The 72,089-nt window shown below is 32.9% G+C and overlaps 3 protein-coding genes across 4 annotated transcripts; 2 read left to right on the forward strand and 1 right to left on the reverse strand.

The window, feature by feature from the left end:
• The first annotated feature begins 4,399 nt into the window (after window positions 1-4,399).
• Window positions 4,400-5,634, forward strand: LOC109802964 (early nodulin-like protein 18). Its single transcript, XM_083072935.1, has 2 exons — window positions 4,400-4,693; window positions 4,988-5,634. The coding sequence occupies exons 1-2, from the start codon at window positions 4,489-4,491 to the stop codon at window positions 5,425-5,427; spliced, it is 645 nt and encodes a 214-aa protein (XP_082929061.1). The 5' UTR covers window positions 4,400-4,488; the 3' UTR covers window positions 5,428-5,634.
• Window positions 5,635-17,338: 11,704 nt separating this feature from the next.
• On the forward strand, window positions 17,339-29,759 carry LOC109802979 (calcium-dependent lipid-binding protein). Of its 2 annotated transcripts, none has more exons than XM_020364420.3 (12): window positions 17,339-17,728; window positions 17,816-17,947; window positions 20,558-20,659; window positions 20,859-20,909; window positions 23,699-23,819; window positions 25,223-25,344; window positions 25,429-25,527; window positions 26,027-26,107; window positions 26,199-26,284; window positions 26,572-26,797; window positions 28,512-28,676; window positions 28,884-29,759. In XM_020364420.3, exons 2-12 carry the CDS (start codon window positions 17,843-17,845, stop codon window positions 29,454-29,456), a joined length of 1,731 nt encoding a protein of 576 aa, XP_020220009.1. In that variant the 5' UTR covers window positions 17,339-17,728; window positions 17,816-17,842; the 3' UTR covers window positions 29,457-29,759. The 2 variants fall into 2 exon arrangements, with proteins under 2 accessions (XP_020220009.1, XP_020220010.1); XM_020364421.3 differs by having other exon boundaries at window positions 17,821-17,947.
• Window positions 29,760-40,041: 10,282 nt separating this feature from the next.
• Window positions 40,042-44,489, reverse strand: LOC109801801 (polygalacturonate 4-alpha-galacturonosyltransferase). The gene is made up of 10 exons (XM_020362925.3): window positions 44,199-44,489; window positions 44,075-44,109; window positions 43,941-43,976; window positions 43,703-43,828; window positions 43,529-43,595; window positions 43,393-43,439; window positions 42,248-42,582; window positions 41,784-42,141; window positions 41,004-41,585; window positions 40,042-40,676 (listed from the first exon to the last, which is right to left on the reverse strand). Exons 1-10 carry the CDS (start codon window positions 44,284-44,286, stop codon window positions 40,401-40,403), a joined length of 1,950 nt encoding a protein of 649 aa, XP_020218514.1. The 5' UTR covers window positions 44,287-44,489; the 3' UTR covers window positions 40,042-40,400.
• Window positions 44,490-72,089: the final 27,600 nt, after the last annotated feature.

Raw genomic sequence — 72,089 nt, forward strand, 5'->3', positions numbered from 1 at the left:
ACAATTAAAGTCAAAAATGTACAACCACTGGTGCAACAATGTAGATTTCCAGATTAGCAAACAATGCTCATTGAAAACTTTGAACCATGAAAATGCTCATTCCAGAAAGATTATCAATTTGATTCCCAAAAAGAATTTTGTCATCACCACAAGTGGACACAAAACACATTAGATACTAATACGATATTTGCATGAAAGCACAACAGAAATCAAAAGAGAGAACTTAAAACTTACCTTGAATCAAAGAGAATGATGGTGTGTGTGAAAGAGAAGAAAGCAAGAGAAAATGAGAAGACCAGGTTTGAAAGTGTTGGGAATGAAAGACAAATAAAGGGATAACTTCTTTTCTGTTCTTGGATTGGTCTTTCTCAATTTTTTTTTTGAGGCGCTCAGCCCTTTTTAGGCGCTCAGCCATTTTGGTACAGAGGGCATTATAAAGAAAAGTGTTGAGCGCTTTGAAAACGCTCAGCCATTTGATGCAGAAATCTCAACTAAAATGTTTTGCTGATATGAACGGCTGAGCGCCTTGAAACAGCTGAGCCGTTTACCCCCTGTGAGGAAAATTTATCTACAAAGTAGACACTGCAGCCAAACGGCTGAGCCGTTTTTAATGGCTGATCCGTTTTGTCAGTTTTGTAAACTTACCTGGAAGAATCACATTTTGTTCTCCTTTCACACTCCCACTTCCAGTTACCTTCAATAAACAAAATAGCTGAGTTGCCTCCCAGTAAGTGCTTCTTTATTGTCATTAGCTTGACACTTCCTGTATGACCATGGCTCCTTCAGATGAGTAATGGTGGTGAGTCTTTCACCTCGCCACCCAAATATTGTTTAAGCCTTTGACCATTTACTACCCAAATCCTTCCAGTGGCAGGATCTTCAAGTTCAATAGCCCCATATGATTTGACTTACTTGTAAATATATAGGTGAGTCCACAAAACACAACAAAACAAATATATCTATATATTATAAATATTCACAAACTAAATTATTTACAAAATTACAAAATCACAAGAACAAGAATTACTAAATAACACCAAATCCCCGGCAACGGCGCCAGAAACTTGATGAGGATTTTCGCAATCTCTCCACTTGGCAAGCGGACCAAGTTTTGATGTAGTATTTAAGTATCGTCCTCAAGGATTTGAGAATTTAGTAATTCTTACTCTAATGATTAATATAAAGATGTTGATATAATTGGAAGTGAGCTAATGTGAGGAAAAATTAAAACGGTAATGTAAAAGTTATAAGAACAATTATATAAAACAAGGATTGGACCCTAGAGCACTTGCTAACTCCTAAATTTCCTTAAAATAAATATGATTTCATCTTCATAACTTCCACGTTCATTTAGTAATTCAACAAGATCCCTCAAAATTGAATCCTAAAGTAATTAATCTAAAACATGATTCCTCTATGTTTTATGATTAACACTTTGCATTAAGAATAATGACTTGAACAAGGTGACTAAACAAATCAAGTCTATTCCTAGAGCAAGAGATGTTTAGGTGCAAGATTCAGTTCGGGTTTTCAAAAACGTTTTCCAACCGGATTCAAAAACCAAAAATCATACAACGGGTGATCAAGCCGATATAAGCATTAAGAGAAGAATCAAACACAAGTAATGAAAATGAAATGCATATATATATTTAAGAAGAAGAAGAGTTAGTAGTTACATCTAGACCAATCCTCAAAGATTTAGCCCCTCATGGCCATTTACAAGATCAAAGGAGTGGAAGAAGAAATTACAAAGGAAGAGATGAAGAAAAGGAGTTGATCCTCGTTCCCAAGTGATCCAGCCTCCAAATCTTCGTTCCCACTCTGTTCTTTCTTCCTCCTGTGCTCCCAGCTCTTGTTTTTCTCTTTGTTTTCGTCTCCCCTTTTCTCTCCCCCCTGCCCTTTTATAATTGCTAGAATTAAAACAGAGTAGACAGGAAAGAGAAGAATCCGCTCAGCGCCTTGAAACGGCTGAGCGGATTGGGAGTTCTTCACCATGAAGAAACCTCAAGGGCTGAGCGCCTGAGATCCGCTGAGTGCTTTAGAGGCAGAGAGCACCCCTTGTTCCTGGATGAAATCCGCTGAGCGGATGGGAATGGCTGAGCGGATTGAAGGCAGAGAGCACTCCTTCTCCTCCAAGGCCAATCCGCTGGGCGCTTTGAAGTGGCTGAGCGCCTTGAGTTTGGGAAGTTCTCTGACCTGATTCCGCTGAGCGCTTTAGAATGGCTGAGCCATTCTTCTCCAGGTTTCAAAACCTACAAAATAAGCACCAAATTGGATCAAAGGCTTCCTATTCCCTGTACTAACATTAATCAAAAGCACCTCTTTGATTCTAAGCATATATAGATCAAAATAATATCAATATGTACACAAAATGTGCTAGATAAGTGTCTCAAGTGAGTATTAAATCAAACTAATTAGACACTTATCAGTTGGGCCTTGGGCCTGAGATCTGTTATGATCTGATTAGATATTAGATCTCGTCTGGAGCGAGATCCCCGAGATCAGTTATGATCTGATTAGATTGCGGATCTCATCTTGAGCGAGATCTCCGAGATCAGTTATGATCTGATTAGATTGCGGATCTCGCTTAGGTCGAGATCTCCCAGTGCGTGCCCGTGGTTATTCCACGTTGTGATACCGAGCTCGAGCTCGGCATGACAGTACGGATAATACATGTTACATTTATTTGTTTGTTTAATAGTAAAAATCTTTGATTTATAATTAATATTCAAAAAATATTTCTAAAAATATTTATTATCAAACAAACAATTTTTTATAATCATCAAGTATAATATTTATATATATAGAAAGAGGAAGCAAACGTATCAGGTAAGAAGATATTTTATTGTAAGTGATGAGAGGTAATATAATCTTTAAATTAATTTAATAAATCAGATTAAAACTTCTTGTTGAAGTTAAAGTTTCTGAAGTATCATGTCGCGTTGTTCTTTTCTTTTCTGTGTTTGTATTGTATCAGCATATAAGAAATCCCAACCCCCACTTTCCAAAATGATAGTTAATTAGGGTAATGATAGTTAATTAGGCTAATTAATTAAGGTTGCATATAAATTATTCATAACCTCCAGGTGCGCAAAGGTCATGTAGTAGATGATAATAATATATACCAGCCCCGTCACACATTCTAATTAATATGTTCACAATCATCTTGAGAAAAAATGGGGTTTCGCTCACATTGGAGAAAAAATGGATGTATTATTTTTTTTTAATATATTTAATGTAAAAATAAGTTAATTAACAAAGACGTTTCAAAGACACTCACAGTAAAAGAAATCATATTGGAAGAGATTTATCAAATTAAGAATAAAAAATATCATAATCTTCATATTTAGCAATTCTTTTATATGTATTTTCTTAGCATAAAAAATAATTATTTTTTAAAACTAGTATTTTATTTGTCATTGTTAATATTATTTATCATGTAATAAATTTTTGCCCTCCTATTAAATTTTTTCTAGTTGGGTCCCTTTCCTAATGTATTATGTAATGGTCGTCGGTTCAAATTGTCATGTTTAGATGTTCTTGTATAGAGGGCTACGTGCATGTTACTATTTTATGTTCATATGCAACAAAAATTGGCCTGTCACAATCTACAACAATATATCTCTAATAGCATATGAACATAAAATAGTAACATGGATGGACCCTTTTATGTGGAAAAATCCTTTCACACAACGACCAAATTAGTAAACACTCCTGTAAGAAACTTTGAATCATTAATGCATGTTTTAGAAAAACACTGAATCAAGCCTTGCTTGCTTGACCTTCCCAAGTCATCGAAAGTGGAACCTACGTGCTAAGCAGGACGAACCAACTCTTCTTGAATCAATTTTAAATATTCAAAGCATTTAAATGGACATTTTTAATATTATTTTTTAATTAAAAATACAATTTATTTATTTATTGAACCTACTGACCAAGTATTTTTATATTCATCTTAAATCAAAATTAAATTTTTATCTTGATAATTTATATATATCGATCATTAATGATAAATTTTTTCTTCTTAATTTGTCGAAAATAATTCTTATTAAAACTCATTAACACAAATGATACGAAACTTGTGTATTTTAATTAATAACAAAAGTTCAATTCTCAAATTACGCATTGAATTGTGAGTAGTGGTGTCATTTTATTTGTAAATAAATCGTTATAGTAAAATAAAATTATACCTCCTTTTTATACTTTTAATATTTTATATAATCCTATAATTTATTCTAAATCATTTTTATTCTCTTATTATTTTTCTTTATAATTTTTATTTCTTTTATTTACTCTCGTATACAAAATCCGTCTATTTACTTTTCAATCTTTATATAAAAGTTAATTAACTTTTGTTCTGTTCTCACTGGTCCCTCCTATCACTCGTGCTTTCATGCACATAAAAAAGAAAGGAATGTATTTATTTCACGACTTCAATAAACACAATTTACAAATTCACTAAAACATCTACTAACACTAATCGCCACGATGTCACCGCCAATGGCGCCACCCATCGCGGCGCATCTCGCGGTCTTCACCCTTCTCGTCACCGTCTCCGCCGCCGCAACCGGATACCACAACCACACGGTCGGCGGCGCCGCCGGGTGGTCCTTCGACTCCGCCACCAACGCAACCGCCACGAACTACTCCTCTTGGGCCTCAAATCAAACCTTCGACCTCGGCGATTATCTCAGTAAGCTCAATCACTTTTTTTTCTCTTCTCAATTAATTTTCATTACATTATTATCGTTATCGTCACTATTCCGCTTTGCACAACACGACGTCGTTTAACACCGTTAAGTTACCCTATTCTGTTGCCGCGAAAACAAACGCTTAATGAAAATCAACATGAAATTGGAATCATTCTCCATTTCATTCACTTTTCTGATTTCTTAACTCTGTCATAAACCAAACGCCAAAATCTAATTCAATTTTCGGTGTTTTTTTTTTCTTTTTTCGTTTTACTATTTTTTCTTCTGATTCTTAGTTTTCAACACGAATTCGAACCAAACGGTGGTTCAGACTTACAATAAGACAACCTATCTGAACTGCACCGCCGACGAAACCGACAACGGAACCTTCGTGTACGGCGGCGGAAGCCGTCGTTTCGGCGAAGCGTTGACCATCGCGGTGCCGTTGACCATAGTTGGACCGAACTACTTCTTCTCCGACGCCGCCGACGGCGTCCAGTGCCAGCACGGCCTGGCCTTCGAGATCGACGTCCAGCGCGGCCTCGGCTTGCCGCCGAGTCTCAACCAGCCGCCGCCGCCGCCGTACCAGGAGCCGCCGGGTCCCGACGCCGGTCAGTCTCCGCCGGTCGCGGTGGCGCAGTCTCCCAGCGGCAGCGCGTTCGCGAGTCGCGCTGACGTGCGCGTCGCGGTTTACGGCTTCGCTGCGGCGTTGTTGGTGCTGCTGCAGTTTCAGTGAGGAATAGGGTAGCTTACGGTGGGTGCGCACTGCGCAGCACTGGATAAATTGTTTTTACAGCTCACAGATTCCGAGGGAGATGAAATTTATTGAAATTGTTTTGCATTTCATTTATTTGCGAGTTTCATTTTGTTTCTTTGTAGTAAGTTTACATTATTTTGAATAATAATATAATATCATATACATTTTGGGGGAAAATGTCTACAAGTGGAGATTGTTGTTATCTTGTGGTTTTTTATTCCACGAAACTAGAGTGATCATATTTTTTGGCCATTTTTTTTTTAAATTTTTCAATACTTTGGATGATGTGTGATAAGGGAAAAAATGAATAGTAAGATAAATAACGTGATAAAAAAGAGATAAAAATGTTTAGTTTATATGCATTGCTAATGTAAATTTTTTATATAGACATTTAATATAAAATCATTATAATGTTATATTATATTATTTATTAATATGCTACGATGATAATTGATAAATTGAATTCCAATTAAATGTGAAAATAATAAGTAATTAAGGACAGCACCTAGGTGTACTCTATAAAACTTATTGTTTGGCCATTTTTATTTTTATTTTTATTTTTTGAACTTTACACATAGTCTATACTGTATATAAAACTGTCTAGGAGTGAATATATGTTGATTTTCTATGAGATTTTTATTTACAATGAGAAATAATTGATTTTATTGTTTTTTTTTCATGGAGTGTAAAATGTGGTTTATGAAATTTCAGGATTACATTTAAATAAATCGGAGAACATTTATCAAACATGTTCTTATTTTTAAAATGTCGGTACTTATTTTAAAAATTCGGCAGTATTATACATATGCCAAAAATTACAAAAATCGTATATCTTTAAAGAAGAATGCAATTTTAGGGTTTGTTTTTAATTTATTAAGGTATTATACGGACTAAAAGTTGTATTTTTTTTTCATACAATAACTAATATGTAAAGTAGTAATATGTAAAGTAGTAGTATCATTTATAAAGACAATAATTAGTTTAATCATTAATTTTGTCCACATCATTGCCACATGTTAGTCATTTTAGCTCTATTGTCTGATAAAGAATTGTTGCAACTTGCAAGTATACGTATTTATGAAGCATGTTTATTGGAAATGAAGATAAATAAAAGGACCTATCCAACAATTGTAAATTAAGCTTGTAATGATCCATTAGATTATTATATTTAATATAGTATAGAATTATGCAATAGAAATTATAAAATTATATTATTATAGAGTTTTTATGTAACAGTAATCTATATATATATATATATATAACAATTATATATGTATATGTGTAGAAAGTTTAAAATATTTTTTTTTCAAAGTAATTGAAAATATAAAATCCTTGTACACATATAATATATATTACGTATGCTAACATGTAAACAAAACAATCATATCATCGATTAATGTCTCTAATAAAACAAAATTATAAAGGAGTAATGCTACAAAAATCAGGTCATCCTCAACATGATTTTCCACTAACAACATCAAGTCATTCAAGTTAATTTTATTTTATTCTCATATCAAGTATGATTATATTAACATTTCCAAATATAAAAAAAAATATAGGATAAACTTGTGAAAAAATAAACATATACACAACATCAGATTACATCAATACATTATAGACAATATGAACAACTTTCATACAACACAACTTAACATCTTTCAATTGGATAACAACATCATCATATATAAACAACACATCAACTTCCAACATTTACAATATTATCATCTTAAACATATTTAAACAACTAATGTGAGGTCACACATATTAACTATATAGACCTTTTACAATAAATGTAAGTAATTTAAGTGACTATATTATATTAAATTACAGTGTTTGACTTGTCACAACTAGGTCAATTATAGATAATGTTAGGCCTCATCAATGTGTCATGTATACAACTTAAATTTCTTTCTTAGGTTTGTTACTTAAACTATGAAAGTTTAATACTATTATTAGGATAAAATAAATTAAGTGAGAACTTACCATAGCCTTAACACGCATAAACTAAGTCTCCTATAAGAATAAATTATCAACTATCCTCTAAGTACTATGCATCCTTCTAGTAATTGGTTACGGATTTTAACTCTTGACTTTATACCTTACTCAATTTTAGTCACTTTATACATATATGGCTCGACCTGACCCTTATACGAGTTTCACATAAAACCTAGAGAAGACAACTTAAAATATATCTATATAATAAGATATTCTAATTTTCAAAAATAACTTTATTCTCCCTAATTTTTATGTATCTCAACTTAAGACATGTATCTTTGTCACATGCCTACAACTTAACAACTTGATCAACTATAACGTCATGCAACTTTACAACTATATCAACTATCAACTTATAGCTTAAACAACTTCATACATCATCATACATTATCTTAGATTAATGCATTAACAACATACAACATGTAATAAATTCAACTATCCTATACATATCCACCAATTTCTTAACCAAACAAGTTTTCATTAGGTAACCCATGTCCAACACCATTCACTTGCGTCCGACGTTATTGAGATATGGAACTCCCTGTCTCACCCACTCCCAAGGCCATTCAACTTGCACCCAATGTGGATGAGGTCAAAGAACTCTTGGGACAATCACACCTAACATGACTAAACCCATGCCTAACCCCATTTTAGATAGAGACAATTCTCTCTCTTGACATTCGATATCACTCCATTGGTGTCTGACGTCACTCAGGAAAAGAGTTTCTATCTTAGCCACGTTAGGTGTTACACAACTCAAGGTCCAACGTCACCAAGTCATAGACAATTCTCTTATCTCATGCTTGACGTTATTCAAATCATGTTTGATGTGACTAAGTCAGAGACTTTTCTCTCCCCTCATGCTCAACATAAGTAAGATATAGGATCTTTGATTTGAGCCACGCTTGAAACGATAGGGATTTTCACACTTTGGCATAATCTCATTTTGGCTCAAATCCACTTGAAACTCAGAAAAGACCAACATGCAATGCATAATACAACATATAGGCACCATAAATAGCTAAAAAAAACTCTATGTATAACATGCAACCATCACATTTTATGGATCATCAAATTCTTCACCAAGACACCTTCTAACACCAAAATTCAATCAACCTAACATTCCATTCGAATTCAATCACACAACCAACATTCTATGCAACTAATCAACACAAAAACAGTACAATACAACAATTTCATCAATTACAAACTTCACTTACCTCTAGATGATCCAAATTGAGAAGAGGAGAAGATGGAAGACGAACTCAAAAACTCTACATGGTCCTCAACTTTGGAAGCTTCAAATCATCACTACTAAGCTATGGGGGAAGGACTTGAGGTCTTACATAATCGAAGGAGGAAGAAGTTATCCTTCAATTCTATAAAATTTCTCTTTAACTTCTCTCTACTTTTCTTAAAACATTAACTTATGAAGTTCAAATTTTAAGAAAAACTTTATATAATATATAATTAATTAAAATACCTAAAACATATAAGATTACAATGGTTTCTAATCTTTTTGGTTTTAAAGAAATGTGATAAAGGAAAATTTGTAGATAATGTTATAAAGAAATTTGTAAAATGACTAAATAAAAATTAGCTTAAACATAAATGAAAGATGTAAAATAAGGTAAAGTAGATAAATTAGATTAATCTTGATCGTGGATTTGAGTTACAACATTCTTTTTTATATTTAAAATGCCTATAACAATTAGACTTGTTTAGCTGTATCTAATATCTTACTCCCTTTCATTCTCGGTGAAAACTAACGGTTACGTTTCTATTTCCTTTTTCTTTTGCTTTCTTTAGTGTGTTTGAATGAGAAATTTAGATGGAGTAATTCATTTATTTGAAGAATTTCAAATTTTTTGAGGTGAAATACGTTGTTTGAATGGAGAATTTATAAAGAATTTGAAATTCAAGCATTTGTGAAATTCTTTGAAATAGTAGAATTTCAAATTCTCCCCAAAAAGTAAGAATTTGCAATTCCTCGTATTTTTTTTCCTTATTTCACTTATATATTTTATCTTATCTCTTATCTCTTCATGTTTTTAATTATTGAATATTTAAAAATATTTTTAAAATTATGAAATATTATCTAATATTAATTTTTAAAATTATTAAATATTTAAAATTTAGCTAATATTTATTTTTACAAAATTTAATTTAAGAATCTCAACATATAAATATATTTTTAAAATCAATTTTACCATGGTAGAATCAAATTGTCATACTCAAACTAACAATTTAAAATTTGATAAATTTAAATTGACTTATCCAAACAAAATATTTTAAAAATGATAGAAATTGAAATCAAAGTAATTCAAATACTAAGAATTTAAAATTCTTTGAATTTGTAAAATTTATCATCCAAACACGCCATTAGGTTTCTACCTTGTCACATTTCTTACTAATCTTTTTATCTCTTCATTAATAGTCTCTTTTAAATGGCTATCTACCATGATCAGTTATTTTTAGCTATCTTTATTAATAATTGTGTAATGACCATATCCGTTAAATATTTTTTCACTAATAATTACGAAAAAAAAAGACTAAGCCAAACAAAATAAAACATAAAAAAATCACAAAAACAAAACCTCATTAAGTCTCTCATGCCAAACTTTTCAACATAAACATCCTAAATTACCAAAGATCAAAATGCACATTACAAGTTACAAATGATAAAACTAAAAAAAATAATAGTAAAATTAATCCTAAATAACTCAAAATACATGTGTTCCTATATGAATTAATATGAAAAAAAAAAAAAACAAAATACAACTCACAATATAATACAAGTTGACCTCTCATGTATAAGAAGCCTTTTATACCTTGAGACCGTATTATTTAGCTAAAAATGCATTTACAAGAGCTTTGACATGTGTTATTCAATAAAAGGGTAGTACTATACTCTCTGTATGGCCAAGCCTGGAACATTTGGTGAATGATTTAACCTATTTATATTTCTAAAAATTCATATTTAAATAATTTATGCAACACACGAATGCTATAGGATATTTAAAGAGATTATAATATTTGAAGGGCAAGATTAAAGGCTTATTTAATTTATTATTGAACTAAGATGCCCTATTTTAGAGCTACGAAGACTTTTTGAAAAAGACATTTCTATTTTTTCACAGTGATACTTTATTTTTGAAGGTGTCAAAATGAAATTGGTGCAAATATAGTGTTGAATAATAAAGATGTTTTCTTATAGAGAAATGTAAATTAAAATACAGAAATGTAATCCGTTCATAGTTTTTAATTTTTAGTATATTTAGTATTAATAAAAAAAAAGTTTAATAGACATATGTTTTTGGTGTAGAAAAATTTACGCTATTAATTAATAAAATTATCATTTTATGAGTCTTACAATAATTATTAGGTTAAAACCCTATTTTGGTTCCTTATAATCTTTTTTTGTTTCAATTTAGTCCCTCATTAATTTTTGGTCTCAATTTGGTCCCAAATTAATTAATTGATTTCAATTTAGTCCTAAATTAATTAATTGGTTTCAATGTGGGACTTTCCGTCCAAATTGCTTTAACGGTGTTAACTTTTGGCCATGTGGACGCCACGTAGATGCATACGTGGCATCCACGTGGATGAGAGTTTTTTTGAAAACACTTAGACCCAGAACGGCCCGTTCTGAAACCGGAACGGACCGTTCTGGTTGCACCAGTGAAGCAGAACGGGCCGTTCTGAAATCAGAACGGGCCGTTCTTCTTTCAAAACGGGCCGTTCTGAAATCAGAACGGGCCGTTCTGGTCCAGAACTGTGAATAAAATATTCTTTACTTAATTGTTTTTTATATTATAATTATGCAATTTTGATCTCTAAGGTTTTAATTGAGTAATTTCAGTCCTTAAAAGATTATAATTGTGTAATTTTAGTCTCACAATTTTTAATTGAACAATTTTAATCTCTCAAATATCATAATTGTGGAATTTTAGTCTTTCTCATTAAAAATTTAATAATTTTAAAATTTTAATATATATATATATAATGTTTTAAAACTATATAATTGTTTGTTTATTTAAATTAACGTATTTTTTTAATGTATCAAATGATATATATTTACTATTATTAAATAAATAAAATTTATATATTATTAATATTTTAATATTACTGATAAATTAATAACAATAATATTTTTACCTTTTTTATAAATAAACTAATAATTTGATAAATATAACTTAATATATATTAATATATTTTTACAAAAATATAAATATATAAGATCAGATATATATTTCTAATTAATATACTTATATTTTTTGTAAAAGTATATTAATATATAACAAGTTATATTTATCAAATTATTAGTTTATCTATAAATATATTAATAATATTATTGATATAATATCGAAAATTATAATATACGTTAATTTGAATAGATAAATAATTATTTAATTTTAAAACATTATATATATATATATATATATATATTAAAATTATTAATTTTTAATGGGAGAAACAAAAATCATACTATTATGATATTTGAGAGACTAAAATTGTTCAATTAAAAATTGAAGGACCAAAATCGCGCAATTGCAATTCTTTAAGGACTAAAATTATGCAATTAAAATCTTGGAGATCACAAAACTGCACAATTGTAATACTTGAGGGATAAAAGATGTAATTAAACCAATATTCTTAATTAATTTTATTAAAAAATATAATAATTAATAAGATAAAAGGAATATCACTTTATAATTTTTTGCAACTTATTTAAGATTAAAGGAATAAAATGATAAAAATTAATAAGATAAACATAATAAAATAAAATATAAAAAAATATTAATATATTTATTTTATTAGATATAATAACATAATTAAAATATAATTAATAATATATATTTTATAAAATTATTAATATTTTATATATAAAAAAATAAAATAAAATCGGAACGGGCCGTTCTGAAACCGGAACGGGCCGTTCTGGTGCATTTTGGGTGTGTTAATTTTGCACTTGGAACGGGTCGTTCCGGATGCAAAATTAACACACCAAAAGTGCACCCAGAACGTCCCGTTCCGGTTTCAGAACGGGCCGTTCTGGGTCCAGGTGTTTTCAAAAAAATTCTCATCCACGTGGATGCCACGTATGCATCTACGTGGCGTCCACATGGCCAAAAGTTAACACTGTTAAAGCAATTTGGATGGAAAGTCTCACATTGAAACCAATTAATTAATTTAGGACTAAATTGAAACCAATTAATTAATTTGGGACTATATTGAGACCAAAAATTAATGAGGGACTAAATTGAAACAAAAAAGATTATAAGGGACCAAAATAGGGTTTTAACCTAATTATTATTAAAATTAATAAACTTATCGATAGACTAAAATTAAATAATAATATATATTATTTTTCTTGAAAAAATAAATATTAATTATTATTATTTTTAATTATTGTAGCTATGTTTTCTCATTGAATTACAATATAAGAATTGTATTGTGAAAAAATGTCTATATATTGACAATAATTTTTTTTTTCTACACAGTGATCTATCGTAATTACCATTTACTCTCCGAACTTGGATATAAAAAAATGTCTTATATAGTAAAAAAAATATAAACAGATCTTAATTAATATTTTCTTTCTCCCAAATATTTAGTTCTTTTAGCCTTCTTATTTTACTCCAAACAATCAGCATTTTGAAATTTTAAAGTCTAATTTATTTTTTTCTCAGTTATATTTCTACATACTCTCTTCGTTTCAACATGATTATAATTTAAAATTTCTATTAATGTTTCAAAACTTATACTGGTTCTTGATAAGAGTACTCAATCAATATATTACTAACCGATAAATCACTAGTTGAAGTGTGTGAACTGCTGTAAATAAAATGTAAGAAAATATAAATATATATAACATTAACCAAATATAGACACAAAAGGTGAGATGGTGTAATGGTAAATGTAAAGTAAGGTCATCATTTTCACCTTGTCCCCCGTTTGATTCTCACTAGAAGCAGATTTGAGGTGGTTAAATAATTTATCAAAGAATAAATTAAAAAAAATATTATTATATCAAAAGTTGTTTCACATTAAAGCAATTTTTGAAGTTGTTGAATAATTTATAAAAAAATAAATTAGAAAAATATAATTAATATTATATTAAAAAGTGAAAACATTAATCACAGAAACAAAGTAACAGTAAGATAAAAAAAAACTATATTTTTAGTCTAAAATTACATCTATTACATATTTTTTTAATTCATACCTGAAAGAAATCTAAAGATTTGGAATACGGAAAGGATTACTCAATTTTATGAAATCATTTTGAAAATATCTTTTGAGATTCTATTTCTAATACTTTTTTTTTGTTGGTCAAATTGTAATAAAAGGTAACATGTAAAAGAAAGTTTTTTTTAATAGAGATTTGTAACGACCCGCCATGGTTTCTACACTTAGTGAAATCGCACTACTGCTAGTGAATTAAGAGAAATATTAAGTTGGATAACTCATACATACAAGTATAAATAAGAATGAAAATAACTAAGTTTTTAGTTATAAAATAGAACACCATATATATATAGTCTTCCCAAAAATAATATGACTCTAGTGTCGGTCAAGCACAGACGAAACCATTACCCAAAATGGTAACTCTAACACGAGGGTCAAACTCCCCGTCTCGCAACGGTTATCCCAACTCCAAGCTAGCCCTGACCTGCTCCTATACAAGGTATGATCATCGCAGTCCATCCATATGGAAACAGAAGGGTAAGCTAGAGTTCAAAAATCAATCATACAAGTATAGAACAATAATCTATACTACACAATCATTCAACTATCAATCATATTCATAGAGTCACACCATACACTCTATTCAATACTACTCATGCATAAAATACAATCCACCAATCATGAAGTCAAACACCACACTTCATCATATTAATAATCATGCAATAAATGCATCTCATGACAGATATCAATGCATATCAATCATCTAATGTGTCGTCACGCATACACCTAGGAGATCTCCCTAACAATAGAGCTGTATAAGTGACATCCCATCCTACTGAAACCACCCCAACCGTTTTCACGCCCAATGCGTCTGCTCGATCACAACTAAACAGGATATAATCCTCACTCGGGTTTACTCAGATGATGTCACTTACACAATTGGAAGTCCAGATCCACCGTCAGATATAGTACAGCTGGGTACGAGCTTACCACGACCTTGGCATGCATAACCAAGTCAATTGTGGAGTTCGCCCACCGACTATCCGCAAAGATCCACGCACCTTCCAGAGTACTTGGTTAAGGAAATAACCCTCGACCTCATACCCCGCTCCAACACTAGCTAAGGACTTAGAAGAGACTCACCCAACCTAGTGGCCTACCTAAGCACCACTCTCCCAAATCCAGTGGCCTACCTGAGCACCACTCTCATATATCAGTGGCCTATCCAAACACCACTCTCAAGAGACTCTATGTGAGCTCTTGCAGTTCGAAAATATTTTTTCTCTCCTCAAGTCCTAGGCTAGACTCATGCCATAAGGCATTACATGCAATTATGCATCACACATCATACATGGTCTGCCCACCATCATGATCAACAATCATACACATGTCATAAGACATCACATGCAATAATGCATCATACATCATACATGGTTTACCCACCATTATGATCAATAATCATACACATGTCATATGACATCACATGCAATAATGCATCATACATCACACATGGTCTACCCACCATTATGATCAATAATCATACACATGCCATAAAGCATCACATGCAATAATGCATCATACATCATATATACATGATCTAAAACTTCAACTTTAAACATGCATAAGCATCAATTTAAATCAATTATTTATAAACATATTCACGTTCGGCGCAGTCAGCTCACGCCTAGCCTAACACCAACCCGAGAGTTCTAAGCTCTTCTACGCCCGGCCTAAATGTCAGTCAGAGAGTTCAAAAACTCTCATCCAAACCAACAAATCCAGCCACATGCAACCACAAAAACACAATGCATAGGCTCCATACAACTTAAATAAACTTAGATCTCACATGCATCCAACCTATGCATCAAAATTATCAAAATCCTCATTTTTCTCAAAACTCCAAAAAATGAGATTTTCTTCAATCCATTTATGGATTCTCAACATTCATGCATCAATTGAGTTTCTAAACTCACATGCAGCCTAAACAACAAACATTCTAACTTCCCTCACCTGAAGATTGGCTCAAAATAGCCAATAACTGAGAAGAAATAGAATTCCCTTCCGAAGCTCAACTTAGAACTACAATCCTTCCAAAGCAAGCTTCCTAATCTGAATTTCAAGAAAAGACAGAAGACATTAGTGATCTCGAGGAGAAAAAGAATCATACAGAGAAATTTGGGAGAGAAATGAGCTCACAGACCTAGAGTCATTCTCTCTAAAACTTCTCTCTAAAATCTCCACTTTCTCCTCAACCACACAACGCCTATTTATAGAAGTTCAGGAGTGGCCAGAACGGCCTGTTCCGAATCCGGAACGACTTGTTCTGCACCCTTTCATCTTTTGTAAAAATCACATGCAGAATGGCCCGTTTTGAAATCAGAACGGCCCGTTCTGGGACTCATCTAGAACAGCCCGTTCTCCATCCAGAACGGCTCGTACTCCCTCCAGAACGGCCCGTACTACATCTAGAATGACCCGTTCTCAACTACGATTTACAGGTCAATTTAGTAGTTTGAAACGGCCTGTTCCCATATTAGGCTTTTGGGCCTTCTGAAATAACTTTCTACGTTACAAGATTAATAAAATTATATAATATTAACTAATTTTTTTTTAATTAGCACATAAAATAATTAATTTTATTTATATTTAAGTTCAAAGAAGTACTATAAATTTGTTAATTTTTTATAATAATTATCCTTTTAATAGAATATAATTTTTAAAAATAATTATTATAAAAATAAAAAAATTATAATGTTTTAGCAAATTTAATTTAAAATTAAATTAGCTAATTGATACATTAATGATTGAAATTATTTAACTTTATTAATCTTAATAAAAATAAGCACTTTTCATACATTACCGTCCACATATATTATGGATAAAGGAACTGTTATAATCAATTTAGCGGTGAAAGGTTAAAATAGTATGCATAAGATATGATTATATTTTTAATAATATTAAAAATAAAAAAAGATAATCAATAATAAAATCTTAATTAAGTGAATTTCAAGAATAATAATATTAAATAAGATTAGTGAGATCAAGACACTTTATATTTCTATATTTTATTTAATAATGATGTTTAAAATTATTTACATTTACGTTTATTAGATCAATTAATGTTATGTTTGATCCTCAAACCTTAATAATTCATGTTCGAGTCGAGTCTTATATTTATAAATATAATTAATTTTTAATATTATTTAAAAATTTAAAAATAAAATAGAAAAATATGTATATGAAAATATGAAATCGTTTTAATATATAGATATAGACTAGTAGCATCGAGTGTCTTTATTAAAAATAAAATTAAAATTAAAATCAAATAATAAAAATGTGTTAGTCTAATTAATAGTATAGTTGATTCTTGAATCTCAATATCTAACTTAAATTTGATAAAAATAAATTTATTAGTTTTTAATAATAAATAGTATAATAATCTATTAAATATGAAAATGAAAATAATTTAAAAAAGCATCTCCACTATAGATTATAAATTATAATATATGTTATAGATAAAGATAAAGTTTTCGTATATTTTATTTTTTCTTCTTATATATGTATATCTGAGGGAGTTCTATCAATAAATTTTGATTAGTTAAATGTGTATAATTTTATATATAATATAATTTTTTTTTTTATAGATTTGGACGTGGCGAAAACAGAGAAGAGGTGGACGTGTATTTCGGTATCGATTGATTCAAGAAAATGAAACTTGCGAAAGGAAAACATAAAGTGAAAAGGCCAAAAAATACAATAACGAAAGAAAACCGAAGGATGGTTAATTGATGCTGAACGAGTTTAGTCAGTCCCTAACAATACTTTAATAGTTTTTCATTCCAATCTTGTGGAGGAAGAGCCAAAGAACTCACGACAATCCCTCAAATTGACGTTACCAACAAGAAAAAAGATCACAGTTTTGAAACACACGCAGAGAGAGAGAGAGAGAGATATTCTCCCTAAACAGCAAAAGAATAAAAAAATTAAACATTTGTTTTCCTTCAGTTGCACCTTTTGGTGTCTTTTCAATTCTCATCCCAAGTGGTGTTTGTTTTCCCAATTTTGACCCTTTATAGTCCTTTTCTCAAATCTCACAGTAAGTTTCTGTTTTGGCCTGATTAATGCGTTCGTTTCCTAAATTTGTGTTTTTTTTTTTTCATCTGGGTATCTGTGATTTTGAAAGGGTAGCGTTGTTTGGAATCCGGGAAAAATGGGTTTGTTTTCTGGGATTTTTCTGGGGATGGCATTGGGCATAGCATTGATGGCTGGTTGGCAACGCATGATGACATACCGTAGCGCCAAGAGAATAGCAAAGGTATGATGATTTGGTTTGTTATGCTTATTTCGAATTCGGGTTTTGATGATCAATGTTATAGAAAAAAAAAATTATGGATTTCCTTGTTCTGAGCAATGTTGAAGAAAAGTTGATGAATTATGATGTAATCAATCAGTGAGTGATTATTTGAATAGTTGAAAGGAAATCTGGAAGATCATTTTAATCTTTTGTAAATCATGTCATTCATTTAAGAAGATGGGTGATCAATAGAAGATGCATGATCAATGTGAGAAAGAACGATATAGTCGGACAGCAGTAGAGAGTATGCTTTTGTTAAGCAATTGGTTTGGCTAAAAGTAATGAAGAGATACTTTGTCAGTTTACAGAATTGATATCTTGTGCTAAATTAGCAATTTCTCTGACTTGAAATTTTCTTGTAGAGAAATACAATTAATCACTGCCTTAAACAACAAAGAGAATGTAAATGTTGTGGGAATTGAGTACTCAAACCTCTATCAGGCTCATAATTTCTAGTTATGGCTCTCGGTGAAAACTGAAAAGTTGTATCATCAATATATGAGATTTCAGAAAAAAAATTGATGTCTTTTAAATTCTTATTTTCACACAAATTCCCCATCAGGTTATCTGCATTATCATTTTTTATAATATAAAAATATATTCTCTTATGAATGCAATAAAGTTATTGAGCCTCTTATGTCAGAAATGGTATAGAGAAGGCACAAACACAATCCTATTGCTTGTTAGGTTTAGGGGCAAGAAGGCACCCTTAAATGTGCGAGCTTTTTCCTCCAACAAAATGCACTAGAGAACTGAATTAGCTGCAGACTGCCACAAAATATTAGCCTCCTTAATTTTATCCAAACCTTTGGTTTTGATCATCAGAAACCATTCTAAAGAAATAGTACGCATTATGCAAAATTGCACGCAGCATTCAGTGATACCCACATACCACAATAGGTTATTCCATTAGAAAGTAGCTGAATTTTCAAAAATGAGTGTGCTGCTGTTAAACACACATATCAGAACTTAAAAGAAAGATTTGTTGACGCCTTCAATCTGCAACAAGTCATTTTTATCAGTTGTTCAGGTAAAAGATTTGATCTTACAAGGAACTTTCAACTTCCAAATGGGTGTGGCTATCAGGATTCAGGAGTCTCTGATTATTCAAATAATGAGTTAGAAATTGGAAAATTACTAGCAAATAATACTCCGCAAGACCGTTTAACTCTCCTATCTTCATTGGTAGAGACATGAGAGTAGATTCAAGCAAACCATGTTTGATGTTTTCAATTTCTGAAAGTAATTATTACGTTCACCAATGATTACATTTATGAAGGTTCAAATGGCAAAGAAAGACAATAGTTATATAGGTTTGTCTATATATTAACTAATCAGAACTAATCTCCTTCACTTTGAGAGGTACAGTTGAGCTCAATGTCTAGGCATTTTTCTGTTCATTGAACAATCAACACCAAGATCGATTGTCCCTAAGGCAATGAAAACCTTGCATTCCCAAGCTGTACACCTTCTGCCACTTATATTTGCTCTTGTTGATTTTAAATCCTAAAATGTCAACTCATCAAGGGATGTAGGGCTGATTTAAAATATCTTACTTTGGCCAATGCCTGGTTTTAAGGTTCAGTTTGAATGTGAACTAACTGATATGAAAATAAGTTCTGGGTGGAGGCTAATGAAGGCTGTTTTATCTAGGTTGCTTTAGTCTGGATAGTTTTCTAACTTACTGAAATTTTGTCTTTGATAGAGTCCAATGGTGTTGATTGATCCATATAGCTAATTCCACATAATGGGATAGATTTGGTTGTGGTTACTTGTTAGTGTCAAGGGTAATTTGGCAGAATGGTAAGTTGTCAATTTCTAATGAAGAGGCAAGAGTCATTCCATTGCTTTCAGTGCTGGGGAAAGAACAGACACACCTGCTTTCCCTTCTGGCCTTCCACCCCCTAACCAAAGTTGTATCCAAACACAGGAATGTTTTCCACCCCCCTGGTTCCCTTTCCATTCCCCTCTGTCCTGCAATCCAAATAGACCCTAAATATGATGGAAACTTGCACTCACCAATGAGAAACAAAGTGTAAAGAGGAAAAGTTGTATATTCAGAATGCAATCACTTTCAAAATGATCAAATTATCATTATGTAGGATTTTCCCTAGTGGAGTGGCATATTAATTTTGGAACAAGTCTATAAGTGCATAAATATAAGCCTATTACCTGATTTTATAAATAGGGTGTGATGGGAAAATTTAAACCAGGAGCCATTGGTAATAACATCCTACATTATCTATGCATTATGAGTTTCAAGTTTATTACTTGTATAGTCTTATGTCTGTATCCTATGCCTGTGGACTTCCGTATGGAGTCTGGATCGTTGATTCAGTTGATTGTATACTGATTAACAACATCACTGGTAGAAGACATGGAAAATAGGGGTGTGAAAAGAAAATAAAATAGGAAGGCATCATAAACTAGAAGGATTGATCATTGATGTTAATGATGAATACTGTGGCACTAACTAGACTCAAAGGCTCTTCTGGGATGAACACATTTATGTTTAACAAAAAAATATGTTTTTCCTTATCCTAACATTCTTCATTTTTCTTTACACTACAGGCAGCTGACATTAAACTCCTTGGATCCCTTAACAGAGATGATTTAAAGAAAATTTGTGGTGATAATTTTCCTGACTGGGTATCTTTTCCTGTATATGAGCAGGTGAGATTTTTGTCTGTCATTGTGATTACTTAGCTTTTTGCTGAAATGATTTGACACAGCTCTCCTATTATTCCAGTTAATCCGGTATAGCATCAAATGCAGCTGCAAAGTCAAAATATAGAAACACTGTCTCTTGTTTCCCAATTGATATACTGTGCATGTGCTCTGTGTATGACCTTCCTTGCCTGGGCCTTTTCAGGTGAAATGGCTAAACAAGCAGCTGTCCAAAGTTTGGCCATTTGTGGCAGATGTGAGTAAACTTGCACACATATTATATGTTTGTATTATAATCAACAACAGTTTGTGTGGTGTTTGGTGAATTTTTACTCTATTTTTTGGGTTTTATCTTGATGTTTCCGTTGTTTCTGTAGTATGCTATTTCACAATATTTTTTTTATTGTAATTCTTATTACATTGATGTATGATATGACACTATATTGCATCTTAACACACCAGTAGTTGTTCAGTTTGAATGAGAAAAATAGAGTTTATATTGGATCTGAATCATCTGATGATTATGGTTATGGGGAGACATTAAATTCAGAATTCTTGTTGAGAATTCATGCAATATAGATCTTGTATATTATGTAATTGACTTTAGAGTATGTTACATTTAGTAAATATAAATATGGGTGATATTGGGAAAAACCCAAGTCACCTTATAATCCAATTTTGTAGAGTTGAGTTAAGTTCAAATCTACTATTCTAAGATGGTATCAAAACTATCCTTGATCATTAAAATTGGTCACCTATCTTAGATCATTAAAAAGGGTCGCCCACCATTTATCCACGTATCAAATCTAATAGTGCTGAACGTGAGGAGGTATATTGGAAAAAGCCCAAGTCACCTTACAAGCCGATTTTGTAGGGTTGAGTTAGGTTCAATCCACTATTCTAAGATGTGATATTTATTTAGCAATTTAAAGTTGTATTTTTTGGACATTACCTGTTTTGTCTTAAATGTACCCCGCATTAGATTCTTTATCTGTGTGTGTATAAAGCTGTATAAAGCTTATGTATACCGATGTGCTAAAAACATGGGCTAGGTTTGTTTGGTGTCTCCAATATACAGTTTATCTGAAAAATGGGAAAGGTGTGATCAAATACATGAATTAAATTATGCCATTCTGCTATGTCAAAAACAAAGTCTTCAGAAAAGGCCATTTAGATATAATTTGTTTTTAATTGTTTCTCGTAGTGATTTTAAAGGTGGGGGATAATGAGTGTTATTTATATACTTTTGTCAAAAGTCAAGAAATGGGGTTGAGTGGATATTAAAAGTACTTGAAATAAAATTACAAGTGGACATTCATGTCTAGACGATAGTGTTTGCTATTTCTGATGCACAGAAATAGAAATTGGAGGGGTTATGTTAGCAGACTTCCCGATAAGGAGAATCTATGTAGAATAAAGGAGTGTAGACATTTGGAAGCTATGTTTGGATTGATGGAAAGGGATGGTACGATGAGGAATGTAATAGAATGTTATTAGTTTCCATTGTTTGGATTGTTTAAAATAGAATGTAATGGAACCTAATGGGTTGGAACTTAATAGAAGGGGGAATTATATTTTTGTATTATTCTTGATCTTGGAGAAAAGTAGGTGTCTTTGAACACCCGGAGAGATAGAGAATCCTACACTTGTATTACTGCTGATCTCTGGCTGTATCTCATTGATGCTGATCAGATGGTATTTGTTGCTACAAAGATTGTTTGTTCATTTCAATTTTGGTTTATTTCTATGAACTGGTATTAGCTTTCAAGATCTAGAGAGGCATACATGGTTGAATCCAGAAAGGTGGAACAAATGAGGAAGTTGCAGAATAACACTGAAGCAACTTCTAGGTTGTTGGAAGCAATCTGAGATACCGATGTTCAATTGAAATGATGCTTATGGCTTTTTCGCCATGGTGGTGCAGCACACAAAAGGAGCTTTGGACAGGGAGAAGCTGATTGAATAATAACACAAGCAGATAAACACTGAAGGGAGGTGCATTATCAGGTAGGTGATTGGGATTTTTCTCAAGTAGCAGCCTTGTAGGTTCAAGTTCTTGGCTAAGAAGGTGAATGTCAAGTCCTTGTTTGCCATTCCAAATTGTGCAAATAGTAGGAGAGGTGGATTATTGATTGCACTTACCCTTGAATTGCAACATGCATCCATTTTTCCATGTCAACCTCTTTAATAGAGCTATTTCCCTAGTAGCTCCTCAATCCTTGCAACAATAGTCTGAAGACCTGAAGCTGCAAGCAATCCCTGCTATAGTTTTGTCTGTCTGAGATAATCCTTCAGGGCTGGGTGAAGTTGTGATTTATTTTAAGGATCTTGCCTATTTCACATAGTCATGGGAATCCTTCATGTTCATTCATGAACTGTTCCTTGAAATTCACCATGAGGACAACAAGAAACTTTTTTTTTTCTTTTTGGAAGAGGGGGTTGTTTAACTTGTTGGTAACAGACCCCCAATTAGGAAAGTTTATACCAAAAAAAATTGAATGGGCCCAAGGAATCAAGTGGGCCTGCCTATGTTAGTTAGGCTTTATTGAGCAAGACTTGTTAGTAATGCTGTTAGGGCTAATTACATAGTTAGTCTTTTATAGTAAAGTTGAGGGAGACTGAAGGAAGTTATTTGGTTTTTAGTGAGTTGTGGAGGGAGTGACTGGTCTCTCAAATTGCTAGATATTTCTGTTGTAAACCATTCTTGCGCTTCTTCACTTTGGGGGGAAAATTATATGTATGCAGCTTTACCCTGAGTTGAGAGGCTATTTCTATGTATTAGAGTAAAACACTACACTAAGTTTTACTCTAACACTGTGACAAGAAACTTTGATCCCTAGGTCCTTTGATGGCAATACATTTTTTCTATGTATGTATAAAAATATATATATATATATATGCCTGTTCTCTGCAGCATGCATCTTGCTTTCCATAGGCTCTTGGAGACCTCTCTTTTAATTTCTTGCAAATCTTTGTCTTAGAAGGGTATATCTGCATGGCTTAAATTGCTGACTTTATTTTGATTTGGATTATGTTTACTTTTAGGCAGCAACATTGGTGATAAGAGAATCTGTTGAACCACTATTGGAAGAGTATAGACCTCCTGGAATTACTTCATTGAAGTTTAGCAAGCTGTCTCTTGGAAATGTTGCTCCAAAAATTGAAGGTATTGATCTATATTGTATTCCTCTTCATTTTTTTTTGCTGCTATATTTAATACTCTTAGATGTACAAATTCAGACAAGGTTGATTTATTATTCTGCTTTTGACTCCATTTCTTTTGAGATGCTTCATATGTAGCAATTTTTTAGACTTTTTCCATAAGCAGGTTATCCCAACTTTTTATGTCCATTTCTGTTTCCCTTTTCTGCTGTTTATGCTATTTTACCATGATCTTTTTGTATTTTTAAATTTTAAGCAAAATTTAGTATCCAACTATATCATTGTACTATTTTTACGTGTCCGATCCTTATTTCCAATACTGTCTCTTATCCTTTTATTTCTTATGTATCTCAGTTGGTTGGAGAGGAATGCCTTTATTTTATAGTGCATCCCTTTGGTCTTGCTATGTTATGGAACTATGCTTATTTGTGGCTTTTCTTTAGAGCTCTTCTAATGATTGCTTGGAGTAAATTTTATAATTAGTATTCAAAGAGATTGGACAGTTTTGGCAAATTTTTTAGCCACATTGACTTATTGTTTTCTTCTCTTTTTTAAGGCCTGAAGTACATTTTTCATTTTCTTTGTTTTAATATGTTCTTTTAGCAAAATAATAATAATTGAAGATAAAATTTTCAGCATTTCTTTATCAAGTTTTATAAAGGAACCCTCATAAACTTGTAACATGAACTAAAACCAATGCAACTATAACCAAAACTTCCATGAATTAAAAAAAATCCTATCATCAATTGTGGTCCATAATATGAAGGAACCTAGGCCTTTTCTGAAAAAAACATGTTCTGCCCATAAACTCTTACTTGCAATCAATTTAGACTTGTCTTCTCTTCATGATCTAGCAAGTGATTAGTAAGCACTGATCCATGTCTAGATATGTGTTAGGGACTCAGGGCCATGTTAAAAACTTGTCATAGTTTGTAAAAAGTATAATTTTAATCCGTCATTCCCAACAAAAAAAATTATATCTAAAAGCAATACAATCCAGTCTATTATATTTTTTTAAAATCCGGGAAACTGGGAAATCATATATTGTGAGATTCAAGATTTAACATGTCTTAAATCAAACTTAGCTAAATGAAATGGACAGATAAAAGCTGGAGTTGTGTGGTTTTTGGATAAATCAAAATATTTTAGGTCTGTTATGTGCAAACACAAATCTTGAAAGAATAATGTTGTTTATTAAAATCTACAAATATATGAAAATGAGTGCAGCATTGATGAGATTGTATTAAAGTGTTTGACTTATGCATGTCAATAATATTCAGTAATACCAAACAAAATGCTATGAAATGCCATTTTTTACAATCCTTATTGTTTCTCCCTTTGTCAATTGTGTTGAATTATTTTTGAATATCAAGAGTGAATACATGCATATTTTCTTCAACCATGCAGGTATTCGTGTTCAGAGTCTTAACAAAGGTCAAATCATAATGGACATTGATTTCCGTTGGGGTGGTGATCCCAATATTGTCTTGGCTGTTGAAGCTGCCCTTGTTGCATCAATCCCTATTCAGGTAGAGTCAGCAGTGTTTTTCTATTTTGACTTTACATTGCAATAAGAAATTTTCAAAATTGAGTTATATTTTTTTTTGCTTCAGTTGAAGGATCTTCAGGTTTTCACCATTATCCGTGTTATATTCCAACTATGTGATGAGATCCCCTGCATTTCTGCTGTTGTTGTTGCCCTACTTGCTGAGGTAACTTTTGAGATGGAAAAATGAAAAAGATGTTTCTTCTCTCCTGCAAATCAAGCAAAAAATATTGACTTGAAGTTGGATGTGCATGTTTTTCATTTGATGACGTGGCATTCATTTGTTTTTCTATAAGAAGAAATTGATGCAATATAGTTGGTTAATCAAAAATCTGAAAAAGCTAGATAATTGATCCCTTCATATTAAACACGTGTTCATCACACCTGCTTAACTATCAACTTCAATGGTTTTACCGATTTATCATAGTGTGATGACGTTAGAGCCAGAGTCATTAGGACAATGCCCTTCTGTAGGTTGCGAATGAGTGGACTAGGACATGATTGTTTATAATTTAGGTGTTTGATTTTCTCAACATAAGTCAATATTTTAATTGAATTCTTGGATTACTTTTATCAGTATCACCTACTACATGATAGTAAATTGGGATGCTAATATTATTTTCAGTTTCGGAATTACTGACTTTTTATTATTAACATTTATTCAGCCGAAGCCTAGAATTGATTACACTCTGAAGGCTGTTGGTGGAAGCTTGACGGCACTTCCAGGAATTTCAGATATGATTGATGTAAGTTCTATTTTATAAAGTTGCCCCTTTCACCTTTTACTGATTTTGAATTAATACTCATAATATACTTTTTCCCTAATATTTCAAATAGGATACTGTGAACTCAATTGTTACCGATATGCTCCAATGGCCTCATAGGATTGTCGTTCCTCTTGGGGGTATACCTGTTGATACTAGGTAATATGAATCTTATGGACTTTTTTTAATCCTGTTTATTATATTTCTATCTGCCTGTAGATCAAAGCACGTGGTTTGTTAACATATCTGATAAACAGTTTCTCAAATTGTTTGAAATGGTTGTAGAAAAACCCCTCAACCAAAGTGCTTCTTTCATTTTCTGTTTCCTCTGTGCCCTTGAAAAGAGAAAAAAATTGGTATTTAGGAACTTGCCAATTTTAAATGGTAATGCTCAAATATTTTACACTGCTTAAGCTCCTTTCCTTTTTTTTTTTGTTCTTTTGCAGTGAACTGGAGCTTAAACCCCAGGGAACGCTTAGAGTGAATATAATAAAAGCGAATGATCTAAAGAATATGGAAATGATTGGGAAGTCTGATCCTTATGTTGTTTTGCATATTCGACCACTTTTTAAGGTTAAAACGAAGGTTATTGACAACAACTTGAATCCTGTTTGGAATGAGGTATTTGACTTGATTGCAGAGGACAAGGAGACCCAGTCACTCGTTCTCGAGGTTTTACACAACTAATCCTCTTTTATGTCACTCATTCGATTATAACTTCTATTTATTTATTATTTGAGATGCTTGCAAGTTGACCATGATACCTCCTGATTACAATATTAAAAATTTGTCATATAAAGTGATTATTGATGAAGACATTGAAGAGATTGAAGGAGATATAAATCATAGGATTCTTCATTCTTGTTAGATGAATGGAATGGTGGAATGCTTCGGGTGTTATTTTTGATTGAAAGTTGTTGCTTAAGCTTGAAGGGAAAGTTGTACTAATGATGCTTTATGATACTGAATGTTGGGGAATCAAGTGCCAACAAGAGTATGAGCTAGTTGTTGTAAAGATAAAAATGTTGCAAGGAGTGAATGGACATACAAGAAAAGATGAGATCATTGAATGAATATATTAGAGAGAAAGTAGGAGTAGCGCCCATGAAATAAAAAAAATAAAATGGTAGAATTGCACTTAATTTGGTTTTGCCACGAGAGAGTAAAGACTTGTAGATGCCCCATTGTGACTTGTGAGGAGTTGATTAAAGGGAGGATAGCCCTGTTGTTAGAGGTAGCAAACTATGAATAACTGTAAGTGAACTATTAAAAAGGACTTATATATAAGATATCTAATTGGCCTCTCCTAAACTCTTGGTTTTTGACATAACACATGGACATTTGTGATATATGTAGTCAACTCTATCTAGTGGGAAAAGGCCATTATTGCTAGCCGCTAGGAGTGTTCATGGATCAGTTTGGTTTGGATTTAGGATAAAATAAAGTCCAAGCCAATTAATTTTGATTGGATTTACCAAAAAAATTTAGCAATTTGAATCAAACTAATCCAATCAACAGCGGTTGGACTGGTTGCAGATTGATTGGATTTCCTGAAGAAAAAAATGTAGATTTCTATTTTTTTAAACAAAAAAATACATGATTTCTTCCCCAAAATGTAAATATAAACCTGTTATTAAAATGGTGTTAATAACATTATTTGAATGTAAATAAAAGAGTAACGTAGGAATTTTAAAAAATATTTTTAAACAACATAAACTATTCATAAACAAATATTAGTCCAAGACTTCAAAGTATCCAACAAAAATCAAATTATCTAACATAAACCAAATTGTTCAATATAAACCAAATTATCTTACGACTTTATAACTTTTGTTTTACATTTTTACAATGTGTAATGACTAATTAGTAATAAAATAAAACATAAAATAATAAAAATATAATTTGATAGATGTTTGGTTTGGTTCTCGGATTAACGGATTTTTTAAGTGCATATCCATTGTTCGAACCTGGTTTGGATTGGATTTGATCTAATCAAGAAAAAAATCTGAACTAATTTAATTGATTTGCAAATAATCCAAATGATGAACACCCAATTGTTGATGTATGAGTGATATATTGCTCCCATTAATCAAAATTTCTAACTCCAAAGCTGGCGGCAGTTTTACCTGATTGTACATAACATGTTTACTTGCTGAAATGGCTGGTTTCTTACGTGACAAGTTCTTGGAAAATTTATGTTAAATTTCTGTGTGATCTGGACCATAGGTTTTGGTACTTTATCTTCTCCCCTTGGATGTTTATTAATCTGTTTCGATAAGCTACACCTGTAATATTTTGGTTCGATAAGCTGCACAATCCTTATTAATGCAATGATTAATTTAATAAAATTATCATAAATGATTTTCCTTCATGGCTCTGAAAATAGGTTTTGGACAAAGACATTGGGCAAGATAAGCGATTGGGAATAGTAAAATTACCACTTAATGACCTGGAAGCAGAAACTGCAAAAGAATTTGAATTGAGGCTGTTGCCATCACTTGACACACTGAAAGTTAAAGATAAAAAGGATCGAGGAACCTTGACAATAAAGGTATAAATAGACATGAATTGATTTTTGTATTTGGCAATGGTGACATCTGTACATAGTTTCTGGGGCTATCCTTGATATTTAGTATAGATGGAAATTGAGAGTCACCCCTTTTTTTCTTTCCCTCTACCTTTTTTGATCATACTATCATCGGCATATTTTAACCACTCTTTGTTCACCGAAGTAAAAGTCATCTCATTGGAATTTCAGACATTTTATCACCAGTTTAACAAGGAAGAACAGTTCGTTGCACTAGAAGCAGAGAAAAAGATACTTGAAGAACGGAAGAAACTTAAAGAGGAGGGAGTTATAGGAACTACAATGGATGCACTAGATGGAGCAGCATCAGTAGTTGGGTCCGGTGTGGGAATGGTCGGGTCCGGTGTGGGAATGGTTGGGTCCGGTGTTGTTACTGGTGCTGGAATGGTGGGCAGTGGAATTGGTGCCGGAGCCGGAATGGTGGGCAGTGGAATTGGTGCTGGTGCTGGGATGGTGGGCAGTGGAATTGGTGCTGGTGCTGGGATGGTGGGCAGTGGAATTGGTGCTGGTGCTGGGATGGTGGGCAGTGGAATCGGCGCTGGTGCTGGGCTTGTTGGTAGTGGCATTGGTGCTGGAGTTGGTTTTGTTGGTAGTGGTCTTGGTGCTGTTGGTAGTGGACTGAGCAAAGCAGGAAAGTTCATGGGAAGGACAATCACAGGGCAAGGTGGATCCAAAAGGAGTGGTTCATCTACTCCTATCAATACGGAGGAGGCTGGTGGTGGTGCAAAACCTCTGCTGCAGTAATTCCCCCCTGGACACTGCAAGAGTAATGAAATGACCTTGAATGTTTAGTTCAAGCGTTGACAGTAGATATATATTACCTATGTTTGTTTTTTTTTTTTCTCGGTATTTTGAGGCTGTTGTTAATTGAAATATAGATTGAACACTTGTAGAAATGTCACTTCAGTTTTAGCTGTACCATCTTTTTCTGTAATTATTTTTCACCTGGACGTGTAATAAAACTTTCATTGTAAAAATTCTTTAATTTCATTGGAAATCAAAGTGATTCAAAAGGAAAATAACGTTGCACAAATTATTTCTTTCTAATTCCGTATTTGGTCGCATGTCTAATTAATGTAGATCAATCCATAAAATTTCTTAACCAAATTTTGCAGTTCTTAATTTCTCAGTCTGTTATTTGGCACAGCTGGTAAGTTGCATTAATTGCAACTTGTAAGACAGTTTTTGCATCCTCGGTAAGGAACCTGATTGTATATACAAATTTTCAATGTAATATCTGTTCAATGTTGTGAAAGAAACAGGATTTTAGAATTGTTAACGACAACCTATATTTCCTAGTCACATATGATTCTCAATTAAATGGTATTAGAGCCTTTTGTATCTGCGATCATTTTGGATGCAGTATTCAATGGTTAACGAAATGAATACGAATTTTTCTATCACGTATCTGGAGTTGATCGGATCCTATCACTATTACAACGTTGAATAATTTGTGTTAGCTTAGGAACCGTGATTAGACTGGCACAAGAAAAGCTTCTCCCATTGAATCTCTCTATTGTAATATAGGGAAACTATTGAGTAAAATTATTCAGTATCTTGAGTGGCCAGTCTTTAGCCCTTTCCAGTAAAAAGTTCCATCGCTCTCACACACCCAAAAAACGTTACTTGAGCTTTAAAATGAAAGGTCCTACTAACATGTATTACCCTGTATGAATTATGAACAACTTTCACGGCAGGACACTCACAAACTCTTCCCCTATAAGTATCCTAACAGAATAAAAGTTTACTAACATCATATTCTCACAATCTAAGTCTGTAGAACATCCTGATATGTTAAAGGATGATCCCATGGCATTGGAATGTAGAATTAACAGTACTCTTCTCTGGATAAACTTAAAGCATAGAGTTTTCATGAGAAAATAAAAATTATTTATAAAAAAAAAAGAGAGAGAGAATCAAATTAGGACCAACTCACTTGGTTACAGGTCAAGGTTGAATGATCAACAGTACTCTTTTTCGGAGGGCTTTGTTGGTAAATCTTTAGATGCAAAATGGCAATCATTTTTATTATGAATCGTTCTACTTTATACCTTTTAAATGGTGCATCATAAAGACGTTTAGTCTCATGATAATTGATACAAAATGTTGATATGTTAGTCTCTATATTATGAATATTTCGGACTTCATAATGCTGCAAACCTTTCTAAGCAACCAGACCATTTCTAGGTAGGATAATGAAAGAGACTCATGCAGAAACAGGTATTAAGGATGAGAAGATCCTAACAAGTTTATCTGTTAAAACAACAAAAGATGAATGTAACAACTCCTAGAAATTTCTGCTGTAACTCTGACTTGACAGCATCTAAACTTTAGACCTTGGCAAATTTTCAGAAGTCACCGATATTCCTAATCCAAATCAATATCACCTCCAATAACACCTTGATTAACATGCGAAGTTTTCAAATGATTTATTACTATGTACAGCAAAATACAAAACTGCACCCCTGATGTCTCTAATCTCTATTATATTCTTGTTTTCGACAACTCCAAAAATTGGACTCCAATTTTTTCCCAGTTTCACTATTACAGTTTAGGATATAGGTAATTAATTTTATGCATAAAACACCCTTCAAACAGCAAGTATATCAGATCCTTTATTGAGCTTAAGTGATCAATAAACAAATAAAGTTTGATTATGGTGCATGTGATTGAACACGACGGAGATTTCCCCTTGTATAAATAACAAAAATCTTCACTGTTGGCTATAGTTGGCCTGTTCAGGGGATTGCCAACAAAATCTACTTGCTGAACATAGGATATATGTAGATGCTGAAGGAGATGATTCCTTATAAATCTCAAATCAGCTGAGATCACTTTTATCTGTAGTTATCCATAAAAAAGCCAGAGTTCTCATATATTCTCAATATGCATTTGGCAAGAAAACCACAATCTCAATGCAAAGAAAAGCATTTGACAACAACAACAAAAATGCAAAGTTAATTATGTGAACATAATTCATATAGAGAACAAGAAAAACACATGTACATCCTCAAAGGTTATATCATGAGTCTATAAGATACTCTAAAATAAGAACCTAATAATAAGAGGTAATTTAACATATTCATAATATACTAGCAGGAAACGATGACATCAAGAAGGTAAGGTCCAGGAGTGTCCAACATTTTCTGAATAGCTTCTCTTAGGTCTCCCCTTTTGGTCACATGTGCAGCTGGTATCCCAAGGTAAGGTTGGTGGCACCAGGGCCAGAAGTGGTTGTTCCTGGCGTGGCAAAATGGTTCTTATGATGTCGGAGCGCTTGAGCTCTTGATGGTGGGAGAGGGGTCAGAGAGGGTGCATGAGATTTGAAGAGAGGGTTTGTTGTGAAGAGGGAAGGTTGCATTGATATTGTGTTTTCAGAGAATTGTTATTGGAGTAGGATGAGGAAGAGAAAGAGACTATGGAGGCTTTGCAAAGAAAGTTAGCCATGGTGTGCATGCATGCATGCTGGATACAACACAATTAAGGTCAAATCTTAAATAAAGAGGGAAAGTATATCACTAATTTAAAAAATATATATATTTTGGAATATCATATTCCTAATGAAAAAATGTTTGGGAGAGATTAATTTATAAGATCATATATAACATTTAGTGGGAATATATTCAAAATCTGTTACTGTTACTGATATAACTATTACGCGTACCCATTTGATCGATGCATGGAACAAATTATTCTTTGAATATAATAATAAATGGTAATAAAAAAATGATTTTATATATTGATTTATAAAATTATGTTTCGGATATAAATAAAGCATATATTATTATATATGTATAGTTTTGTTATGAGCTACTTATAACAACTGTATACATTCAATTTCCACTTAAAATTTTAATAGTAAAAATTAATAATTCTGCTATAATATTCAGACATGTTTAAATAAGAAATGAAAAATATATTTAAAACATAATTTATAAAATTATTTGCGAGAATTTTTCACGATAATGTTCGATAAGTTTTATTATATTTGTCATAACAAATTTCAATTAGTTTTCTTGTTATTGGTGTACATTCCAATTTCTGAAGTAAAAAATTAGTTATCCTTAAATACAGTCTTTATTATATTGGTGTAAAAAATTTGTCCTCAAAAAAAAAAAATTACCCTTAGATATGGTCTTTATTTAGTTTTCACAATTTTTTTTATTATCCCGGAAAAATGTTGCCTTCAAATACATGCTGCCATCATAACAAGATTTCAAATAATTATGATGAATATTCTGTTTCTCGAATTTGGGGGACTATTTGAAGAGTCCTTCAAATATTAAAAACTTTATATAATAAAATTAGTATTCATATCCAACAATTAATTATAATTAAGATATATTTCCTTTCTAGTAATTATATATATTTTTATTATATCTTATATTACTATTAAGATATATGTACCTGATTAATACATAATTAGTTATATTTATAATTTTAATTAACAATTAGTTGTAATTAACTTTAAAATTTATTATTAATAACCCTATTGGCTAGCCATATGTATACTTGAGTTCTAGGATAGATGACTTGTATGTTTTTATGTTGTAACCATGTGTGATAACCTATACGGTGGTTAAAATATTAAATTGAATCTTGATATAATTGTTCATGCATTGATCATGTAAAATAGAATATTTAGATTCATCTACATTGGGTTTGGTAAAAATGAAATACCGACAAAACATCAATGAGAGAGAAGAAATAACATAATAGAAATTCTTTTACTTATTTAGTTGATACGAATTGTGTTAGATGAGAAATTTACATATGTAATATGTAAATTTCTTCTCAAAATTGACTGAAAATAATGAAGAGAAAGGTGAAATTCTTTTTTCTTACACTTTTATCCATTGTGAATGTGTATTATTATCATGTATATTCAAATAATATGGGTCATTCAATTTTTATTTTTATTGTGACCATTTTTATAATTTTTTTTATTTTTATAAAAAAAATAATAATAATAATAACATGGGTCACTATGGTTATGTATTCGAATATTTTTTTTTCTATTCAAATGGGTGTACTGGTTATTTACTTTTATTTGAATGGACTTACATTTGTTTGTGTTTTTTATTCAAATGGGCTTGCATTTGTTTGTGTATTTTATTCGAATGGGTGAGGGTTGCATTTATTAAATATGGTTTTTGGGTGTTTTATTCGAATTCGTATGCAGAGTTCAAATGGGTGAATTTTGTCTTCAAATGTAGGGGCTTGAATGTTTTATTCAAATGGCCATGTCTTGTATTTGAATATGGCATATATTTACGGCCACACACCGATTCAAATAAAGATCATTAAGCAAATTAATACTTCGAATGTTATTTGAATACAATCAAATGAATAACTTTCTAAATGTTGTTTTATTCAAATAACTATGTTGTTTATTCAAATACACAATCCAAGAGGTGCGATTAGTTATTGGAGAATCCACTAAGCTCCACTGGGTTGGTGTTGTGTCATTGTTATGGAGACACATGGGGGGGTTGCAGTTTGAATGAAGGGTTGAGATTGTGTCAAGGGTATATGGGTTTTCATCTGACGGTGTCACTAAAAGGGGCAGATAGAGTGTTAGGAGAGAGAGGTCATTCATGGTAGTGTTTGAAAGTATAGGGTTTAAGATTTAGAGTTTAGGGTTTACATATCGAAGATGAGACCAAGTCAGACCCACCTTCATAATTATTTCAGCATTCTCTTTCTTGTATTTTTTTATATTATAAGATTATTAATAATTTATTTATAATCAAAATACTTAAGAAAATTATTTTCAATAAAAATTAAAAAAAATACTATTTATCAATAATGTGCAATATAATTAATAGACAATCTTGTTTCTTATTGTTGTGTATAAAAAATATTTATTAAAAAAAGTCAACCTTTTAAATAGATCTCAATACCTAAGAGTATTAGGCATTAATTTTTGACTAAGGGATAACTTGATTTATTAAAATAAAGAGTAAGAGTATTTAATCTACCTTGTGACATGGTAGATCGCAAATAAGTTTTTAGCATTTTCAATTTAGAAAAATTTCTTCTAGCAGATGCAATGTTAATAAGTATAGTTAATATTATTCTATAAATTGTACATGTATTAGAAAAACAATTAAATGTCTTCAAAAGATTTAATATCATAAAGTTTGCTTTTGATTTAATTGTTAAAATTCTCCAATGAATTTTAATTCTTTAAATAAAATTTCACCGTCAAGATCATCAGGATTATCATGTTTTAAATAAATTTAAAGATGTTTGAAACATAATTTAAAGTCCCGTTTAGAGAATGATCAAAAGAGAAATATAATTTTTCACCATTTTAAAGAGAAAGTATAAGATGTTTAAAAAGAATTATCAAGAACACTCTTCAGAGATTTAATATCAATTTCAATTTATTTGTTTCTTTTTTGTTTTGGATGACCAAAAGGTTTCTTTTAAAACGTGTTTAAAAAATTAGAAAGTACATTCATAAAACTAAAGTTATAATATATGAATCAAATAAATAGTCTTTAATGTGTAAATGGTAAGGAGAAGAAACAATGGTACTTGGTTGCTTATTTTTAAACATTCACCTTAAACTCTAAATATTTTGTAATAGAAAAAAAAAATTAACAAAGATGATGTGTCACAAAGAAGCTAGTAACGACTAACGAATGAAAGTTTGCGGTTTGATTTAGAGATTATAATGGAGTAGAAAAAGTCACAATTAAGAGAATAAAAGAAGATCAAAATGATTAGAGATAAAAGGAAAGTGGAGAAGTTTAAGAAGACCCTTCTTTCACACTAAAAGAGGTCCAACGTAAGAAAAATAGAATGAAAATAAGATAATAATATATATCTTTTTTTTTTCTTTATATTTAATATCACCCATTTATTTTTCTAAAATTATGGATAGATTTTCTCAAAATTGTACTTTTTGTTGAGAAATATTATCAATTGGTTAATTAGTGATAATTGCCAAACATATATGCCGTTATCTTTATTTAATTTGAACAATTATCAAACATATTTTATGCTTTAGAGTCTTATTTCTTTTTAAAAAATTTGGTATTTTAATTTTATCCCATTAATTAATAGTTATTTTAGTTTTAGGTGTTTTATAATGTTTTTTTAATTAGTTTTAAGATACAGGGAGGAGGAAACTAATGTCAAAGCAGCTAAACGTTGGGAGCATTTTTACTTAAAGTAAGAGGGAAGTGCACTCTCAATAAGTTAATTTAGAAGACAACTTTGGAGCACCATGAAGCACTAGCTTAGGCGAGTCATGTCATCAAGTCAGCTTAAGCGAGCCCACCTTATCACTTTGAGTGTGAAAGAAAAGTCCATTTAAAAAATTATAAAATTAGGGCACGAGAAATATAAAGACACTTTATTTTTCACTATTACTCAGAGAGATTAGACATAGTGAGAGTGATATTCTTGTAAGCATAGATCCCTTAATGACCTTTGTCTATACTCGTAAGGGAATTTCTTAACCATGTACGACTAAGTATTTTGTTGTTGGGAATTGATGTAGTTGTCTGAATCCATGTAAGTATTTCTTTTTTTATTTAATTAAAGTTTTTATTTAGTTAATTGATATTATTCTTCTCTTAATGCATGTTTTGGCTTGACCACCCTTTGTATGATCTTATAAAACTAATTGAGGTTGAGAAATTCTTTTAAAACTACTATATGAAGAAAATCGCTAATAATATTTATTGCTATAAATAAAATAAGAATTATTAGTAAACTTTACATCTTCAATCTTAATGTGGGTTACTTAATTAACTTTATCAAAGAATTAGAATTTTTATTAAGGAACTTAAAACTTATCGTCTATGAGATTAAAGTATTTTCGTTGATTATTGAGTTAATTTCATAACTATTGAAATTGAATAATAATTGGGAAGGATAATAACTAAAAAAGATACATGAGAGGAAGACAAATGAAATCAATACTTGATATTCTTTTATTATAAATTTTTAATTATTTTTTTAATTTATTTGTTTATTCTTTAAACTCGAACTACATTCTTTATTTCTTATACGTTCTTCAAATTAATCTTTTTTTAAGTTCTTTTATTTAACATTATATCAGATTGATTAGGTCTTCACCTGTCTGTGTGAATTTGAAACCTGAATTTTGTCAATTTTACTATTCGTAATAATTGGTACATTCGCCAAAAATCTAACATCTAATTAATTGTTTGTGATTAATGTTTTTATAATAATTTATATTATTTGGTTATGTAAAATTAATTTAGATATTCATATAGACAAAAAAAATGTTTACCAAGGTCCTAGCACTACAATACAAATATCTTTTAACGACATTTGAAAAATATTACCTAATTGTGTATAAAGATTACTAATTTGATTTTACAACATATTATCAAATATTGTATATAATTCATGTTGTTAAAAACTTTATAAAATAATAATTAGTTTTAATTTAGATATTGTTATCAATTATTATATTTTTATGTCTCATAAACTTCTAGTAATTTTTTAAGAAAAGGTTGAAGACATTCTTAATTAGTCATTACTAATTATATATCAAATGTTAAAAGTTTATTTATCTTAAGTATAATTATATGATTATATATATTATGAGTCATTCATTTATTTGATGTGAAATTTTAATTATGGGTAACAATTGGATATGAGAGAAATATACTTTTTTCTACTCGATGTAAGACTTTAATTTTAGAAACAATTAAAAAGAATAATGTTGAGATAAAAAATATGTTACTTATTTATAGTAACATTTAAAAAAATATTCCAAAATAACCTATGTGACTTTTTTTTATACTCGATATAAGATTTTGATTTTGAAAATAATTAAAAAATAATATTAAAATAAAAAATATTACTCTATTTATAATAATATTTTTCAAAAAAAAATATTATAAAATAACTTATTTATTAAATATATAATAATATTTTAACAAATTTAAAAAAGAAAATGATGTTAAAGAATTAAAATGTAGTAGTATAATATTTTTAATAATTATGTCATTTTATGACTTATTAAGTGTTATTCTTAATGTTATGAATTCTTTTTACAAAACATGGTTAAAATTTAGGATTTTATGGAAATTATCTGACTCTCCATTTCTCACTAGCTTAACCATGAGTTTTAATTTTAAGAACGTATGATAGGCTGATAGCTAATGATAAATGTATGACTTATGTAGAGCTTATTTTACACTTTTAGATGTAACTCTAAAATTTTAATTACACTAATATTAATATTAATATGTTGAATTTGTAATTAACATAAAAATAAATTTTTTAAATTGATTGTAATAAGAATTTGATATAGAATATAATTATTTCTACATTGATTAAGGTCATAACCTATGTAGAAGTGATCATATTTTACATTGATTAATGCTACCATTAATGTAGAATATGTCTTTTTTTGTAATATTATGTTTGTTTTAGGTTCAAACCAAAAACTTGTGATGCAATTTATAGCCCAAGCATAATTATTCATATTTAATGTACATAATCAAACATCCAAAATAAATATTTCATCAAATAATTTAAATATATTAAAATCAATAAAAACGCTAATATTCCTCTATATTACTTTTAAATTACCTATAAATCATTCACTATACAACATGTAGTTGTACATTTTATACATAACTAATAAACTACTATAACATAAGCTAAAATAACCTAAAAGCATAGAATTAGAAATATACAAAATCCTACATATTTTTAATTTATCTTACCCAATCATTTCCAAAATTTCCTCAAGATAGTAGGTAAACATCTTGAAACAACTAGAACATATAATAACATATTAGTGGTCATATTAATAGTCGTTGTATCATGAAAATTAAATTATAATTTAGTTGTCAAAGTAAAAATTACAGTATTTGCTCCTAAGAATCAATGATACACGTGTTAAGTCTTCATTCAGTACATCACATAATAGTCAACTTATAGTTGTCCTCTTGCTTATTGTGCTAAAATGATAATTAAATTTGATTATATGACAAACTTTGTAAAGAAACTAACTAAATGTTTCTTTTTGGAAGGAATTTAAGATATTGTAAATTAATGACTTATGTTCTTAGTAATGTAAATAATGTTCATCGTCTTGCATTGGGTCAACCATTCAAAACATTGCAATTTGATTTAGTGATATACTATAAACCAGTCGAGTTGTGTCTGTAATTGTGTTTAGTATTTGTAATTTGATTTAGTGATATATTATTTGTTAGATTTATTGGATAATAAACCCCTTAAATCATTACCTAACTCAATTATAATAAGGTAAAATAAAAATTACTTAATCTAACTCGATGATCCAACCCAATTTATAAAATTGTAATTGGATTATTTTGAGTTGTTTGAATTTGTGAATGGTTCATTACACATTTACACCCTTAAATTTTTGTATGGATTGATGCTCAAGAAATCCATATTGTGACACTTCCCCTAATTTATGACTTAATTGACATAAATGCCTAAAATAAATGTTAAATATAAATAACAAAATAATGAATTACTTAATAAAATAATTAAATTATTTACGTTGTCCATAACACATGATAAGGAATAAAGATAAGTCAACAGAAGGTTTATGAGCAACATTTTCATTTAGACTCAAATTGAGGCTCAAAACCCTATCAGCTTGTTTATGCACTCTAATAGTATTTATTTTGCCTTTAGAATTTGATAATTTTTCTATTATTATAAATGAGTAATTTTTTTTCTCATTAAATTCAATCGGGGAAGTAACTTATCAATAAAATTGTAATAAGATTTATTTATTTCCTCAATAGAATTTAAATTGTAAAAGTTAGTTAAAAATATTTTTAATGTAAGATAATCCGACTCCAATAAATTGAATATTAAATACGAAGACCTTTCTCAATGAGAGTTCAAACTATGATTCAATTACTTTATAGAAAACTAACTCTTTTCACTAGAAATAACCTGATGGTTACAATTGTTTTTTTGGACGTTGACCTAATGGTTACAATTATCTGATGTAATAAAACCCCTAATGGATACAATTATTTGAATAAGTAAGCTCGTCTTTAAATTCCTTTTTCACGGCCAACTTTCGGATTGCCTAATATACTTTAATACCTCATTTCATCACGAAGATAATTAAAATTATCCTCTAGATGATCAAACACACGATTCTTGTGAGAACAAAACTTATCACTACATCAATTACTGATGACTCACGTAAAGAAAATTCACTAAAATATGCAAAACACAAAATGGGTTCTCGAAACTTACCGATGATAATTCATGCACTTGAAGAAAAGTCAATAAACCATGCAAAGATCAAATAGGTCCTCGAAACTGAACAATAAAGATATTTTCGAAAGAAAACATAAAAATTGTTATTCTATTTCTAGTCCAGTCCTAGTATCTGAGTATTGTATACAATGAAGGAATTTTATAATAGTAAACAAGGTATACTACTTATGTACCTTGTTTCAAATCAGTGAGGGTGGTGTAAACAAATAAAATGAATTGAAGGCAAAAATAAGTGACGCGGGAAAGAGATGATGTAGGGGTAACTACAGAACAAGCATTGACTTGACCCTATCACTTGGACAATTGACCACTCTAGAAAGCCACTTCACTTGAGATTGCTAAGATAGGAAAGGAGATGGGGAGGGTATTGTGCAGAGAAAAAGAGTGTTCTCTGTACTTAGGACCTAATTTTCAGGATCATTCTCGCAGCTTACAATTCCGAAGATAGGAATGATCATATTTGACATATTTAGTCCAGTAAGATCGATACTTAGTCATGGCTATCTCTAACCATGGCTTCATATTACCATTGTAGTGTACCACTGCTGCATTATCAATCTCTGAACGATCTACACTTGGATTGTAACCCAGACCAAGTACATGCCATGATTTATTTAGCGGATGTGTTAATCCATAGAATGTCATTAGCCCTGGAGGTAATGTTCCCAGCTTCCACAGCACCCTGTCTTCGTTCTGGAATCAAACAGGAAAAAAGGGTCAGTCAAAGATCATTCGCAGTGGATTTGGCTCCTCTAAAGTCTCACTTAGGATATAGAGTGCAGATTATATTATAACCTTTTTATTGCAACATCAACGATTAACCTATAACAATTAATCTATGCGGTTTTGATGTCCACATTTTTCTAGATTCTTTTACCCTTAAACTAATTCACACAACTGCACTTTATCCTCTAAAGGGTAACACTCCCTTTAGAGTTAAGTCTGCATGCAGTTATCTATTTACATAAGACAAGAAGAAAAGACATGTGATATAAACCAACGTTATGTTAAACTGCTCACCAAATTTTGCCACTTGTGATATATGCCAGTGATGTCCTTCTTTTTCCACACCTTCAAATCAAACATGTTCATCCCGTATGCCCAACCACAAGCATTTGGATCAAAATTTTTTGCAATATGCGGATTTGAAAAGTTAAGGTACTTGTCAAATCGGTGAAAACTCTCACCGCATGTTTCAACAGCACCATTTACTTTTCCATGAAGATTCACAGCCCATAATCCAGTCAAATCCTTCTGGACAACAATGTCATCATCAAGAAAAAGAATCTTATCCAATTTTGGATAAACTTGTGGAAGATAGAATCTCAGGTGGTTGAGCATTGACAGATATTTTGGATTTCTGTACTTGAGATTAGAAGCACCAGTAGTAGTTGGATGGCCTGCCTTGAAATAATACTCTTTCATTGTTGCAGATTCAAGCTGCTTCAAGACTGGGCAGTAGGATGAGTTCAACCACTTAAATTCGTCAACATTTTCAACATTGATTGTAGCTTTTCCAGGAGGGTTCAACAAAAACCACATGTTCATGGCTCCAAAATTCAGTTTATCAGTAACAAGGTGAAACACATGCTTTGAAGGATCCTGCAATGTTGAAGAGACAAACATAAGATAATGAAGGCCAGGTTTAATTATATTATTAACCAAGTCAGGGATGCACTGTACAAGCAAAATATACATGGGTTGTACAGTGCAAGCACAAACTATTCATCTATAAAAAGGAATTTACTTTATAGGCATGCACACAGACACACCAGTATGGTAAAAAACAGTCCAAGTCACCTTTGCATTCACAATAGTTGAGTTGACAACAACAGATGCAGCCAAGACATTGTCCGAGAACAGGGCATAATGATAGAGACTGGGATTCTCCAAATTCTCAGTTCTAGGGAATTTTCTCTTTTCAAGAGGAAGGAGGAAGTAATCTATGGTAAGGCGCATAGATAAGCAGTGAATTCCATTTGGTATGGTCTTGGCAGCCAACTGACTAAGGAATGTGCTTTGTTTCTTCAAGCCCCTAACCTGCTCATCAGCTGTTTGTAGCATTGCCCTCAATTTCCCAGTAACCAACTTGCAGTCATACAATTGCTCTTTTGCCTTAGAAAGAACTTGGCCCATAGTTTTGATTTTTTCATGATCACTACAGACAATTAAACATTTGATTAGTAAAGTTGGTTAATGCAAACTAAGACATACAGATGCATATGAATATACATTTAAGATAAAATTTCACGCAGCTTCCATACCTGGGATGTAGGTCAGCATCAGAAGTTGCCTCACCTAAAGCACGTTGACTTTCTTTAAGCTGAGATTGCAGTTCTTGGTATAGTTGAGGCTTGTTCTTCATCTTTGCAATACCCAAGTAAACCCTAGCCATAATGATTTGGTCTCGCATCAACCGTACTGTAGAATCAACATTCTCATTCTCATTTTCTTTCCTCCAAATGTTGTATTTACCTAGAACTGCTGAATCAACAGATTTTGAGTGTTCAATAGCTGAATCCTCAAGTTTAACAATTACTTCATCATCCTGTTTGACCAACTCAGCAGCACGCTTTTCCTTCCTTTTCTCTATTAATTGCTGTAGAAGATATTTTCAAAGAAGAAGACAGGGTTTATTTTAATAATCTTTGTTGTTTCCAAAATAATGTATCATCCACATTTCAGACAATATTGAACTCTAAAAATTTTAGGGTCATTGTTGTGTGGTTGCTTTCAAGTCAAATGTATTTTGGAAGAATAAGCTTTACATTTAGAAATCATCAGCCACGAGTTATAAGAATGAATTATTAGGATACTCTTGGAGTAAATTACTTGAGTATAGATTTAATACAAAGTGAGTAAATTTATAATTGAGATAATACTTTTGTTGGGTTACAAGGGGAGCCTAAATACCAGAAAGATCTTTCCATCAGAGGGCCAAATGAAACAACACAAGTGACTCTAAACATCACATATAACCCAAAACCTTAATATCAGGTGCATATATCCTTGTCATTTATGCTACCTAACTTGCTCATTCTTATTCAATATAGGAATTTTTCCTTAAAATTGGCACTGCAAGAATTTATATTGTAAGTATGAACAAAATGATAAAATTCTAATATGTCAAAATATATTGTGGCACAACTTCATTTCAGCTGGAAGTAACAAATAGAGCTTCCCAGCATGTAAGACTACCACCATGAAAGATTGGTTTCGGAAGGGTTATATATATCAGCAGTGAGGCTGTTTCCATAACAGCCACCACCACTGTGACCCCCAAGTTACTAGGTGTTGCACACTACCGTACAGTCCCCAGAGTACAAGCTTACATAAGCAAACAGTTTCCAAAAAAGCAGTATGCAAATTAAAACAAGAAAAATATTCACGAATGATCAATGATACTCACCCTTCTGGTTAGCTGTGCAGGACTGTCAGTCCACTGAGCACTACCAACTGCATCCATAAAAAATATAGAATGAGAAAGTAAACTATAATACAACATAGGCACATTACCAGATAGCACATTAGTAATGTGACATTACCACCAGAAAATTTTCCTTCCTTCCCATTTTGCTTCTCTTGTCCAACATTGTTCACCGGTCGATTTAGCTATAATTAAACATAAAAAGAGGACCATCATAAAGAGTAAACGAATGCCATTCTTTCCTTTAAAACAGGAAACAAAGTTTTAGCAGAAGCACATCAGTCTTCCAAACCTTATGCTTAGCATTTGAAGTCTTTAATCCAACAACCCTCCATGAAGCAGACAGATTATTCTTCAAAAAACTCTCAAGACTCAAAGGCCCCATGTCATTTGTGTTGGACACAATAACATCAAGAACCTAAAATATAGCATAGTATTCATTAGAAACCCACGAAATGAACGAATTTTACACAAAAAAATTTTTTTACATGAGATACAGATAACAAGAGTAAATATCAGCTTTCGCTTGCCTCTTTCGGAAAAAGTGATTTAAGATCCTGCAATGCCTGCAACAGCCAAAAACATGAAAAACAAAAATATTTAAGTCATGTTTGGATATATATCTTCATAAACAATAAACCGAAAAAGGCGCAAGACAGGGTACCTTTCCCGTGGCAGGAGCTGAATCATCAGGTTGATCTGCAGAAGGCATTGGAAGTAATTAAACGGAAATGAAAGACTTAAGAAGGAAAGATGAACGAGAAAAGATGAAGGGAAGAGAATGATACCGTGAAAGGGCGATGCGAAGAGGAGGAGGACGAGGCAGAGGAGGAGGAAGGCGAGGAGAGGGAAATGGGCTCTGTTGTTGGGTGCCATTGCGGATCTGAATCCAAATGTGAGAGCTCAGAGGGTTTATTTGTTAATTATGATTTATGATTTATGATTTATGATTTATGAGAAGTGAAAGAGTAAAGAGTGTGTGCATGAATGAATAATGAATAATGAATAATGAAAGTGTATGCTTTCCTTTTCTTTTCTGTTTCGAATTTGGGTCCATTTTCCTCTTTTCTTCCTAGCTACCTCTTTCTCTCTGTCACCGTGTCGCCTTAGTTCTTTTCTTTTTCATTTACTTGCTATTTTTAAGGAATGTAAGACAATTCCTACTCCTATTTTACCTTAAAATTAAATACTATGTAGCTGAGATCTAAATTTATAATTTTATTGTCACTTTTGTATGATTTTTATTTTTGTTTTTATGAGATTTTTTTTTCTTAGAAATATATTATTTTTATAAATTTAATAGTCATGCACTAATTTAAATAATTATGATTGTCAACTTAATTTGGTAAGAGTGACTAAGAACTCACATCACTTAATCAAATAGTTAGTAATTAAATCTTCAATCTTGCAAATACAAAATATTTTAATTGTGAGGAAATATTTATCTATTTGATGTTTTTCTAGTTTACACAGGAGATTGTCTTTGTATTTAACTAAAAAAAAATATGATGGTTGTGATTAGATGATAATGCAAAAATATTATACATTGTTTATACATAACAAGTTTTCTCTATTTTTGTTTTTAATTTATGTAAAATAAACAATTTTTTTTATTTTTTATTTATTTATAAAAATCAAACTTGATCATAGATCCTGAATCATTTGTCAACTATAGGAGCTAAATCACAAAAATATAAAAAGACAAATAATCTAATTATAAACAAATAATTTGTTTAGTTTACGGACCTAATTAAATTGTTTATAAAAATTTATAAAATAAATAATGTATTAAATCTTGGACTTAATTGTGTTTTATATCTTCTAATATTATAATTGTGTCATTTTCGTCCCTAATCTCAAGGTTCTAATTAAACAAATTTAGTCCTTAAGTATTATAGTTATGCATTTTTTTTCTCAGATTTTAATCAAGTCATTTTAGTCTTTTAAATATCGTAATTATATAATTTTTTATTTATTTAAGTTACATATATTATCATTTTCATTCATGTATTAAATGATATATATTTATTATCATTAATATATGTAACTTAAATAGGTAACAATTTGTATAATTGCAACACTTGAGAAACTAAAATAACATAATTATAATACTTAAGACACTAAAATTGCTCAATTAAAATTTAAGAAAACAAAATTGCACAATTGCAATACTTGAGAGAGATTAAAATTATTCAATTAAAACTTAAGAAACTAAAATCGCATAACTATTATACTTCATGGAACAAAAACATATTTGTTTTAATTTGTGTTAAATGAACAACTTTTAATTTTTTTTATATATTTATGAAAATCTTGCAAATGAATTGCTAACTATGTAGACTAAATTACAAAAATATAAAAGATTTTTTAACTTAATTACAAATTTATTTAATTTAAGTACCTAATTAAAATTATTCAAATAATTTATAAACCAAATAATGTATTAAACCTTAAAATAAATATTATATATCTAACTTAAAATTAATATTAAGGATGAAAATAATGATGTCAGATTTTAAAAAATTAAAAATTTAAAAAATATATTTTATAGAGATTTTTTTTTTTTTTCATTTTACATGAACTAGAATATTGGTTCTAAATTTTAGAAGGATAAAATTTTCTTACAAAGATCAAAAGTAAAAGTCATCCATTTTATAGTGTCTTAAAATATATTTGATTTAAAAAATAATTGTAGATATGAAATTTAAAATAATTATTACATAAATTAATAATTTTGTTATTATTATTATTAGAAGAAAAAAAATAGTTCATGTCTCTCAATATATTTAAAAAAAAAATCATGGACTGGGTAGGCATAGAAAGAAATGATTGATGGTAGTTACTAAAAAAAATTAATATTTTTAATATTTAATAGTGTAATATTCTAAAGTTTGTGAAGACTAAAAAATATTACAGAAAAAAATATTTCTTTTATATATTATTAGTAGAAAAAAAAAAGTTACTATATACCTCTATATACTTATTTTTAAGGAGTTCTCTAAGAAAATAGTTGCAAAAAAATATTAAAATTTAAAATAGATAACCATATAAATTAATAATTTTTTTTATTAAAGAGAGTAAATAGTAATAAAAAAAGTGTTTTATTTATGTATAAAAGTATCTAATTCAAAATGGAAACCAAAAAAGATAGTTATTTAATTATATCTTCTTTATAATATATATATATATATATATATAAATGTATAGATTATTATTATTATTATTATTATTATATACAATGGGTATAAAAATGATTATTAAATAAAAGCTAAAAAAAATTATAGTACCAGTGCATTTCAACTAAAATTTATTTTATAAAATTTTATTTATTATCACGCGATTCATGCCATAGATTTTTATATAATTTATAGTTTTTTTAATAATTAATTTAAATATTATATATAAAATCTTAATTAGTTAATAGTATATTTTTATACTGAAATATATATTAAAATTAAACTTTATTATATGCTCTTCTAAACCAGTTTAAGGCCAACTAATTTGTTGAATGTTTTCAAATCAAATGATAACTATAACGTTCAGGACCCTCTTTAAAAACTCTCAATCCAGTTCAATAAATTAAGTCAATGTGTTGGTTAAATAATTGAAACCTATTAACCAAACTCTAAAAGAAATAATCTCTTGACAATGGATAAACCTCATTACAATTGAATCATAGTCTGAAATTCATTAGAGGCGACAATTATTATTATATCACTTCACATAAATAAAATAAAATAAAATAAAATAAAATAAAATAAAATAAAAAATTCACTAGGATAACTGAATTGAGAAATATATAAGCACTTCAAAAATACTAGAGACACACCACCAAAGTTTGACTTATGACAATATATAGAAATTCATTTTGAATATTCTACTTTGGTGGATTGGTATAGAAATTCCTTGACGTAATTACTATTTATGAATCCAATAAACCAACGGCTCTACAACGTTCTTTTCAAATTTCTCGAATTGGATGTAAAATCCCTCAGGATACGTCTCAAAACAAATTTGTTTTAATATAGTTTGTTATGTAACCCCTTTCAATTTTAGTTCATAAATAATTCAATCTTTTTAATAATTAATATATATTTATACAATTTGATTTTTATTATGAGAATTTTATTAAAGGAAGAAAAATTTGTTTTGAATAGTAGACCAGACTGACCAATTTGACTAAAAAACTGATAAATCGATTGTTTAATTGAATCAAATAATCTACATAATCGATCTAAAAAATTATATCAGAGAATCAAATAATCAATTAGGAAATGGTAACAATAATTGGCCAAAAATTAGTTTACATGAATCAACACTTTTTTTATTTTTAAGTATAATGACTCGACAGGTTAAGCATTATAGGTATAAAAAAAATATAAATTTAATTATATTAACATACATCAATTTTATTACTTGGGATTTTGCTATTATTCTTTCTAACTTTGTATAAATATCCCTGTACATCCACTAGTTAAATAATATAATAAATTCCATTTATCTTTTTTTAATAAATTATCTAAAGTTAATATGCAAATAATTTTTAAATATACATGCAGCAATATATATATATATATATATATATATATATATATAGGGAGCATATTAAGTGAGAGGGAATTTATTATGAGAGATGAGAGAGTTAAAATATAACTTTTAGATTAATCAAGTGAGAGAAAATTTGGGGTCTAATCAAGTGAGAGAAAATTAATTTAAGGATTATATTTTAACCATCTCATCTCTCATAATAAATCCTCTTTCAATTGATATGCTCCCTATATATATATATAATTCATCGATTAAAAACATAAATGTAAGTCTCTCAGTAAGACTACACTAAAAACTATACATATACATATATATAGTAATTTAGACTAAAAACATAAATTTAGGTTGTCAACCAAACAACTACTATAATATAGTTATATTGGAGTAGCCCAACAACCACATCATCTAACATAGTAAGTTGGTTTAGGGTTTAATGGATGCTATAAAGAAAAGTATATAAGAATTTCTCTGATAATAGAGCCTCATAAGCTCATTTTCAAAAAAACCTAGAGAGAAGGACTCTGAGTTCGTGAACTTTTTTCTCTCCCAAATTTCTCTATTTGATTCTTCTTCTTCTCTAGATCACTAATTTCTTTTATCTTTTCTTGAAATTCAAGCAAGAAAGCTTGTTTTGGAGGATTAAAATTCGTGGGTTGAGCTTTGGGGGAAAATCTTCTTCTTCCTTCTCTTTTTGGCTGTTCTGAGCCAATCTTTAGGTGAGGGATGCTAGAATGTAGGTTGTTTGATTGCATGTGAGTTTAGAAACTCAATTGGTGCATGAATTTTGAGAATCAAAGGGTAAATTGAAAGAATTTCTCATTTTTTGGGGTTTTAGGAAAAATGGGGTTTTTTGTGATTTTGATGCATAGAGTGGTTGCATGTTGAATCTGAGTTTATTTTTTGAGTTGTATGGAGCCTATGTATTTCATTTCATGGATTGCATATGGCTGGATCTGGTGCTTTTTAGGTTTTGATGCAATTTTCTGGGTTTTTGGAGGTTGCTGTTTGAATTTGCGTCGGGTGCATGTTCTTTGCGCCGGGCGCGCATTCATTAAGGACCACCATTGCCAAATCACGCCGGACGCGATGTTATTCGTGTCGGGTGTGATTTGAAATGGGAGTCTCTAGATGAGTCACGCCGAGCGTGATAATAGATAGTGGCCATGTATGTTCATGTTACTGATGCGGCGTTAGGTGCAGGGTGGGTGCGCTGAGCGTGGAGACCCTTAGAGGTCTCTGTTTGTTTTGGCGCCGAGCATAGGATTGGTATGCCGAGCGTGGAGACTCCTGGGAGTCTCTACCTATAAGGATGCTGGGCGTGATAATTCTACGTCGGGCGTGAGAGAGCCTTAGAGCTCTCGAGTTGGGTTCAGGCGGGGTGCAAACTGACTTGCGTTGGGCGTGAGTATGTTTGGTATTATGATTGAAAAATGATTAATATTGTAGTATGATGAAAAGACATAGTTGCGAATTGAGAGTTGAATGTTAAACCTTAGTTGTGTAGTTGTGTAGAGATGTTATATGTATGAATCGAATGAGTTGTTGTGTTGTTAAAAATGTTTGTTAAACAGTGTTGATGAGTTGCCTGTGTTGTTCAAGTTGAAAGTTGATTTAGATAATGAGTTGAAACCTGTGTTGATTGTGCTGTGATGATGAGTTGTTGATCACTAGGACTAGAGGAGAAGTTTTTGAAGTTGTTCATCCCATTGTGTGGATTGAGATAGTTGTGGTGCTTTGAGAGCCCAAATTTGTTGAAAAACCCTCCTTGGAAAGTTGTCCCTTGGAGCGAATATTGTGTTGTTCTCCTCTAGGAATTAGTTGATCCCGTGTGTGGGCGAGGTCAAGGCACACGTGTATGAAGCAACCACTGTATAGGGGTCAGGTCGAACTATACCGATTACAAGCGGCCAAATTCGAGTAAAGTACGAAGTCGGGAACTTAGTTCCTAGCTGAGTATCAAAAGGTTTTAGTATTCGGAGGATAGTCAGTAGGCTAATCCCATAGGTGGCTTAGTTAAGCTAGCTAATTTTGTGATAGGCCTAAACCTAGTTGTCCTATCCTGACATAGTACTATACTTCCTTGTTTAAGTGGCAAAGTTTGAGAAACCATTATTGTGTTGTGGATTGTTATCCAAATGACCTAGTCACTTAGACTGCTCACCATGTGTTGTAGGAGATCTCCGAGTTGAATTGTGTGACGACGCATATGTGTTGATATAATGTTGATTCATGTTGTGTTGTTGAAGTGATGTTAAGATGTGTAGTATATGTGTTGTTTGTTGTTGGTGTTGAATGAGAAAATGATTTTATGTGTTGATTTGACGCATACTTAATTACATGGGTTGTTTATTTTACCTAGCTTACCCTTGCATGTTTCCATATGGTTTGGACTGCGATGATCATACGTGGTATGGGAGTAGGGTAGGGATAGGCTGGAGAGTAAAAGTGGAACCATAAGTGGTGCTTGGAGTTGGTTTTTGTTTTTTTGTAGACTACCTGTTGTGGGTAGATGCTTTTGTATAGATATTTGTATATAGTTGCGAGACAAGCACCATAGTTGTACACGTTCATGAGATGTATATGTGCTTATATTATATTACTATTTTAGTATATGTATATGCCTAGTTAGTTGTGTGTTGCGTAGTGTGACGGCCATGGAAGGTCGTTACATCATCCTCTAGCACTTCTCTAAAAAATGTGTTCATCCTTCAACCTATTCTTACCTTAATTTCATAACAAGTATGATCATCACAATCCAATCATGAGGAAAATGTAAGGATAAACTTAGATTCAAAAGAAACAACATAATATATAAGTATTAAACTAACTAAACAACAACTTTAGCATACAACATACACTTACAATTCAACAATATATCCAATTTGTTACATAGACCACACAACTTATGAACATACCGACTTAGTATATCAATAATATAACTTTTCAACATAACATGTGATTAGCACAGTAGTTCACAACTCAACTATTTAACAACACAACAACCCAAACACCATTGCAACATAACAACACATATCAACTTCAAAATATATCATCACAACAACATGATGCTACTAAACCAACTTAACAACACAATCTTTTGGGACTTGATAGATTAACAATAATTTTGGATATCAATCCACAATACAACATATGGTTTCTCAAATTTCATTACTTAAACTAGAAATATCCATTATTCTAGTCAAAGATAGGACAATTTGGGTGTAAATCTTTCACAACCTTAACATGTATAACTAAGTTCATATGGAATTAGCCGGTCAACTATCCTCCAAATATTGCGCCTTTTATAGTACTTAGTTAGGGATTTTGGCCCTCAACTTTGTACTTTACTCGACTGGTCACTTTATACACATATGACTCGACCTTTCCTTCATATGGTTTTACATTAGTCACTTATAATTAATATGACCCAATTTAGCCCCCATACTATATTAACTAAGAATCTAAAGGTGACTTAACACTCCAATTCAAGAGACAATTGTACTCAAGAATAGTTTTCCAATTACTAGGCTGGCAAAGTACCACAAAACCACATTCTCACAATGGGATATTCATCTTTTAAAAATAACACCTCTCTTTCAATTCCAAGTCAATCAACACAGTTCAACTTCATGCATAAAGCACATAACATAGCTACTTTCATCACTACACTTCATACAACTCTACTACAATCTTCAATTTTCATTAACTTATAATTTTAAGTAACTTAAATATCAATATACATCATCTTAAATCAATGCATAAGGAATTAGTAACAACATAATTCAATCTGATAATCACATGTTCAACACTTAATCAAATAAACAATAATATTGCATTCAACAACCTATGCCCAACACCATTCTCCCAACACTTGACATCATTGAGATAGAGAGCCTCTGACTCGCCCACATCCAATGTCAACCCACCTGCGTCTGACGTGAATAATTTTGAGAGCCCCTATGACAATCACACCTAGCATAACTAGTTTTACGTATGGCCTCATTTAGGTAGAAAGTTTATACTTGACTCACTCATGACACCACAAAACTTGCATCTAGCATCGTTTAGGTAGAGAATTGTTACCTTGATCACGCTTGACACTACTCAACTAGACCTCAATGTCATCAATTCATAGAGCTCTCGAGGCAACCATGCCTGACGCCCTTCAATCCACGCTTGACATGACCAAGTTAGAGAGTTCTCCTTTAACTTATGTCTGATGCTACCGATCCCACAACTAACATCAACGAGATAAAAAAAACTTTTTTCCTACACCACGCCCAGTGCTATGAAGTTATGCTTAATGCGATGGTGAATTATGCACTTAGAAAAATCACAACTTTGCTCTAAAACAACTGAAAATTAGCCACAACCAACATGCAACAAGTAATTCTACATGATTATAACCTATTCAACTTAGTTTCATCAAGACATATAACATGTAATCACTACGAGATTCAAATTCATCAATTCTTCTCCACAACACCAAAACCCCAAGAAGAAGAAACCATTTCTCAAATCAACAACATAGCCACACAAGATGTATGATTCAAACAAAAATTCAATAAAGAACATCCAAGAGATTCCTTTACCTAAAATGTCCAAAAAAGAGGTAAAAGGAAGGAAGAACGAAATCTTCCAAGAACTCTGCACGTTGACTTCAAGTCTTTGATTCTCAACTCCAAAGACTTGAATCTCAACTCAGCTACTCATTGACTTTGGGGAAAGGATCCGAGTACTCTCTAGTAGACTTAGAAGAAGAAGAAGAAGAAGAAGAAGGAAGAAGTTATGACTTTAGAGCTCCTTTCTCTAACTTCTCTCTAATTTTCTTAAGAAATAAACTTATCAACATCTTAAGAAAAATCTTATATACTCTCTGTTAATCGATCAACTTGACCTTAACTCAAAATAACTCCTAAACAACTAAAACTCATAAAAAATTTCTTAAATTTCACACAATTAAACAACTAATTAATTAAATTAATAAAATCAATAATTATTAACAAAGTTCATGGTGTGACAAAATAATATAATTTTTTAAAAAAAGCAACCTAAAGTATTTGTCATTTTCTTTACTATTCTAGGAATAAACATGTTTTTATTAATAAATGTTAATATTTTTTTGGCACCATGTTGATATATATTATTAAAATATAGATTAAATTATTATAATATATTTGACTTCAACGTTTATATATACGTACCTTCCATTTTAAAATATAGAAATTTTACGTTTTACTTTAATTTTTAATACTAAAAACTTTTATTTTATTTATTTATTTATTTATTATTATTATTATTATTTTAATACCAGTTTGATATAATTGAACTCCAAAACCATTAAATATTGAATTAGTTGACTACCATCTTCAAAGAAATATAAATTAATAATTTAAAATCTAATTTGATTTAGATAATAATTAAATAGTATTTTGAAGGAAGGAAAGACATTTAATTATTTACCCTAAAAAGTAATGTAATAAATAACTAAACATTCACATGATACAATCAACTTTTACATATTAAATATGAATCTTTATTATGTGAATGATTTTAGAATTTTTTATTTGATGAAAGAATTTTTAAAATTTTAATTTTATTTCATTTGTATTATCATAATAATAATTTATGAATTTAATTTTAATATTTTTAAAATAAATTATTAATAAATAAAAATAATATTAATTTATAATATAAAATATTTATTATAAATCTAAAATATAATTTTATGCTTAAAATATTTATTTATACAAAATTTAAATATGATTTATATACTTAAACATAATATTTATTTATATAATTTATAATAAATATTTTATCTGCATTTCACGTTCTAAAATAATGATTACAATTAACTTAACACTACAAGGTTTATCATTTGTGAACTTGATGAGTTGACTTGAAACCTAAAGTTCAAAAATCAGAAACATGTTATTTTATCATGTCATGCGGAGTAAAATGAGACGGAGAAGTTGTTACCGTAGTTAATGTTACATTAAATTTGAAATAAACAAAATTCATGCAATAAATTACGCCCCTGACGTCACTTCCTTCGGATACCTTTCGGCCACCACTATCACTATTCCGTCAACAAATTATTTTCCAATTTCACGCTCACAACAACATTTTTTCTTTTTTACAGAATTATAACAACGGCAAATTTAAGATTTCTATATATTAATCTAATTAATCCAATCCAGTAGGATAAATGGTATAAAATTTGGTTTCAATTATGTGAATTTGATGTTATTATTAAAATGTTATTTTAGTATACATAGTTACTAAAGAAAATTTCTTGGCATTAATTCTTATTTTAGAGTATTAAAAGGTCAAATATTTTTTGATGGCATTGTGTTGTGAGAGGCCATGAAGCCATAAAAAACCAGTGTTTCCCCTATCAACGCATGAGAGGAAATAAATCTGAAATTGGTGTAAGTAATTTGTTAAATGTGTCGTGGATTCCAGAATTTCCAGTTCAGACTGTAATAACGTGTGTTAAGAACTAGTTATCAGGACTAATATCCTATCATTTATTCTCTCATTATTATGATTTATTCTCTCATTATTATGATATAATTTCCTGTTTTACATTGTAATCTTTTTAACACACGTTATTACAGTCTGGAAATTACATCATAATAATGAGAGAATAAATGGTAGGATATTAGTCCTGATAATTAGCTCTTAACAACGTAGCAAGTGGCAACACTCTCTCCCTCACGTGACCCGCCATACTTATGTCGGTTTGGAGATGACAAAAGTGACATTGGAGAAGAAGGGGTCGAGGGATTAGATTTAGAGTTAAGAAAGATTAATAAAATTTCAAATATTTTAACTTCTTTTAATATAAAATGATGAGTCTACTTTTTTTTCTCTTTTTTTTCTACCACTATTCTTCTTTAGGCAATCCTATCATCAACACCACCTAATGCCATTGGTGAAATGAAATTTAATTATTGGATTTCAGATCCACTTTGGTCATACATTTTCTAAACCTCAATTGTTTTATAATTTCATTAATGAATGTTTGTTAGTCATTCTTATCAATTATATAGTCTGCACTTAGATTCAGCAATTCTTTATCCAAATATTAAAGCGATGAAACAACATATAAAAAAAATAAAAAAATTCAAGTCAAATTAACATTAGGATTCAAGGAGTACATTTTATATCACAACTCTTGCAAGGAATTTAGCTAGACATGATAACATATAATGTATAAACCCAAAATTACGCAGATGAAAACCACGAGCACAAGATATTGAACATACAAGCCAATTCTCTCCTCTCATTGCTGTTAAGTCTCAATTTTACCTCTTTTTGGATGAGACTTATTGAACAAATTTCACTCATCCTTTGAACCATTGCAATATAATTATTCTCTTTTTGGTTCATTTTGTGTGCAGATATAACTAACCCAAATTTAGTTAACAATACCTTAATACACCTCATTTTTGTGCAGGTATTGAGCTAGAGAAGTGAGGATTGAAGATTCTTAAGATTGGGAATCCAAGAGGCTAAGGAGCAGAGAAGAAATTGCGCCGGGCGCAAGATGACTCGCGCCGGGCTTGAGAAGAACAAAGTCTGGAAGCCATGGCGCCGGGCGAAAGAATACACGCGCCGGGCGTGGTCGAGACAGAGAGTGCTTGAAACTCTCTGGAAGACATCGCGCCGGGCGTAAAAGGAAATTGCGCCGGGCTTACACTGAGGCAGAAAGTGCACAGAAGAGTCCGCGCTGGGCGCAAAGACTTACACGTCGGGCGCGAAACCCTAATCTGATCTCCCTGGCTCGTATTTGAAGCCATTTTCGGGGGAGAAACCCTCATTCACACATTGGACGAGTTTTAGGAGCTGTGGAAGGGATTCCCGGAGCTTGGAGCTGTTCGTGTGTGGGTCTTTCCTTCGGTTTCTTCATTTCTCCCTTCATCTCTATTTTGTTTTACCCTCATTTTGAGTGGTTCTACCCAATTTTTGTGGGGTTAGATGTAACCAACGAATTCTAGTGTAATCCTCACGTTTTCAATGATATATATATATATATATATATATATATATATATATATATATATATATATATATGTTGTTCATTCATTGTTGTGTTGTTTCTATTCTTAATGCTTGCCTTGGATTGATTCTCCTTGCATGATATAGGTTCCATGGGTATTGGAAAATAACCTTTGAAACTAGCTCTGAAACAAATGCCTAGTGGGAAATGTATCTAGGAATGGAGCTTGGCCCATTAGTAGTCTTAAACCCTAGCCCGTAATGCGGGTGTAGATATTGGATACTCAAGGGATTGATATTCAATATCCACACCTAGGCTCTTGCTCTAAGGGATTAGGTTTGAGTAAACTATTGGGTTGACTAAGCAATGAATTTAACAAGAGATTAAGGATTCATTAGTTTAACGTTTGGTGAAATCTGACCCCACAACCTCACAATACCACAATATCATTTCTAACATTTTCCACTCACAACCAAATATTTTTATAATTTTCATTCCAGTAGTCATGATCTTTAATTCACATTCACATGACAAACTACAAATTGGAATCATTCTTTAGTCACGAATAGTCAATAAATGCTTATGTTACCTTCTAATCCCTGTGGATACGATATTTTTACTACTTGAACGGCCGGTATACTTGCCGTGTTTGAGACCGTTAATAGAATCTAACTGATTTATAGATTAAAACAAAAGTGTTTAAACGGAAAACTCAACAAGTTTTTGGCGCCGTTGCCGGGGATTAGCAAGGCAATTTAGTATTTATAGCTATTTGTGACTTGTTCCTTTACTTTTATTGTTAATTTTGATTTTAGCAAATGAATTCTTTGGGCTGACTTGTGCACTCTAGTCTGTTGTTTTCTCTTGTATGCAAGGTACTATCCGAACCAGAGGTACTGCTTCTTCTGAGCCATTGTTGAACGATCCTGAGATTGAACGCACTGCAAGGAGGAATAACAGCAACAGGAGGAGAAGGAGGACTAGAGCAAACCCAGTCAGCCAACCAACCAATCAGATCCCTGAAGTTCTTGTCGCTGACATTCCTGAGTTCAACATGGAAGGTGAAGGTGACAATCATAATCGGAAGCGCACTATAGGTGATGCTTTCACCTACACTAGCCCGAGGGAATTCTCTAGCATTGTGAGGCCTACCAGGAATGACAGACTAGCAGAGATGAAGCCTGCACTCCTACAGCTTATCAGCTCTCACCAATTTTCTGGCCTGGATCATGAAGACCCACATACTCATCTCTACACTTTTTATGAGTTGTGCGGTTCAGTTGGAGTTTCTGGGGCTGATGAAGAGGCGCTATTCATGAGGTTGTTTCCATTTTCTCTGAATGGGAAGGCTAAGGCTTGGCTTCATTCTCAGGCAAACCAAAGCCTAGCCACGTGGAGGGATGTGGAAACTAAATTCTTAGCCAGATTCTTTCCCCCGTCCAAGAACACTGAGGCTAGAACTGCTATTGCTACTTTTGCTCAAGGTGCGGATGAGCCACTATGTGAAGCATGGGAGAGATACAAATCACTGTTGAGGAGGTGCCCCAACCATGGTTTTGAGGTAGAACATCAAGTGCAAACCTTCTGTAATGGTTTGCAACCTCAAACCAAGATGATATTGGATGCTTCTTTTGGAGGGTCAGTCATGTTCAGAACTGCTGAAGAGGCTATCACAATCATTGAGTCCATGGCTTCCACAGACTTTAGGAGCCAGCATGGTAGAAGCTCTTCACACAAGAGAGGAGTTTTGGAGCTGAGTACTCAAGATGCGGTGTTAGCTCAAAACAAGATACTTTCCCAACAAATTGAAGCCTTGAACCAACAAATGGCCAAGCTTCCTCAACAATTTCAAGCTATGCACGCTAATGCTCCTCCTATGCAACAAGTATTGGCATGTGATTTTTGTGGAGGTGACCACCTTAATGGTTATTGTGCCGGTTCATCTAATTCACAAGGTGAAGAAGTGAATTATATGGGGAATCAAGGGCGGCAAAATTTCTCTCAACACCCCTATCCGCAAAATTCAAATCAGGGGTGGAGAAATAACTATGGTGGAAACAAGCCAGACATGAATGCTTCATCAAGTAGCAGGCCTCCACATCAACACCAACACCCACCTTTATATGAAAGAACCACTAAGTTGGAAGACACATTGCAACAATTCATGCAATTGTCTATGTCCAACCAAAAGAATACTGACGCTTCAATCAAAAATCTGGAGATACAGGTGGGGCAAATAGCAAAACAGCTAGCAGAACAACAAAAAGGTTCTTTCTCAGCCAACACCGAGCAAAACCCGAAGGGGCACTTGAATGTTGTATCTACAAGAAGTGGTCGGGAATTTGTGGTGAAGGAGAATGAAAAGAAAAATGAGAGCGAGGAGAAAAATGATACGAGTGTAGAAGATGATGCTAGTGTTGATGAAGAGATCATTTTGGAAGGCCCAGGAGTGCTGAGAAGGAGTGGAGGAAGTGAGTTGGTTGAAGAAAATAAGAAGAAAAATGAAAATACCAAAAAGAATGAGAAAGAGAAAGAAATTGAAAGAGAAAAAGAAGGAGTCAGTAGAGAAAAAAATAAAGCACCCTTGGAGGAGAGGAGTATTGTGAAGGTGCCACCCACTAAGAGCTTACCGTATCCTCATGCACCTTCAAGAAGGGATAAGGAGAGGCAATATGCTCGGTTCTTAGAGATTTTCAAGACCTTGCAAATTAACATTCCGTTCTCCGAGGCATTAGAGCAAATGCCTACATATGCCAAGTTCATGAAAGAGCTCCTCACCAAGAAGAGAAAGTATTTTGAAGAGGAGACCATTACATTGGAGGCGGGGTGTAGTGCCATTATTCAGAAGATGTTGCCAACAAAGTCTAAAGACCCTGGTAGTTTCACTCTTCCAGTCACTATTGGGAGTTTAGCTATTGGGAAGGCTTTACTTGATTTGGGGGCTAGCATCAATCTTATGCCCTTATCGATGCTTCAGAGGATTGGTGATTTGGACGTGAAGCCAACTCGCATGACTTTGCAGTTGGCTGATCGATCTGTGAAGTATCCTCATGGCATTGTGGAGGATGTTCTGGTGAAGGTGGACCGTTTCTTGTTTCCCGCTGATTTCGTGGTGATGGATATTGAAGAGGACATTGATGTACCTCTCATTCTTGGCCGACCATTCATGAAGACTGCAAGAGTTCTAATTGATGTGGATGATGGGAAGCTTAAGGTGAGAGTGAATGATGAAGAGGTCAATTTTGATGTGTTTGATGCCATGCACTACCCCAAGGACAAGAGCAGTTGCTTCCAGGTTGATGTAATTGATGGCCTTATTGAAGATACAAGGAAGCATATCTCTTTTTCTACCCCTTTGGAGAAAGTCCTAATCAATATGGTTGAATACCTCCATGAAGAAGAAGATAGAGAGGTTGAGGCATGTTTGAAGAGCCTTGATTCATATAAGGAGGTGACACCGGATTCAGGGAATATGAAAGATTTGAAGGAGGAAGGGGAGGTGATTACCCCGAAGCTTGAGTTGAAAATACTCCCTTCTCATCTCAAGTATGTGTTTCTAGAAGAAGGTGGAAGCAAGCCGGTTATCATAAGTAGCTCCTTATCCACATTGGAGGAGGAGAAGCTTGTGAGAGTTTTGAAGTTCTATCAAGGGGCAATTGGTTGGTCTATTTCTGATCTCAAGGGAATTAGCCCAGCCTATTGCATGCATAAGATATTTATGGAGGATGAGTACAAGTCGGTTGCTCAACCACAAAGGAGGCTTAATCCTGTGATGAAGGAGGTGGTGAAGAAGGAAGTGATGAAGCTGTTGGATGCCGGCATGATCTACCCCATTTCTGATAGTGCATGGGTGAGCCCTGTGCAAGTGGTTCCAAAGAAGGGTGGCATGACGGTGATTCAGAATGAGAAGAATGAGCTAATTCCTTCTAGAACGGTCACGGGGTGGAGAATGTGTATTGATTATCAGAAGCTCAACAAGGCTACCAGGAAGGATCATTTTCCACTCCCATTCATGGATCAGATGCTTGAGAGATTAGCTGGCCAAGCTTATTATTGCTTTCTTGATGGGTATTCAGGCTACAACCAGATTGTGGTGGATCCGGAAGATCAGGAGAAGACCGCTTTCACTTGTCCTTTTGGTGTCTTTGCTTATCGAAAGATGCCATTTGGACTGTGCAATGCTTCTGCAACATTTCAACGATGTATGCTAGCTATATTCTCCGACTTAGTAGAGAAGAGCATTGAGGTTTTCATGGACGATTTCTCCGTGTTCGGGTCTTCATTTGACGAGTGCCTGACCAATCTTGAAGTGGTGCTTAGAAGATGCTTGGAGACCAACCTTATCCTCAACTGGGAAAAATGTCATTTCATGGTGACCGAGGGGATAGTTCTGGGGCACAAGATCTCTCACAAGGGCATTGAAGTTGACCCTGCCAAAGTGGAGGTAATAGAAAAACTCCCTCCACCCATCAATGTCAAAGGTATTAGGAGTTTCTTAGGGCATGCTGGCTTTTACAGACGATTTATAAAAGATTTTTCAATGATAGCCAGACCCCTAAGCAATCTCCTAAACAAAGACACTCCTTTTTGCTTCAATGATTCTTGTATGAAAGCTTTTGAAACTTTAAAGGCTAGACTCACCTCTGCACCCATAATCACTGCACCAGATTGGACACTAGATTTTGAACTCATGTGTGATGCTAGTGATTATGCGGTTGGGGCAGTCTTAGGCCAAAGGAGGACTAAACTTTTTCATGCTATTCACTATGCTAGCAAGGTTTTAAATGAGGCACAAATTAATTATGCCACCACTGAAAAAGAGTTGCTAGCCATAGTGTTTGCATTGGAGAAGTTTCGGTCCTATTTGATTGGTTCCAAAGTGGTTGTGTTCACAGATCATGCAGCCATTAAGTACTTACTCACCAAGCCAGATTCCAAGCCAAGACTCATAAGGTGGATTCTTCTGCTTCAAGAGTTTGATCTGGAGATAAAAGATAAGAGTGGCAAGGAGAATTTGGTTGCTGACCACCTCTCAAGGCTTATAAATGATGAGGTGACCCTGAAGGAGAGAGAGATCTTGGAGGAGTTCCCTGATGAAAAATTGTTCATGGTGCAAGAGCGGCCTTGGTTTGCGGACTTAGCAAACTTCAAGGCAGCTGGAGTTATTCCTGAAGATTTCACATGGTACCAGAAAAAGAAGTTCCTCCGTGATGCTACCTACTATGTATGGGATGACCCTCACCTGTTCAAGATTGGTTCAGACGGCCTATTGAGGAGGTGTGTCTCAAGAGAGAAGGCCAAGAGTATTTTGTGGCACTGTCACAACTCTCCTTATGGAGGGCACTTCAATGGAGAAAGAACAGCTGCCAAGGTGCTTCAAGCTGGATTTTACTGGCCGACACTCTTCAAAGATGCCCACAGTCATGCCAAGCAGTGTGACAGTTGTCAGAGGGCCGGAGGAATCACAAGAAAACATGAGATGCCCTTATAGAATATGCAGGAGGTTGAGGTGTTTGATTGCTGGGGCATAGATTTTGTTGGTCCACTGCCTTATTCCTTCACAAATGAATATATTCTTGTGGCGGTGGACTATGTCTCAAAGTGGGTTGAAGCCATTTCTACACCCAAGGCGGATGGCAAAACAGTAGTGAAGTTCCTCAAGAAGCACATATTCAGCAGATTTGGCACCCCCAGGGTACTTATTAGTGATGGAGGTTCACACTTCTGCAATGCTCAGTTGGAGAGGGCTCTAGAACATTATGGAGTCCATCATAAGGTTGCTACCGCCTATCACCCTCAAACCAATGGGCAAGCTGAGGTCTCTAACAGAGAGATCAAGAGGATTTTGGAGAAGACTGTGTCAGCTTCAAGAAAGGATTGGTCTACAAAGCTTGATGAAGCTCTATGGGCTTATAGAACCGCCTTCAAGTCTCCAATTGGTCTCACTCCATTTCAGTTGGTGTATGGGAAAGCTTGCCATCTTCCTGTGGAACTGGAGCACAAAACTTATTGGGCTTTGAAGTTGTTGAATTTTGATCCTCTCAGCACTGGTGAGAAAAGGAAGTTGGAGCTGCATGCTCTTGATGAATTGAGGCTTCAAGCCTATGAATCATCCAAGCTTTACAAGGAAAAAGTCAAGAGCTATCATGACAAGAAAATTCTGAAGAGAGAGTTCAGGGCAGGCCAGTCGGTGCTTCTGTTCAATTCCAGGCTCAAACTCTTCCCTGGAAAACTGAGATCAAAGTGGTCTGGCCCTTTCAGAGTTAAGGAGGTGAAACCCTATGGTGCCATAGAAATTGAAGATCCGGAGGCACAAAGGAGCTGGGTTGTGAATGGACAACGGTTGAAACCCTACTTGGGTGGAGAAGTCGAAAGACTCTGCTGTATCCTTTCTTTCAGAGACCCTTGAGGTCTCTTCTTGTCAGGCTCGGGACAGTAAACAAGCGCTTCCTGGGAGGCAACCCAGAGTTCTGAACTGTGTTGTTATATGCTTTCCAGTCACTTGTGTTTTAGCCTTTAGTATGCTTGTGTTCTAATTATATGCTATATTCGTTTTTGTGACTTGTTTTGTGATTGTGTATATTTTATGATATGTATGTTGTATTGTGTTGTTTGTGTTTGGTATTATGTGTTAAGTGTGTGAATCATACTTGAGTGGATAGAGTTAAGTTGAATATGTTAGGAGTGTGAGGAGTGAAAAATCTAGGTGAAAGCTTAAGTAGAACTAATCACGCCGGGCGTGCACCCAAAGCCAATTGGTCTCTGCCAACACCCACGTCGGGCGCAATTTCTAATTGCGCCCGGCCCAAACTTCATTATGGCCACTGGAACGACCAAGCCCAGCGCATTTATTGGCGTGCCGGGCGCATTAATAGTTAGGTGCTCCAGGGGGTTGGCAAGCCCAGCGCGCACAGCGCATTTACCACTGGAAGGTCTGAGCATTAATCACGCCGGGCGCCCCATCTGCCAAGCCGGGCGCATTAAATGTTTGAACATTGAAACCCTAGTTAAGCCTGGCGCAAAACGGCAATGCTCGACGCCACACCAGATTTGGGTAACCTTTGGGCTTCTACTGATATGGCGCCCGGCGTGGAAAATGCCACGCCCAGCACGACCCTTCAGATGCCCCCACTCTTCTTCCTTCACTCTTCCCACTTTCATTTTCTCAACGGTTCTCCCCCCAAAAACCTCTCATATTCTCTCAACTTCTCTCAACTCCCGCGCCTCTCATCTCCCTCTTTCCTCCTCACTCAATCACTTTCATCCCCAAAGCCGTCACCCTCACTCTCTCAACCCACTCTCTCTACACTCCTCTTATTCACTCCCCAAGCATTTGCTTCTCAAGGGCGCACTTCACTTTCTCTCTTCCCTCTAAGAACGCATCACTCAAGTAGGTGCTCACATTCATTGTTTCCCTTTGCGTTTTACTTTATTCCTGTTTTTTTCCTTGTTTTGGGTTCATGGGGTTCTGTTAACCGGGGTGAAATCGCGCCAGGCGAGGTGCTTCAAAACGACCCGTTCAAATTCCAGAACGACCCGTTTTGGAATTTGGAACGGCCTGTTCCATGTCCAGAACGGCCCGTTCTGATCTTGGAACAGCCCATTCTGGGCCAATTTTTGAAAAACGTTCACTTGCGCCCGGCGCAATTCTGTTTTGCGCCCGGCGCACTTGCTTCCAGAGAGTTTTCTACACTCTCTGCGCCAGGCGCATGAGTCATAAGCCCGGCGCAGTTCACCTCTGAACCCTTGTTTTCGCTATTTTTAATTTCTTTTTAGGTTCTAGTTTCAGTCTAAGGCTAGTTTCCTTTTCAGTAATTTGCACTGGTCATCATTGTAGGTTTTGTGCTCATGTCTGTCTGCCTGGGATTTCTGTGTTAATTTTTTGCAGATGGCCTCCTCAAGCAAGCGACCCCGTGCAGGCAAATCGGGTCAGCCCCCGCGCAAACCGAGTTGGCCTTATTCGGACCTCTTCCTGACTGAGAGGAATGAGAAGCATTTCGAGTCCATCAGTGGCCAAAAATTTATACTCGAGAGGCTGGTTGAGCTGGAGCCAAATGAGGCTCCAAAGTTTCAGGCAGAGTTGCACAGGCGCCGGTGGGACCAGCTGGGTTCCTACCACTCCCGGCTAACATCGCCGTGGTGAAGGAATTCTACACTAATGCCCTGAGACAGGAGGGTCTCACACCATTCACCAGCTATGTGCGGGGTGTGCATGTCCTCTATGATGCCCGGACAATCAATCAATTTCTGGGGACTGCATTGAGGGCTGATGAGGAGAATGAGTATGAAAACTACAATACTGAGACGATGGACCCTACTGTAGTAGAGGCGGCTATCTGCGTACCTGGATGTGGGTTCCACAGGAATAGATCTCAGCTGCCTCTCCACGTGAAGCGTAGGGATCTTCTGTCAGTGGTTAGGATTTGGTCAGCATTGGTGCATGCCAACATCCTCCCTTGCTCACACGTCTCCGATCTGCATTGGACCCGGTCTATACTCATGTATTGCATTATGACTCAGAAGACAGTGGACCTGGGCAGCCTCATCTGCAGGGAGATTTCTGGTTGTGCCAACTCTACGCCTGGCTCCGCCCTTGGACATCCATCTCTCATCACGCAGTTATGCCAGTTGGCAGGTGTGGATGTCCACTCGCCGCCATTTGAGGGTCCTGGCAGGGCCATTGACAGCAGATACATCTCTGCCTATTGCCAGGACCGCGCTCCACCAGCAGTCCCTGCCCCCGAGCCTATTCATGTTGCTGGGCCCCAGGAGGACGTGCCCATGGATGATGCTGCTATCCCAGACCCTCCACTCACTATCCATCAGCGTTTTGACGCCTTGGAGGGTCGCATGGCCACATTCATGCAGCGACAGGAGGACCGCATGGAGACCTTTATGCAGAGGCACGAGGGCCAGATGGAGTCTCTCCACCGTGGACAGACCTTCATGTTTGATGCCTTCAGGAGTTTCACGCTGCACTCTGCCCCTGATTACCAGTTCCCCACCACCGCTAATTATCATGCTTACACGGGGTGGCCTGGGGACCAGGCTCTTTTCTTTGAGGGGGGTGGAGCTGCCGAGGATGTTGGAGTTGCTGCTGAGGAGGGTGGAGCTGACCCCGGACAGGATGATGACCAGGCTCTGTGATGGATGCAGATGGAGATTGCCTTAGACCATTTTATTTTTATTGTCCTTGTCATTTAATTTTTCTATCATTTATTTTTAGTTGTTTAACTGCTTTTGTCCCAAAAACTCTTACTATATATTTAGTTCTTTTTGGTGATTACTGTTGGTTCAATTTTTTGTGAATATTCTGCTTTAGCATGGTTTTTAATCGCGTTGATACTTGCTTTGCTTGTGGTCGAGTATGGATTGTGGTTTGCTTGATGTTTGTGGTGCGTGTACCTTAGACATTTTCAAGTCACGTTAGATCTTTAGTTCATGACTAGTTGCATGCGGGTTTCAATGTTGATCATAGAACTGAGCTGAGTTTGATAATTTGTGGATGCATAGCCGGGTGAGGTTTAAGCCTAAATACTTATGAGTGAACTACGCTTAAGTTGCATGATAGACTTTGCTTGAGTTTCCCTGGTGGTTTGCTTATGTTGTGCACTTATATGATCAAGGCATTCACATTTCCATATTTTGTTAACCATCTAAGCCAAAAAGCCATATCCACTTTCCACTTGACCCATACCTTCCTAAGCCTAAACACCACACCTTCCACTTGTCCCAAACCATGAAAAATTAACCATAACCTTTGCTTTGGTTAAGAGAGAAAATTGATGACATCAAATAAGTTTGGGGGAGTTGAAGAATGGGAAATTTTGGGAAGAAGAAAGTATGTGGTCAGCCATTCAAAAAAAAAAAAAAAAGAGAAAAACAAAAAGCAAAACAAAAACAAAAAGGCTAATGGCTTGGATCCGGTAAAGGGCATGTGCCAAAATGTGTAATGGGGTATGGAGAGGGACATCATTGTAAAATCTTATTTGCTCTCTTAAGCTATAGCACCTTCAATCCTTGAAAAACCATAAAACTGCTAATGCTTGACCCTGCTTGACCCAGAATTGCCCTAATAAAGACCTTGTGATAAGTGCCTGCATTTGTTTTACCACTGGTTTCATTTGGAAACGAAGAGCAAAGTTGAATTATGTGGCGTGAGTAGTAGACTAGAGAGAAACACTCACCCTGATACACTAGTGTGCATAGAGAGAAACACTTTCCTAGTGAGGATGTATACACAGATAGTCATTACTCTTCTCAGCTCTTTGATCTCTTTTGAAACCTTTGTTTGCACCTTGTCATGTTCTATTGCAATAATTGTGACTGAAGATTCATCTTAGGTTCATGCTTGTGAAAAGAAAATACAAGCGAACTAGGATGTAGAATTTGACTCACATGCATTGCTTGTTATCTGCTAGATTAATTACCTTTTGCTTGAGGACAAGCAAGGTTCTAAGTTTGGGGGAGTTGTTAAGTCTCAATTTTACCTCTTTTTGGATGAGACTTATTGAACAAATTTCACTCATCCTTTGAACCATTGCAATATAATTGTTCTCTTGTTGGATCATTTTGTGTGCAGATATAACTAACCCAAATTTAGCTAACAATACCTTAATACACCTCATTTTTTGTGCAGGTATTGAGCTAGAGAAGTGAGGATTGAAGATTCTTAGGATTAGGAATCCAAGAGGCTAAGGAGCAGAGAAGAAATTGCGCCGGGCGCAAGATGACTCGCGCCGGGCTTGAGAAGAACAGAGTCTGGAAGCCATGGCGCCGGGCGAAAGAATACACGCGCCGGGCGTGGTCGAGACAGAGAGTGCTTGAAACTCTCTGGAAGACATCGCGCCGGGCGTAAAAGGAAATTGCGTCGGGCTTACACTGAGGCAGAAAGTGCACAGAAGAGTTCGCGCCGGGCGCGAAGACTTACACGCCGGGCGTGAAACCCTAATCTGATCTCCCTGGCTCGTATTTGAAGCCATTTTCGGGGGAGAAACCCTCATTCACACATTGGACAAGTTTTAGGAGCTGTGGAAGGGATTCCCGGAGCTTAAAGCTGTTCGTGTGTGGGTCTTTCCTTCGGTTTCTTCATTTCACCCTTCATCTCTATTTTGTTTTACCCTCATTTTGAGTGGTTCTACCCAATTTTTGTGGGGTTAGATGTAACCAACGAATTTTAGTGTAATCCTCACGTTTTCAATGATATATATATATATATATATATATATATATATATATATATATGTTGTTCATTCATTGTTATGTTGTTTCTATTCTTAATGCTTGCCTTGGATTGATTCTCCTTGCATGATATAGGTTCCATGGGTATTGGAAAATAACCTTTGAAATTAGCTCTGAAACAAATGCCTAGTGGGAAATGTATCTAGGAATGGAGTTTGGCCCATTAGTAGTCTTAAACCCTAGCCCGTAATGCGGGTGTAGATATTGGATACTCAAGGGATTGATATTCAATATCCACACCTAGGCTCTTGCTCTAAGGGATTAGGTTTGAGTAAACTATTGGGTTGACTAAGCAATGAATTTAACAAGAGATTAAGGATTCATTAGTTTAACGTTTAGTGAAATCTGACCCCACAACCTCACAATACCACAATATCATTTCTAACCTTTTCCACTCACAACCAAATACTTTTATAATTTTCATTCCAGTAGTCATGATCTTTAATTCACATTCACATGACAAACTACAAATTGGAATCATTCTTTAGTCACGAATAGCCAATAAATGCTTATGTTACCTTCTAATCCATGTGGATACGATATTTTTACTACTTGAACGGCCGGTATACTTGTCGTGTTTGAGACCGTTAATAGAATCTAACTGATTTATAGATTAAAACAAAATTGTTTAAACGGAAAACTCAACAATTGCCTACATGTTTGTTGCTTCCCATAGCCTCTTTAGAAGTTTTAAAAAGAAAAAAAAATAACTTTATTAAAAAAGTGGTAAGTTGAAGTTAAAACTCTCTCTCCTGTTTATAGAAAATTCAAAAATCCACAAATATCCTTGAACTTGTTTGATGATACACTAATAGAATTAAGAGATGTCTAGAACTTCCGATCTCCCCTAATGTTGTTGAATATGAGGATTAGGTATTTATGAAAGACACTTCGATTTTTAAGTCAATATTTGACATAAGTATCTAGACGAGCAATAAATGAACAATAATTTTACCTCAATTTGTGTAACTATTTATACAAACTATAATGAGCTTAGATCTGGTGGACTTTGGTTCTTGATTATTAATTAGGTCATACATTTTTTAATGATAGATTAGCCTCTTAATCTCGTTATTCTTTTCATCAATTATGTAATCCACATTATAATGATCCGAAGACATGAATGTCTCGATTATCTTGATCACTTCAGTTGTTAAGAGTGTCAAGACCATCGTGAATAAGGTGAATATGTATATATGGATCGATTAGCTTCAATCACCTCGACTATCTTGATCATCAAAAGTGTCAAGACCTACACAAATAAGGCGAATATGTATATATAGCTTGATTATCTCGACTATCTTAGCCCTTGAGAATGTCAAGTCAACCAGATAAAGCCTACCAGGTGAGTATGTGGCATATAGGGTAATGAATATGTCTGTTATCTTGGCTCAAAGTGATGAAGGGTAAATTTGATGTCTTTTTTAGGTAATGTTGTTTGGTCGTCTCGGTGGCTAAACAATAAGACCATGTTGAGTGTTATCATGACCATGCTACCCTAGCTATAGTAAGGAGATGCTCCTCTTTAACACATGCATAATGAAAATCTAATGATAAAAATATGTGTATAAGTAGGACCATAGAACAAACCAGCACGGTCGATCAAGCTACACAAGTATGGGTGTGATAGTTTTGTAGAGACAATTACAAAGACTTTCAAATACAAACACAATTGTGGTATGAACTAACACAACCTCATGCTACATAACATGAACATGCTCTTTCTTCAAAATAGGTGTACTTAGTTAGCATGATTGTGCTTTTATCTCACTTTCTCTCTCTACATATTCTTTTTCTTCTAAGAAATGTCCTTTTTTTTTGGCAAAACACATAAGCACCTATCCAAATTACACTTTACATGAAAATGTGAGCTCTTCATATAACTTTTGAATTAATTGATTGGTGTATTGTAATAATATTTGCTTTCTTGGAAAAGGCAAAGTGATAAGAATTTAGATCCTCTCCAATTTTATTGTGCCTATTTATTATCTATTACTATAATTTTGGATGCATAATGTCCATTAATATTTTTCATGATTGATAATGTCATTTTTATATATTTAAGACTAGAAAAATGAAGAGAATGAAGTAGAGAGGATTCAAATCCATGTTATAACCAAGGGTGTCTAACTCAATTGGTTGAGTAGAGTGTGTAAGTGTTATATACTCTCTCGATCCTTAAGTTTAATTCTCACAAAAAAAAAAAAAAACTTGTGTTATATCTTAAATTGTTTTTAGAGTGTTTTGCATTGTCCGAATGGACTTACACCAACATGCATGACACAATTTAATTTTGTTAATTTACGATACTTTATGGAGAATTTCTATGATACCCATCATAATTTGAAGGATTTTAGTATAGTTATGTCATGTAATCAATTTTGATATGAGTCATCATTTTATATTTTAATACTAAAATTATTTTATTTTTCAATTCAATCCTTAAATAATTATATTAATTTTACTTTTTAATTTTACGGAGGAGATTCAAATTTAAGAAATTCTATCAATGGTGCCTTGAGTGTTATAATATTTGCAAGTTTTGTTATTTGGTTTAATTCTATTTTAATTTAAAAACAAAAAATTCAAACCTATTAAATGAATTGGTTTGTTATTCTGGTGAACCAATCCAATTAAGATGAAATTTGCAATTTGGTGAAGAATTAATTTGAATACAAGAAAATCATGGTCGTAGGTATGTGATGCCCGAAATGATGTTGTTGTGTTGTTCATTAAACTTGAAAGACTTACGTTTTCTTTCATGACAGAGGAAGAACACCCCATCACATAAGTACTTGAGGCAACCTTGACGGAGAAAAGACGATCTCTTTCTGCACCCTCTAATCTCCTTCCACACAAGTTGCAGCCTTTTGCATGTTCTAAACTTTTTTTGTGAACAAATCCAATATTTGATCAAAAACTGCATCTTTAATCAAATCTACATGTAGCAACCTTATGTGAACTTCTTTTGTGAATAAAACGTGTGTAACACTTTTATCAAAAGTTAAATAAAAACTAAAAGATATAAAAATTCAAATAAAAATAAAATTTATTTAAAAAGCTAAAATACCTTCATTAATAATATGTATTTATTTTATTTAAAGTTAGAGTAGCAACTCCCTAATTTATATGGAAGAAGGAAAAAAAAAAAAAAAAAAAAAGAGAGTTAAAAGCAAGGATGAGACGAAGCTAGCCATGCATGGAGGTTATTAATTTGTTTTTGTTAAACTTGAATCCTCGTCCTTGCAATTTTTTTTTTGTTTTGTTTTTTAATCTTTGGAGGTGTAATATCATCAATCCTTACAAACTGATGGTTCTTTTACTTTTCCTTTTAATTTTAAAAATTAATTGTATATCTTGATTTCAAAATTTCAGGGTAAATATATATATGATTCTAGAAATCAAATATCATAAAATTCTCATGATTTTTTTTCTCCAAGTCCTTGGTCAACACGTTATGGTGTGTTTGGATAAGAAATTTTACAAATTCAAAGAATTTTAAATTCTTGGTATTTGAAATTCTTTGATTTCAATTTCTATCATTTTTTAAATATTTTGTCTGGATAAATCAATTCAAATTTCTCAAATTTTAAATTGTTAGGTTGGATATGATAATTTGATTCCACCATGATAAAATTGATTTTAAAAATATATTTATATGTTGAGATTTTTAAATTAAATTTTATAAAAATAAATATTAGCTAATTTTAAAATATTTAATAATTTTAAAAATTAATATTGGATAATATTTAATAATTTTAAATATTCAATAATTAAAAACATGAAGAGATAAGAGATAAGATAAAATATATAAGTGAAATAAGAAGAAAAAATATGAGAAATTTCAAATTCTTACTCTTTTGGAAGAATTTGAAATTCTACTATTTCAAGGAATTTCACAAATGCTTGAATTTCAAATTCTTTATAAATTCTTCATCCAAACAAGGTATTCTACCTCAAAGAATTTGAAATTCTTCAAATAAATGAATTACTCCATTTAAATTTCTTATCCAAACACACTATTAGGCATTTATCATTGCTATGCTCATGATCAGTAGTTTTTGTTCTAAGATGCATTACCAAAAATACTTCTCCCATCAGTGATGAGGTGGTTCTGGTTCATGCGTGAAGTGTAAAGCTTCTCTATCCATGCCCTAAACTCAAGCAAGCAAAAGGAATAACATAGAAATTAACTAAGGAAGAACTAACACACATAAAAGTGTTTTTTACTCTAAATTTTTACAATACTAATACTTTTTTTTACTCTTATATATGATGAGACCCTTGAGTTACTCTCTTGTACATGTAAACCACAGTAAGTAGAGTTATTTGAAATTAGTTTGTGAGAAAGAGAAAAAAAAGAGTGAGAATGGGTACATGTGTAGAGGATAGAGAACAAAGTAAATGGGCAAGTTACTCTCTCGAAAAGAAGAAACGGTTTGTTTAAGAAAGCCAAAGAACTTTGGGTGTTGTGTGATGCTCTCTTTGCTTCAGATGTTTTGGTTTTCTAATGCCTTTCGCCTTCTCTTTGTAATGTTCTAATCAGAACTATTTCTTATCACCAAAATGGTCCTCAGTTTCTTCTTCTTGATTTATTCATATTTTTAAAACTTGACATGACTACATTTGATATATTTAACTACACACACCCCTTTAACATCATTTTCACTCATTAATTACCTTGTGTGTGTGGGGGGCTCTTTCTATACCATTCATTAATTGGAATGATGATTTTTTTACGCAAATAAAATACTCAAATTGACATATCCTTGGTATATATTTCCTCCTTCTTGTTACACATGTCATTATTCATATCAATAAAAAAAAACACTTAATAAGTGTTTACACAATAAAAAGAGATAAAAATAAATAAATAAATGAATGA

Source organism: Cajanus cajan, chromosome 4 (assembly GCF_000230855.2).
Source record: "Cajanus cajan strain Asha chromosome 4, NIPB_CcT2T_4, whole genome shotgun sequence".
Taxonomy (NCBI): domain Eukaryota; kingdom Viridiplantae; phylum Streptophyta; class Magnoliopsida; order Fabales; family Fabaceae; genus Cajanus; species Cajanus cajan.

Coding starts and splice junctions, on each gene's coding strand:
- LOC109802964 (XM_083072935.1), top strand. CDS start 4,489: ATGTCACCGCCAATGGCGCCACCCATCGCGGCGCATCTCGCGGTCTTC. Junction 4,694..4,987: donor CGACCTCGGCGATTATCTCA/GTAAGCTCAATC, acceptor TCTGATTCTTAG/TTTTCAACACGAATTCGAAC.
- LOC109802979 (XM_020364420.3), top strand. CDS start 17,843: ATGGGTTTGTTTTCTGGGATTTTTCTGGGGATGGCATTGGGCATAGCA. Junction 25,528..26,026: donor TTGTTGCCCTACTTGCTGAG/GTAACTTTTGAG, acceptor ACATTTATTCAG/CCGAAGCCTAGAATTGATTA. Junction 28,677..28,883: donor GAGGAACCTTGACAATAAAG/GTATAAATAGAC, acceptor TTGGAATTTCAG/ACATTTTATCACCAGTTTAA.
- LOC109801801 (XM_020362925.3), bottom strand. CDS start 44,286: ATGGCACCCAACAACAGAGCCCATTTCCCTCTCCTCGCCTTCCTCCTC. Junction 43,829..43,940: donor AATCACTTTTTCCGAAAGAG/GCAAGCGAAAGC, acceptor GCTATATTTTAG/GTTCTTGATGTTATTGTGTC. Junction 42,583..43,392: donor CTGCACAGCTAACCAGAAGG/GTGAGTATCATT, acceptor TATCTTCTACAG/CAATTAATAGAGAAAAGGAA.